The sequence below is a fragment of the Triticum urartu genome, chromosome 6A, assembly GCF_056163025.1.
Source record: "Triticum urartu cultivar PI428250 chromosome 6A, HENAU_Tu73, whole genome shotgun sequence".
Classification (NCBI taxonomy): domain Eukaryota; kingdom Viridiplantae; phylum Streptophyta; class Magnoliopsida; order Poales; family Poaceae; genus Triticum; species Triticum urartu.
In genome coordinates, this window is record NC_141878.1 from 401270202 (window position 1) to 401342290 (window position 72089).

A 72089-nucleotide genomic window follows, 5' to 3' on the forward strand; every position below is an offset into this window, starting at 1 on the left:
GGATCTTTGGACAAGTAGCTGACCACCACCAGATGGAGTGGTCACTAGAGAAGATTACACATCACAAACAGGAACTCACTAGAGCAGATTACACATCCAAGCATCACTTAAGCTGTACTCCCGACGAACCGAAGGGGAAAGGGAGGGGATCGACAGAGGAACTCACCGTCACCTGCAGGTGAGCACAGCGGGCTCGGGGGAGAGCTCGCCGGAGCGAATTGTCGACGGAGTCCGCCGGGCCGAAGAGGAAGCCGGTGGTGGGGAAGGTGTCACGGGGGCGTCCGGAGTCCTGCGGCTTGTCCAGGGAGACGTAGTCGAGGGAGGTGGAGTGCTTGGGCACGTCAGTGTGGCATGAGATCGACGGTTGCCACGGTGGTGCGAGGTGGCCGGCGACGCGCGCGTCGCGCGCGGGTTGCCGATGCGGATCTGGGGGAGAGGAGAAGGCGAGAGGGCGAGGGGAAGGACGAGGGGAAGCGCGAGGGGGCAAGTGGGGAGACGGCGAGGGCGGTGGGGGTCGGCGGCGACGGGGGCGGCTCGGGCACGGGGACGGCGCAGTGAGGGGAGAGAGACAGAGGGGAGAGAAAGAGGATGGCGTGGGCGCTGACCTTTTTTGTTACTAATGGCACAATACTAATGGCGCACCACCCCTCGGTGCGCCATAAGTACATCCATACTAATGGTGCACCCCACTGTGGTGCGCCATTAGTATTTTTTTATTTCTGCTCAAGCCAACAGGTTATCTTCCACCTGACCTGATCCACACCAAGTTCCCTCTACTAGCTTGACTGGTCAGCAGCCAGTTCTCACACTAGGAGGTCCTGGGTTTGATTCCCAGGCTCCACAATTTTTTTATGCATTGAAAATGTTGTTTGATACTTATTTGTGTTTAAATATGTTCAAACTTGTTTAAATCATAACAATAATATTTTTTTTATAAGACAGTAATAATTTTTTTAAAAATATCATCAAACAGTAATGCCGGTGGAGCGGGGGAGGGTGCGGGTGTCGGCGGCGGCGGTTGAGTAGGGGAATCGAGGGTGCGGGGGGTCGGCGGCGGCGGCCGGTGGACCGGGGGGTGCTCGGCGGCGAGGGGGACCGGATCTGGCGAGGTGGGATAGCGATCGAGATGGAGGGGGATCGAGATCAAGTGTCCATGAAATTTAAAAATATTCATTATAGTTCAAAAAAGTGCCCATGAAATACAATCGAGAAATGAAGGCTACGATTTAAATACAATCGATCTTAGCTAGCTATCTGTTCACAATCTTCTTGCCCTTCTTTTTCGCAAATGGAGTTCTTCTGTGGAACGAGCGTCCTTTAGGTAGGGTGGTCCTGCTTCTTCTGTGGAACAACCCGATCGGACTCGGAATCCTGGTTACAAGACGTTTCGACAATGGTAAAACAAGACCAGCAAAGCCGCCGATGTGCCGACAAATCCCGATATGATTCGCACGTATCTTGTTCTCAGGGCACACCGGATGGGCCAGACGTCGGGTTGGCATAGACCCTGGTTGCTCGGGGGGCGCCGGACATCGCCCAGGTTCGACCAACACTCGGAGGAGCACTGGCCCCACCCCCGGGGGGGGGGTAAATAAAGATGACCCTCGGGCTCCGGAAAGCCAAGGGAAAAAGGCTTAGGTTGTTAGGTAAATGTAAAACCCAGGTTGGGCCTCGCTAGAGGAGTTTTATTCAAAGCAAACTGTCAAGGGGGTCCTATAACCCCAACCGCGTTAGGAATGCAAAATCAAGGAACATAACACCGGTATGACGGAAACTAGGGCGACAGGAGTGGAAGAAAACACCAGGCATAAGGCCGTGCCTTCCACCCTTTACCAAGTATATAGATGCATTAAATAAAATAAGAGATATTGTGATATACCAACATAAACATGTTCCAACATGGAGCAAACTTCAACTTCACCTGCAACTAGCAACGCTATAAGAGGGGCTGAGCAAAAGTGGTAACATAGCCAAACAACGGTTTGCTAGGAAGGTGGGTTAGAGGCTTGACATGGCAATATGGGAGGCATTATATAACAAGTGGTAGGTAGCGCGACATAGGGTTAGAACGAACAACTAGAAAAGCAAAGATAGAAGTGATATCAAGGGTATGGTCATCTTGCCTTAGATCCCGCAAGGAAGAAGAACGAGTCCATGAAGACGACAAACGGAAGTACTCGAACGGATCCTCACAACTCCGGAACAAAACCGAAGCTAACGAGAGAAGCAACCCAGAAAGATGCAAGCAACATAGTAAACAACCATCACATAAACATGGCATGATGCACAATCAAGTAAGATGCATGTCCGGTTTAAATATGCATGGCATGGCAAAGTGCAACAAACAATACTACAAGTTAAGTGGAGCTCAATATGCAACGAGTTGCATATTGACGGAACTTCACAACAATTATTTAGTTCGCACTCATTTATGTACCCAACAATATTAAATGTTGTTAAACATGGCAAGAGGTGAAGCATAAGTAAACTAACTATTTAGGCAAGTTTAAATGAGGCCAGAAATAACAAACAACAATTCTGGAAAATCCCCATATGCAAATTTGAGAGTTGGTACTGTTCTACCGTAAACCATATTTTAGAGTTGTTAAACATGCAAAGTAATGCCACCATGTTAAACTATGCATTTTTCTAAGCAAGTTACATATATAATTTATTTAATTCGGAGCTGCGGTTATTTAGTTATGAAATAAAGCATTTTAGCATGGCATATGAGCAAACTAATGCAAACAACAAGTTGGACATTTTTAACATGGATGAAAGTTGTATAATATGAACCTACACAAAATTCTAAACATTTTACATATGGAAGTTACATAGGATGCACGGTTGTGGAGTTATTAAATGCATGATCTAGAGGGGCTTTTTTGCAAGACTGGTGGTCTCTAGAATAATTAGCAAATTCGTCCAGGGAATAAAGCATGTGTTGGGCCGAAACTGAAAGGGGTGGGGCTGCTCACATTGGGTCAGACCCGGTCGGACGCAGAGAAGATGGGTTGATGCAGCGGTTGGAGCCGGATCTAGTGGCGCTCACCATGGGCCATCGGGCCAGCTCCGAGCTGGGCTTGGAGACTGCTTGGAAGGCGCGAGGCCCACGATGCCAGGTCAACGGGCGGAGAGGCCACGTGCGGGTGTTGACGAGATAACGAGGTGGATCGGGCGCGTCTCGTCGTCCTGCTCGAAGCAGAGGAGGAGGCGGTGGTTGATGACGCTAGGGACATCGGCAGGGACGGCAATGGACTAACAAGGCAAGGAGGACGGCCAGTGGGAGCCATGATGAGGATCCGGCGCAGGTTGGGTCCCAGTGGCCGGATCCGTGGCCGGCGACGTTCAGCCAGTCGACGCGAGCTGCAGGGGAGTGGGACGTATGCTCGTCCTTGCGCAAGCGCATGATGCGGGAGGAGGGAGGCGTCCATGGCAGGGAACAGTGACGACAACAGGCATTGCAGGAGGTCTGGGACGAGGCATCGGCGAACTTGGGGATGGGGCGTGTAACACCCCGGATGTAATTTACCGTATCTGTATCCCAACTCTTGCCTTTTCCGGCCTAAGTTATTTCATTTCATCGTTGTCGGGTTTTTGTCTCCTTGTGTTGTTGTCTTTGTCATGCATCTCATATCATGTCATCATGTGCATTGCATTTGCATACGTGTTCGTCTCATGCATCCGAGCATTTTCCCCGTTGTCCATTTTGCATTCCGGCGCTCCTATCTCTTCCGGTGTCCCTTTCTACCTCTTTTCGTGTGTGGGGGTTAAACATTTCTGTATTGGACCGAGAATTGTCATGCAGCCTTGGTTTACTACCGGTAGACCGCCTGTCAAGTTTCGTGCCATTTGGACTCCGTTTGATACTCCAACGGTTAACCGAGGGACCGAAAAGGCCTTGTTTGTGTTGCAGCCCAACACCCTTCCAATTTGGCCCAAAACCCACCAAAAACACCTCCATCGTCTAGAGCGTTTGATAACAATTGCGTGGACGAAAACCGCACTCCATTTGGAGCTTCCTAGCTCCCCCTACCTCTATATATAGACCTTCCCCGAAATTTTCGGATCTCTTCCCCGAAACCCTAGTCTCCCTTCTTCCTTCGCGCGACGGACAACGTCCGCCGGCGCCGGACGTGTCCGCCCCGCTCCCCCAGCCACTCTCCTCTCGCCACGTGGCAGCTCCTGCCCCGCCGCCGCCGAAGCCCGCCGTGGCCCGTGGCCGGCCCGCCATCGCCCGCGCACGGGCCAGAGGCGCCCGCCCGGACTGCCTTCGTCCGCTTCCTCGCGCGCCGCCCCATCTCCTCCCTCGCCGACGGCTGCCACCTCGCTGGCGACCACCGCCCTCGCTGCGCCCAGCCGCGACTCCGGCGAGCCGCGCCCCGCTGCCCCGCGCCGGCGACTGCATCGGCCACCTCCGCCGTCCTCCTCCCGCTCCACTCCGGCGGCTCCACCGCCCGGATCCGGTGCCAAGCTACTCCAGCGAACCCCGACGACCTCGGCAAGTCCGGTGAACAGTGATCCCCGGCGAACCTCGAGAATCGCGCCAGATCCAGATTTGGATCGGGAGACGGTTGTCTTTTTCCCTACAAACCCTAGATTTTTTGCAAACTTTGGCATGTCATAACTCTCTCATTGTAGATCCAATTCGTGCGTGTAGCATATCAAAATATTTGTCTCGACGAGTACATCATTTCATCTCATTGCATCATTTTCATTTGACCTCATATTGATGCCCGAAATGCTGTTGGAAGAGGGCTATGTGATGAATTTGTCAGATCTGTTTCATCAAATAGCTTTTTGTCATTTTTTCCATGATTAATGTCTGCATGCTATGACCCTGAGCTCCACATGTGTTTTGTTATATGCCATGCCATCTTTACAGGGGTGATTGCCGTGTTTTTTTTGATATTTGTGGTGACTAGCACAAGCTTGCAAAGTAGCGTAATCGGTAATGCTGATTTCTGGGACTTAGAATTTCACCAAGTCCTTGTCCTGATTTTGTTGTTATGCCATATGTTCATGTTGTTTCCTAGTGATCCGTGCCAGTTTTGAGGATGATCAGTAAGGATGTTTTGTTAACATTGTGGTTCTCTATCCATCCATGTCTTTGTTTGCAAATATGGAGCACCCAAGCTTGAGTCAATCGAGCTCTACTTTTGCTATAAAGTGAATCCTGGAAGATTGTTGACATGTTTAGCGATTTTGCCGAGGATGTTGCTATTGATCCGTGCATGCTACGTTATTGTTGTTGCCATGTCTAGCTTCTATGCTATGTCTTCTTGATTGGTGTATGCTTGGTTTGTCATTCCAAGCTCTGTAGTGAGTGCATCGAGCTTGTAAACATGCCTACTCGTTAACTGATTTGCATGCTCTAGTTTTTCACTAAGTCTGAATCTGTTTATGTTTTTTGCAATGTTCACATGCTTGCAATTGTATTTTCTGATCCCTTTTGGCACAAGGTTACTAAGGGACTTTTGTTAAGTGCTTTGAGTAGCGTCCTTCCATGCCTTGCTTTGCCATGTTAAGTCCCTATAGCATGTAGTTTTCATGCTCTAAAGTGTGCTTCCTGATGATAAATTCCAGACTTGTGTTAATTTCACAAAGTTTGAAACCTGTTATCATTTGCTCTTTTGCCATGCTTGTTTGAACCTGTTATTGGGTCCCTGCCATGTATTTTGTTGTCATGTTTGAGTGTTGTAGCATATTTATATTGATGCATTTAGTTGGCTGCTTGCTGATTATCGCAGACCGGTGCCATATTTGTTTTGCTTGCCATTTCCAAACCGTGCATCCGATTGCGGTAATCTTTATATCGATTTCAACCGAAATCACCTCACCTTTCCAGTGTCACTCTTGTATTTCTAAGTTGAGGCTAGATTCAATCATTCCTTGTCAAATCATGCATATGCATCACTTATCGCATCCCGCATATCATGCCATGTTTGCATCATGTTGTTTGAGCATTGCACGTGGTTGATTGTGTTCCATTTGCTTGTTGTTCTTGTTATGGTAGAGCCGGGAGTTGAGTTCGTGTACGAGGAGCCCGTTGAGTTCGCTTACGAGGATCAAGTCAACTCTAACAACTTTGCAGGCAAGATGATCATACCCTCGAAATCACTTCTATCTTTGCTTGCTAGATGCTCGCTCTTTTGCTATGCCTATGCTACGATACCTACCACTTGCTTATCATGCCTCACAAATTTCCATGTCAAACCTCTAACCCACCATGTCCTAGCAAACCGTTGATTGGCTATGTTACCGCTTTGCTCAGCCCCTCTTATAGCGTTGCTAGTTGCAGGTGAAGATTGGAGATCGTTCCTTGTTGGAACATGTTTATTGTTGGGATATCACCATATTATCTTGTTATCTTAATGCATCTATATACTTGGTAAATGGTGGAAGGCTCGGCCTTTTGTCTAGTGTTTTGTTCCATTCTTGCCGCCCTAGTTTCCGTCATATCGGTGTTATGTTCCCGGATTATTGCATTGCTTACACGGTTGGGTTATAATGGGAACCCCTTGACAGTTCGCCTTGAATAAAACTCCTCCAGCAATGCCCAACCTTGGTTTTACCATTTGCCACCTAGCCTCTTTTTCCCTTGGGTTTCTGGAGCCCGAGGGTCATCTTTATTTAACCCCCTCGGGCGAGTGCTCCTTTGAGTGTTGGTCCAAACTAGAGCCCTGTGCAACGCCCCCTCGGGGAAACTCAAGATTTAGTTTTAGTTGTATGGAGCGCTCATCTGAGTGTGCCCTAAGAACGAGATATGTGCAGCTCCTATCGAGATTTGTCGGCACATTCGGGCGGTGTTGATGGACTTGTTTTACCATTGTCGAGGATGTCTTGTAACCGGGATGCCGAGTCTGATCAGATTTTCTCGTGAGAAGGAATATTATTCGTTGACCGTGAGAGCTTGTGATGGGCTAAATTGGGACTCCCCTGCAGGGTTTCGAAATTTCGAAAGCCGTGCTCGCGGTTATGGGCAGATGGGAATTTGTTAATGTCCGGTTGTAGATAACGTGAAACTTAACTTAATTAAAATGAATCAACCGCGTGTGTAACCGTGATGGTCTCTTCTCGGCGGACTCCGGGAAGTGAACACAGTGTTGGAGTAATGCTTGGCGTAGGTTGTTCTAGGATCACTTCTTGTTCATAGTTCTTCGTCCGTGCTTTGCGTCTCTTCTCGCTCTCATTTGGGTATGTTAGCCACCATATATGCTAGTCTCTTGCTGCAGCTCCACATCATACCTTTGCCTTACCTATAAGCTTAAATAGTTTTGATCGTGAGGGTGTGAGATTGATGAGTCCCCGTGACTCACAGTTTACTTCCAAAATCAGATGCAGGGACCGATGATACCGCTCCAGACGATGCGCTTGAGCTCAAGTGGGAGTTCAATGAAGAGTCTCGTCGTTACTATGTGTCTTTCCCAGATAATCAGTAGTGGTGCCCAGTTGGGGTGATCGGGGACTTTGTCGCATGTGGGGGTTGATCTTTATTTTGGTACCGTAGTCGGACCATGAGTGTATTGGATGATTGTAATGTTATTCATGTATTTGTGTGACGTGGCGAATGTAAGACAACTATGTACCTTTTTCCCCTTCTATCTATTTACATGGGTTGTTGTGAAGATTACCTTACTTGCGACATTGCTTTCAATGCGGTTATGCCTCTAAGTCGTGCTTCGACGCGTAGGAGATATAGCCGCATTGAGGGTGTTACAAGTTGGTAATCAGAGCCTTCCCCGACCTTAGGAGCCCCCTGCTTGATCGAATCGTTGGCGTTGTTGAGTCTAGAAAAATGTTTTGAGTCATTTAGGATTTTATATATCGGAGAGTTAGGAATTCTTTTTACTCCCCAGTCCCTTCATCGCTCTGGTAAGGCATCCTGACATAGAGTTTTGACTCTTCTCTTCTCAAATTTCACTAACCTATTTTAGGATCATGTGGATATCTTGGAATCGTTCCGATTGATTTGTGACGAGAACATTGTTCTTGGTGCCTCCTGTCATTTAGGGGTTGTGGCAGTGTCCCAGGGAGTTGAGCTCCGAGGTGTTGTCATCACAATTTTATCGTTGAGATTCTGGAATACCTGAGTTTCGCCGACATCGAAAATCTCTTTTATGCAGTTGTTGGTGAGATAACCTCGACCCCACCCAGTACTGGGGCGGGAGTTCGGGAGTATTGCCATAACTCGTATAACAGATGCTTTTCGAAGGTTGAGGTAAATGATTTCCGAAGGTTTCTCGGTTATGTGTTGAAGGATGGATACAGCTGGATGTATGATTTGCTAGATTTGGGTGAGATATTGTGCTTCCCCTATATCCCCAACACCTGATTGCATAACCGGAAAGGTTCGGGAGTTTCATAGGTGGGAATTCTTGTAGCTCTAGTTCTTGTTCCGCGGATATTTGGTTTGGGATTGGGTAATCCTCACCAAGTATTTGTTCTTGTTCCGTACCTTGTTGTTTTTCTTCTACCTCAATTCTAAGTGGCTTCTCAACTTATGGATATGTGACCATTTCAATTGGAATGCATTCGTTCATTTTGTTCGGATGTGAAGACTTTATGTTGCAATTTCAACCCGTTTGTTTCAGCTTCAATATTTGTCTGTCAAGTTGCTAATGGATGTCAACCTCTTCAGGATGGCTCCTCCAACGCGCACGACTCCGAATCCTGATCCGCCACCACCACCTCCACCTCCGGAGGTATGGCAAGCTGTGATGGCCGCTACCAATGCAAACACGCGGCTGATCATGCAACCTCTTCAAGAGCACAACCAAGGGAACCAGGGCCATGGCAACAATCAGAATCAATTTACTACACTTAACCAGTTCCTTCCTAACCAGCCAAAGACCTTCAGCAATTGTGTTGAGGCAACAGACGCTGATGATTGGCTCGTGGACATATGCAAGCATTTCGAGTGCAGTAACATCAGGCCTGAGGACTTTGTCAAGTTCGCCTCCTTCCAACTCAAAGACCAAGCTGCAGAATGGCTTCAACAGTACAAAGATTCCAGAGGAGGCCGTGTGATTACCTAGGATGAATTCCGTCAAGACTTCAAAGCTCATCATATTCCTCAGAGTGTGGCTAAGAGAAAGCGTGAGGAATTCCGCAACCTGAAGCAAGGCACTATGTCTGTTTACCAGTAGAACATCATGTTTCAAAAGCTCGCCCGTTTTGCTAAGCAGGACATCCCTGACGAGAAGAGCATGATATATCAGTTCACGGGTGGTATCAAAGAAGAAATCCAGCTAGCTATCGTCCTCTTTGAGCCCAAGAAGTACGATGAGTTCTACAATATGGCAATGAAGCAAGAGACTGCTCAACTGAAGTGCGATGCTTCCAAGAAGCGAGTCAAAGATGCAACTCCTTCTTCCTCAACTCAAGTGGCTAAGCAGCAAAAGTATTGGCTTCCTCCTGCTCTGTTCCGTCAGCCTTATCAGCAGAAGAGCAAAGGTGGCAGTGGATCTTTGCACCCACCCAACCCTAGCTTTCAGAACAAGACTTCGTCTCAAGCTCCAAGATCAAGTGCTCCGTATCACCGTCCGCTCTCGGAGGTCACGTGCAACAAGTGCCAACAGAAGGGTCACTATGCCAACAAATGCTTCAATCAGAGGCGTCTCCCTCCTCCTCCTGCTGTGAGATCGGCAAGTACAGCTGTGGTCAAGCATAACCCCAAGCACGCCAAGGTCAACATGGTGAATGCAGCTCAGGGAGAGGACTTGTCAGATGTCATCATGGGTAACCTTCCTGTTAACGATGTTCCTGCAAAAGTTCTTTTTGACACGGGAGCATCGCATTGCTTCATTTCTAAACCTTTTGCATCAAAGTATGAGTGCGATTATCAGCATTTTCAAAGACCTTTGCAAATCGTGTCCCCGGGCAAGCAAATGACAGCTAATATCCGTGTCCGGATGTTACTATCACGTTGGGCGACTACAAATTTCTAGCTTCTCCTATTGTTCTGGGCGACTCGGATATCGATCTTATTCTTGGAATGGATTGGCTTTCTAAGCACAAGGCTAATCTTGATTGTGCTGCCAGGCAGATTCAATTGACTCATTCGTCTGAGGATGTAATTGTCTTTGCCGCTCGTGATGATACAATCCGTCTGTTTTCTCTCAATGAGAAGGACGAACTAGATGCCATCTCTCAAATTCCAGTCGTTTGCGAATATCAAGACGTCTTTCCAGAAGAGCTTCCAGGAATGCCTCCGCACCGGCCAGTTGAATTCGTCATCGATCTTGAGCCTGGCACGGAACCTATTTGCAAACATCCTTACAAGCTTGGACCTAAAGAGTTGAATGAGCTGAAGAAGCAACTCGATATTCAAGAGCGAATTGGTCCCATCCGACCTAGTTCTTCTCCGTGGGGTTGTGGAGTTCATTTTGTGAAGAAGAAGGATGGAACGGACCGACTTTGTGTTGACTACCGTCCATTGAACAAGAAGACTATAAAGAACAACTACCCACTTCCCAACATCAACAAGCTGTTTGAACAACTCAATGGTGCTCAAGTGTTCTCCAAGCTTGATCTCCGTACGGGCTATCACCAGATCCGAATTCGTGAGCAAGATATCCCCAAGACAGCATTCAGAATAAGCTATGGTTCATATGAATACACTGTCATGTCTTTTGGCCTTGTCAACGCTCCTCCAACTTTCTCTCGCATGATGAACTTCATCTTCAACCCCTACACAAATGACTTCATCTTGGTCTACCTCGATGACATTTTGGTATTTTCCAAGAACAAGGAAGATCATGCCAACAACTTGCGTTAGGTGCTGGATAAGCTCAGAGAACATCAGTTCTACGCCAAGTTTTCAAAGTGCGAGTTTTGGCTCGATGAGGTTCTCTACCTTGGACATATCATCTCTGCCAAGGGCATAGCGGTGAATCATGAGAAGGTGTCTGCAATTGTAAATTGGGAACCACCTCAGAACGTGAAGCAACTCCACAGCTTCCTTGGGCTCGCAAGCTATTGTCGAAGCTTCGTTGAGAACTTTTCAAAGATCGCGAAGCCTCTTTCCAACATTCTCCAGAAGCATGTCAAGTACGTTTGGTCTCCTGAATGTGACATCGCTTTCAACACCCTGAAAGAGAAATTAGTCACTGCTCCAGTTCTGACTCCTCCTGATGAATCCAAACCGTTCGAGGTCTTCTGTGATGCCTCTCTTCAAGGTCTTGGTGAAGTGTTGATGCAAGAGAAGAAAGTTGTGGCCTATATTTCTCGCTAGTTGAAGCCCAATGAAAATAACTACCCCACTCATGACCTCGAGTTGGAGGCAGTTGTGCATGCTCTTTTGATTTGGAGACATCTCTTATTGGGAAGGAAAGTGGACATCTTCACTGACCACAAGAGTCTCAAGTACATCTTCACTCAGCCTAATCTCAACCTCAGGCAGACTCGTTGGGTCGAAATGATTCAAGAGTATAATCCGAGTATCGAATATACTCCAGGCAAGGCCAATGTAATTGCTGACGCATTGAGCAGGAAGGCTTACTACAACAGTCTGATTCTCAAGCCTACCAACCCGAGCTTTGTGAAGCTTTCCACAAACTCAATCTGCTAGTTGTTCCTCAAGGTTTCCTTACCAACCTCCAAGTCTCTCCTACTTTGGAAGATCAGATTCACGAGGCTCAACTTCTTGATGCTATGGTGAAGAAGGTGAAGATTGGGATTGCCAAGAGTCAATCCAAGTACAAATGCTATCGCCTTGATGACAAGGATAGTCTCTTCTTCGAGGATCGCATTGTTGTGACTAAAGGTGACCTTCGTAAAGTCATTATGAACGAGGCTCACAATTCACTCCTCTCCATCCACCCTGGGAGCACGAAAATGTACCAGGACCTCAAGCAGGCGTATTGGTGGACTCGAATGAAGTGTGAGATTGCTCAGTTCGTGAATGAATGTGATGTCTGCAGAAGAGTGAAGGAAGAACACCAACGACCAGCTGGTCTCCTCCAACCTCTTGCCATTCTAGAATGGAAGTTTGACGATATTGAGATGGACTTCGTTACGGGATTTCCAAAGTCCAAGCGTGGCAATGATGCTATATTCGTTGTCATCGACAAACTCACTAAAGTGGCTCATTTCCTGCCTATCAAAGAGTCTATCATAGCAGCTCAATTGGCAGAGCTATATACCTCTCGGATTGTCTCTCTACACGGCATTCCGTAGTTGATTTCTTCAGATCATGGCAGCATCTTCACCTCGAAGTTTTGGGATTCTTTTCAGAAGGCCATGGGCACCAACATCCGTTTCACCACAGCTTTTCATCCTCAAACTAGCGGCCAAGTCGAGCGTGTCAATCAGATTCTTGAAGATATGCTCAGGGCTTGCGTTATCTCTTTCGGTATGAAGTGGGAAGATTGTCTTCCATATGCCGAGTTTTCCTACAACAACAGCATTCAAGCGAGTTCGGGCAAGGCCCCATTTGAAATTCTCTATGACAGGAAGTTCTGTACTCCTCTTAACTGGTCAGAGACTGGTGAACGTCAACTTCTCGGAAACGACTTGATCACAGAGGCAGAAGAGATGTGCAAAGTCATTCGTGATAACCTCAAAGCAGCGCAATCGTGCCAGAAGAGCTACTATGATAGTAAGCATCGTGATTTGGCTTTCGGGATCGGAGACCATGTTTACCTCCCCGTCTCTCCAATGAAAGGTACTCGTCACTTCGGTATCAAAGGGAAGCTTGCCCCTAGATACGTGGGTCCTTTCAAGATCGTCAGCAAGAGAGGCGATCTCGCCTATCAACTCGAGCTTCCCTCCAACTTTGCAAATGTGCACGACGTGTTCCATGTCTCTCAGCTCCGCAAGTGCTTCAAGACCCCTGGCCGCACCGTCAACTTCGAAGACATTGATCTCCAAGAAGACCTTCCTTATCGTGAGCACCCAGTTGCTATTCTGGATGAGACTGAGCGCAAGACTCGCAACAAGTCAATCAAATTCCTCAAAGTTAAGTGGTCACATCATTCCAACCATGAAGCCACCTGGGAACGCGAGGATCACCTCCGTTCTGAGTACCCGGCGTTTATCCAGTCCTAGATCTCGGGATGAGTGGAGTGGTGGAGTGTTGTAACACCCCGGATGTAATTTACCTTATCTGTATCCCAACTCTTGCCGTTTCCGGCCTAAGTTATTTCATTTCATCGTTGTCGGGTTTTTTTCTCCTTGTGTTGTTGTCTTTGTCATGCATCTCATATCATGTCATCATGTGCATTGCATTTTCATACGTGTTCGTCTCATGCATCCGAGCATTTTCCCCGTTGTTCGTTTTGCATTCCGGCGCTCCTATCTCTTCCGGTGTCCCTTTCTACCTCTTTTCGTGTGTGGGGGTTAAACATTTCTAGATTGGACCGAGACTTGTCATGCGGCCTTGGTTTACTACCGGTAGACTGCCTGTCAAGTTTCGTGCCATTTGGATTCCGTTTGATACTCCAACGGTTAACCGAGGGACCGAAAAGGCCTCGTTTGTGTTGCAGCCCAACACCCTTCCAATTTGGCCCAAAACCCACCAAAAACCCCCCCATCGTCTAGAGCGTCCGATCACGATCGCGTGGCCGAAAACCGCACTCCATTTGGAGCTTCCTGGCTCCCCCTACCTCTATATATAGACCTTCCCCGAAATTTTCGAATCTCTTCCCCGAAACCCTAGTCTCCCTTCTTCCTCCGCGCGCCGGACGTGTCCGCCCCACTCCCCCAGCCACTCTCCTCTCGCCACGTGGCAGCTCCTGTCCCGCCGCCGCCGAAGCCCGCCACGGCCCGTGGCCGGCCCGCCCGTGGCACGGGCTAGAGGCGCCCGCCCGCGCCGCCTTCGTCCCCTTCCTCGCGCGCTGCCCCATCTCCTCCCTCGCCGGCGGCCGCCACCTCGCTGGCGACCACTGCCCTCGCCGCGCCCAGCCGCGACTCCGGCGAGCCGCGCCCCGCTGCCCGCGCCGGCGACCGCGTCGGCCACCTCCGCCGTCCTCCTCCCGCTCCACTCCGGCGGCTCCACTGCCTGGATCCGGTGCCAAGCTACTCCGGCGAACCCCGACGACCTCCGCAAGTCCGGTGAACAGTGATCCCCGGCGAACCTCAAGAATTGCGCCAGATCCAGATCTGGATCGGGAGACGGTTGACTTTTTCCCTCTCATCATAGATCCGATTCGTGCGTGTAGCATATCAAAATGTTCGTCTCGATGAGTACATCATTTCATCTCATTGCATCATTTTCATTTGAGCTCATCTTGATGCCCGAAATGCTGTTGGAAAAGGGCTATGTGATGAATTTGTCAGATCTGTTTCATCAAGTAGCTTTTTGTCATTTTTGCCATGATTAATGTGTGCATGCTATGACCCTGAGCTCTACATGTGTTTTGTTATATGCCATGCCATCTTTACAGGGTTGTTTGCCAGGTATTTTTGTGATATTTGTGGTGAATAGAACAAGCTCGCAAAGTAGCGTAATCGGTAATGCTGATTTCAGGGACTTCGAATTTCACCAAGTCCTTGTCCTGATTTTGTTGTTATGCCATATGTTCATGTTGTTTCCTAGTGATCCGTGCCTGTTTTGAGGATGATCAGTAAGGTTGTTTTGTTAACATTGTGGTGATCTATCCATCCATGTCTTTGTTTGCATTTATGGAGCACCCTAGCTTGAGTCAATCGAGCTCTACTTTTGCTATAAAAAGTGAATCCTGGCAGATTGTTGACATGTTTAGCGATTTTTCCGAGGATGTTGCTATTGATCCGTGCATGCTATGTTATTGTTCTTGCCATGTCTAGCTTATATGCTATGTCTTCTTGACGGGTGTATGCTTGGTTTGTCATGCCATGCTCTGTAGTGAGTGCATCGAGCTCGTAAACATGCCTACTCGTTAACTGATTTGCATGCTCCAGTTTTTCACTAAATCTGAATCTGTTTATGTTTTTTGCCATGTTCACATGCTTGCAATTGTATTTTCTGATCCCTTTTGGCACAAGGACACTAAGGGACTTTTGTTAAGTGCTTTGAGTAGCGTCATGCCATGCCTTTCTTTGCCATGTTAAGTCCATGTAGCAAGTAGTTTTCATGCTCTAAAGTGTGCTTCCTGATGATAAATTCCAGACTTGTGTTAATTTCACAAAGTCTGAAACCTGTTATCATTTGCTCTTTTGCCATGCTTGTTTGAACCTGTTATTGGATGAATTAGCCGTAGCTCATTGTTCATCTTTTGTCAAGCTTCATGAGTGGATCCCTGCCATGTATTTTTTTGTCATGTTTGAGTGCTGTAGAATGTTTATCTTGATGCATTTAAATGGTCACTTGCTGATTATCGTAGACCCGTGCCATATTTGTTTTGCTTGCCATTTCCAAACCGTGCATCCGATTGCGGTGATCTTTATATTGATTTCAACCGAAATCACCTCACCTTTCCAGTGGCACTCTTGGATTTCCAAGTTGAGGCCAGGTTCAATCATTCCTTGTCAAATCATGCATATGCATCACTTATCGCATCCCGTATATCATACCATGTTTGCATCATGTTGTTTAAGCATTGCACGTGGTTGATTGTGTTCCCTTGCTTGTTGTTCTTGTTTGGGTAGAGCTGGGAGACGAGTTCGTGTACGAGGAGCCCGTTGAGTTCGCTTACGAGGATCAAGTCAACTCTGACAACTTTGCAGGCAAGATGATCATACCCTCGAAATCACTTCTATCTTTGCTTGCTAGATGCTCGCTCTTTTGCTATGCCTATGCTACGATACCTACCACTTGCTTATCATGTCTCCCAAATTGCCATGTCAAACCTCTAACCCACCATGTCCTAGCAAACTGTTGATTGGCTATGTTACCGCTTTGCTCAGCCCCTCTTAATGCGTTGCTAGTTGCAGGTGAAGATTGGAGATCGTTCCTTATTGGAACATGTTTATTGTTGGGATATCACCATATTATCTTGCTATATTAATGCATCTATATACTTGGTAAAGGGTGGAAGGCTCGGCCTTTTGCCTGGTGTTTTGTTCCACTCTTGCCGCCCTAGTTTCCGTCATATCGGTGTTATGTTCCCGGATTTTTGCGTTCCTTACGCGGTTGGGTTATAATGGGAACCCCTTGACAGTTCGCCTTGAATAAAACTCCTCTAGCAATGCCCAACCTTGGTTTTACCATTTGCCATCTAGCCTCTTTTTCCCTTGGGTTTCCGGAGCCCAAGGGTTATCTTTATTTAACCCCCCGGGCCAGTGCTCCTCTGAGTGTTAGTCCAAACTAGAGCCCTGTGCAGCGCCCCCTCGGGGAAACTCGAGGTTTGGTTTTAGTTGTATCGAGTGCTCATCTGAGTGTGACCTGAGAACGAGATATGTGCAGCTCCTATCAGGATTTGTCGGCACATTCGGGCGGTGTTGCTGGACTTGTTTTACCATTGTCGAGGATGTCTTGTAACCCGGATGCCGAGTCTGATCGGATTTTCTCGGGAGAAGGAATATTGTTTGTAGACCGTGAGAGCTTGTGATGGGCTAAGTTGGGACTCCCCGACATGGTTTTGAACTTTCGAAAGCCATGCCCGCAGTTATGGGCAGATGGGAATTTGTTAATGTTCGGTTGTAGATAACATGAAACTTAACTTAATTAAAATGAATCAACCGCGTGTGTAACCGTGATGGTCTCTTCTCGAGCGGAGTCTGGGAAGTGAACACGATGTTGGAGTAATGCTTGGCATAGGTTGTTCTAGGATCACTTCTTGATCATAGTTCTTCGTCCGTGCTTTGCCTCTCTTCTCGCTCTCATTTGTGTATCTTAGCCACCATATATGCTAGTCGCTTGCTGCAGCTCCACATCATACCTTTGCCTTACCTATAAGCTTAAATAGTCTTGATCCCGAGGGTGTGAGATTGCTGAGTCCCCGTGACTCACAGTTTACTTCCAAAACCAGATGCAGCAACCGATGATACCGCTCCAGATGATGCGCTTGAGCTCAAGTGGGAGTTCGATGAAGACTCTCGTCGTTACTATGTGTCTTTCCCAGATGATCAGTATGGTGCCCAGTTGGGGCGATCGGGGACTTTGTCGCATGTGGGGGTTGATCTTTATTTTGGTACCGTAGTCGAACCATGAGTGTATTGGATGATTGTAATGTTATTCATGTATCTGTGTGACGTGGCGAGTGTAAGCCAACTATGTACCTTTTTCCCCTTCTACCTATTTACATGGGTTGTTGTGAAGATTACCTTACTTGGAACATTGCTTTCAATACGGTTATGCCTCTAAGTTGTGCTTCGACACGTAGGAGATATAGCCGCATCGAGGGCGTTACAGGGTGGACCCGACGCGTGGAGGCAGAGGAAGCAAAGGCGACCTGAGGTCGCAGGTGACCAGGGCGGCGTGGTTCCGTAAAGCAGATGCAACAGCGGTCTGGAGGAGGCTGAAGAGGTCGGATCCGGGGACGAGGCCGGAGGAACTTGATCCCAGCGACCACGGAGCTTCCACGGGTGGCCATGGCGTCTCCCACTCATTCCCTGTGAAGAGACAGAGAGGGTGAGACAAGAGAGATGAGAGATTTCGAGAGAGAGAGAGAGATAGAGAGAGCGGAGCACGGGGAGAAAATCAAGAGAAGGCAGGGGCGCGGCTGGCTGGGGCCTCGGGCCCGAGGAGAGGTAGCCAGCGAGGAGTGCCCTGCTCGAGGTGGTTGACGGGGAAGATGGCGCGTGGTCGAGGAGGTTGTGCCCGTGGTCACCGGCGTGGCGAACGGCAGCCCAAGGATACGAGGCCAAGCGCTCCTTCTCGGGCACAAGCGAGGAGGGGGCCGCGGGTAGAGGAGCTCGGGCTCCTGCATGATTTGGGCGGCGGTGGTGGTGGTTGGCAGCGAGTGGAGGCCGAGGGGACTTGGATTGGAGGCGCAGCCACTGATTGGATGGGGATGGATCCTGAGGTGGGCAATGAGTGCGGCGGTGGCCGTAGGGACAAATCCCCTTGAATTTAGGGTTGGGGCAGATTTGGTTAGGGGGTCATCTGCTATAAATAGCATATGGCCTAGATGGGGCTTGGAACAAATTTGATCATCGGATTGCGATCGGACGACCAAGAATAAAAGGTTAGGGGAGTCCAAATAAGAAAAAAGGAGATATTTTAGGGATGTTTGGGGATGATTCAGATCCATCGGTAACGACAACCCGGGTCAGGTTCGGGTAAGTTTGGGACATGCGCGAGGGGTCGATGCACTGTGCAAAGAGGGGTTAGGCGAATGAGGTCAAGTGTGTCGTTGGACTGAGAAGAGAGAGGAGGAATGCAACCCGGCAACCGTTTCCGGAGACCAGAAACATCCGACGATAGACCGGCTTTAATGTCGCTAAAGCTAACCGTTGGGGCGTCAAACGGACTCCGAATGCGATGAAACTTGGCAGGCGACCTAGTAACAACATAAAAACACCGCATGCCAAGTTTCATCCCATTCCGAGAACATTTTCGGGCTACTTCTAAAATAATATTTCGGACGTGTCACGGGCGCGTGCGAGTGTGGACGGGCTCAGAACGGCCAACGGAAAGAACTGGGAGACCCGGACGGATGCAAGTTTTGAAAACATGATGATGCAATGCACATGATGACATGGCAAGATGCAACACGTAATAAAAGACATGGCAATGAAGGCGAATAACTGGAAGACACCTGGCGCATCGGTCTCGAGGCATTGCAACACTCCACCACTACAATAGGATCTCGTCCCGAGATCAATGTTGGCACTAGAGAGAAACGGAAGAGGAATAGAATAGGTAGAACCAAGTTTCTTCTTGTACAAACAAGTGAAACTAATGAACCTTGAGAGGTTAAATAGTTGAAAGAAGAATACAATGGAGATGAATGAGATTGTGAACACTCCGTTTGCTAAGAGGAACATGGGATACGACGAGAACCAAGAGGTTAAGTGACAAGATAGATATTGAAACCATTCCGGTTAAAACAAGATAGAGAAGGAATAAGATTGATATAATTTGGGCAGCACTCTGACTGAAAGGAGAAGGAAAACTTGATAAGATGAAAAGAACTTGAAGAGATGACACAACACTCCGGTTAAATGGATAAGCATGAAAAGAACACGATCCTCACAATTCGAGATGATGAGTGAAGAGAGCAACATCACAAAGCCTCCGGAACAAATAATAGAGGATAGATCATTGAAATAAAAGAATGGAGAATAAAAAGCCAACTACTGCCACAATTGAGTTTGGAAAGCACCCTTCCAAGAAGGTTATAACGGAGTTGTTGGAAAACCAACAACAAAACGAGTAATCTTGTAGTGGTCTTATGGAAAACTTCTCAAAATTATGAGGTGAAATTCTGCCACCGAAAACAATGATTGATAGGGAACAATGAAGAGATGAAAAAAACTTCTTCACCGAGAGAGAGAGATAACATGGATCATTGATAAGCACCACAATAGCAACATTCCTTAGGGAAGGCTTTAGGTGAAATATGACACAAGATAACTCCAACGAAGAGAATAATGGATTTAAAATACCTCATTCTTGATAACTTGTGAATCATGATACACGAAGGGAAATTATCACGAATGACATAACACCACCTCAAAATATAAGGGAGAAGGGATTGAACTTTGAAATGCAAGATGAAGAATACTTGAGCTCCTCTGATAAGAATCTCGATGAACACTTCGAGAAGGAATTAAATCCTTGATGAACCATCATGTAGAGCTTCCATGAAGAACTCCGGTAAAATGAGAATGATAGAAAGAAAGAGAAGTTGAAAACACAAGGTGAATCCTTGCAATGATTTAGATGGAGCTTCGCGACGAGATAATCGAGAGAGCTTGGATCTCCGAAAATAAAAGATGAACAACTCAGAACCGAGAAATTGATATGATGAACAACTCCAGAAAGAAAGATGAATCACTTGTAATCAAGAATTTACTCATCATCAACAATCTTCGGAAGAAAAGAATTGAATCGCCTCGAGGAAATAAGAATAAGACCTATTGTATGCTTATCCTTCATCAAATTAAATTGATGACAAGCAATGGATTTGGCATACTACTTATCCCCATTAAAAAGGATTAAAGAGAGATATAGCGCAAACTTGAGAAGGTCTTGATGGAACATCGGTAGGATTTGGAAACAACGAATGAATTGATACGATAACGAAGGAAGAGAAATCTTGAACGAACCACCGTAAGAATTGAAAATGAACATAGCAAAGGCACAATTCACCAGGAAGAATTGGAAAATGAATGAAGATACTTGAGGGAATTTAGATACATGAGAACGAATAGATCATGAGCTGACTAGAGAATACTTGAGCGATGCATCGGTTAGATTTAGAGAATGAGAGCTGAAAGCTGAGAATGAATAAACCTGAAATGATGGCCTTTGGAGAATCAAACTAAAAATACTCCTGAATTGCTCTGGAGGGGTGAAGATAATTCTCACAATCGAAAACAATTATGAGAGGATGGCATCAAGCTTGAACCATGAATCTTCAGGAGAATGGACCAAGATTTAGGAGAAATCTCTTCCTCGGTCTTCTGTGTAGAGAACGACAATGAGAAACACCACCCTGAATTGTTGAGATACTCCGGAATAATGAAGAATATAAAGGTTGGATCAACAATTAAAAGAATTTGAAAGATCTTGGAGAAAGACATATGACTGATGATAATTCATTCTTACATCAAACTTGGAAAGAATTTGAGAGTAACTCCGAGAAAATAGAGGAGTCAGGTAAGATCCTGGGAAAAGACCTGTGGGTTAGGGCCCACTGAAAAGATACATCGTTGAATGATTACTTGAAAGGGAAATTGCACTGATTGAATTGAATGGCTTGAGTGAGATAACATCCTCAAAATAACTTGAACGGATTGAGAATGGAAATGCGAATCTTCCGAGATATCTTCAACACTCCGGATATGAACTGGGAGAGGTGAATAAATAAGAGAGCTTTGGATAAGAAATTCACATGGGAAAATATGTGAAACAAAAGGAAGAGATATGATCAACACCGAAGCCTGAAATTAATCCACCGGAGAAGAAAACAAGTGAAGAGTGACGACTTGAAGCTCCCTTAGCATCTTCATAAGAAACACCAGGTAAGAACATTGAAAAAAAAGAATGAAGCGACTTCAAAACAATAAAATGGATACTTGATTAAGAAATATGAGTCCTTGAAGAAAAGGGTGGGAGCGCGGGAAAACAAAGGCAACTTGGGTGGATGGAACAAACACCGTTGGGAAAACTAAGAGGTGATCTTGCAAATGTTGAAATGACCGGATCCACTTGACGAGAAGTACATCAGTTGGAGAAAATTGACATGACCATCTTGATGATCAAGAAAGATTAGTATTCACATCGACATATGAGAACACCGCTTAGAACGAGTATGCAAAGCGAGTATGCAAAAAGACTGGCCTCAGCATTTCATCAAAGCGTTCAAATTCTCCATCATCATTTTTTAGTTGACTTAGGTGGAAAAGGCATTGATTTTTTAACCCACGGTTCTCTTTCTTTACCGTGTTTTCTAGCCATAAAGTCTCTGTTATCAAACCTTTTATTCTTAGGTTGTGGGTTATCAGGATCAACAGGTGGTTCTATCTCAACATCATTGTCTGGTTCTTTATTATTATTAGGTTGAGAGTCTTCATGAACATCAGCATTATCTTTTTCATTATCACTAGGTGAATGTTCATTTCCAGACAGAGTTTCAGCAACAGAGATAGAAGTTTCATTATCATTATGAGGAGGTTTTTCTATTTCAGGTTGACTAGAAGCATGCAAAGCCCTATCACTTTTCTTTTTTCTTTTTAGAGGAAGTGGTGTAGTTCCTTTGTGAATCTTGTTCAATTCTTTTTGGGTGTCCCTCGGGATAAAGTGGTTCCTAAGTCAGTTTACCTCTTCTTGTTGCAACTCTAACAGCAAAGTTGTGTATATTATTATTCATTTCATCAAGAAATTCTCTTTGAGATTTAGCAACTTGTTCTAACTGAGTTTGTACAATAGAAGCATGCTTTCCAACACCTCTAACATCATTTGAGATTCCAAATAACAAGTCACTCAAGCGAGCAATCGTATCAGAATTGTATTTCAATCGTTTCATAACATTTGCGTTGAAGTGATCTTGTTTTCTAATATAGTTTTCGAACTCATAAAGGCATTGGCTAGGGTGCATATTGTGAGGATTGTCATTATCATTGAATTTCATACGAGAATTTACCTCTACGACCTTAGGAAATGGTGGTGTATTCCATGTATTTCTCGAAGAGGAGGTAAATTTTTAACATCCTCAGCTTTAATACCTTTTTCCTTCATAGATTTCTTTGCCTCTTGCATATCTTCAGGACTGAGATATAATATACCCCTCTTCCTCGAAGTAGGTTTAGCTGGTGGTTCATGAAGAGTCCAATCATCATACTTTTTCAATATATTATTCAATAATTCTTCAGCTTGCTCAACAGTTCATTCCTTGAAAACACAACCAGTACAACTATCTGGGAAATCCATATAAGCATCGGTTAGTCCATTGTAGAAGATATCAAGTATTTCATTTTTCTTAAGAGAATGATCTGGAAAAGCATTAAGTAACTGGCAACGCCTCCCCCAAGCTTGTGGGATACTCTCTTCTTTAATTTGCACAAATTCAAATATTTCCTGCAAGGCAGCTTGTTTCTTATGAGCAGGAAAATATTTTTCCGAGAAGTAATAATTCATATCCTGAGGACTACGCACACAACCAGGAGCAAGAGTATTGTATCGAGCTTTAGCATCACCCTTTAATGAGAAAGGAAATCATTTGAGAATAAAGTAATAGCGAGTTTTCTCGTCATGAGTAAAAAGGGTGGCTATGTCATTCAACTTAGTAAGATGTGACACAACAGTTTCAGTTTCATAACCATGGAAAGGATCAGATTCAACTAACTAATTAACTTTGGGTCAACATAGAATTCCTAATCCTTATCATCAATAAAAATCAGTGAAGTAGCAAACTTAGGATCATATTTCATTCTAGCATTCAGAGATTTTTCTTTATACTTGCATAATAATTTCTCTAGATCATCTCTATCCTTACAAGCAAGAATATCTCTAGTTGTCTCCTCATTCCTAACATAACCTTCCGGTACCTTAGTCAATTCATATCCAGGAAGACTAGTTCTACTAGGTGTTTCAAGAGATTCAGTTTCAAGCTCATCATCAGATTCAACAACATCATATTGTATTACTCTAGCTATTTGTTTATCAAGAAATTCACCAAGGTACTAGCATCATCAATAACTTATGACATATCAGAATTGATAGCATGTGGTGGTGTTGCAAGTTTCACTTATAACAGAAGGTGAATCTAAAGCAGAACTGGATGGCAGTTCCTTACCTCCCATCGTCTTTGAGGGAAAAATCTTAGTCTTAGCATCCTTCCGATTCTTCATAGTGATAAATTGATAATAATCCCAAGTGACTCAACAAATATAGCTATGCTCCCTGGCAACGGCGCCAGAAAAAGGTCTTGATAACCCACAAGTATAGGGGATCACAACGGTTTTCGAGGGTAGAGTATTCAACCCAAATTTATAGATTCAACACAAGGGGAGCCAAGGAATATTTAAAGGTATTAGCAGCTGAGTTGTCAATTCAACCACACCTAGAGATTAATTATCTGTAGCAACGTGATCAGTAGCAAAGTAATATGATAGTTTTGATAATAGTAGCAGTAGAAATGGTAATGGTAACAGTGATAGCAGTAGTTTTGTAACAAGTGTAAAAGTAACAGCAGCACTAGTAACTTAGCAAGAACAATATAGGAAAAATTCATAGGCATTGGATCGGTGACTTGTTGGATGATATTCATCATGAGACAGTTATAACCTAGGGTGATACGGCACTAGCTCCAGTTCGTCAATATAATGTAGGCATGTATTCCATAAATAGTCATACGTGCATCTCTACTACTATTAAACAAGCAAACATATTCTTCACTATGCCCACCCGGTTAAACGTACACAGGTCGAACAAGACAAATTACCACCCCAGGATCAGGCATCTAACCGTCCACATAAAAGTCAGACCTCCCCTGTGTATGTTTAGCGATTTACATTAGCGGACGAAACTCTGCCATCGACGATCGAACAGTTCCACCCCCCCCCCCAGCAAAAAAACAGACAGTTCCACCCATTGCATTCGCGTCCAATCAACTACAGAAAATTTGCCATAATTAACGGGAATTAACATGTCTGCCTCACAATAAATTGCTAAACTTACGGGAATCAGCTCGATCTACCTGCCTTTGCCAACCAAGACGTACGTCGTAGCCGCCCAGCCTCTCCTGTGCCATCGCTGCCATGTGTAGCGAACGACGCCCGTGATGACGCGCTTCTGGCCAATGCAGGTGCAGACTATCCTCTTGCACGCAATACGTGGCCAGTTCCATCCCAGTTAATCTCGATGTCTTCTTTGATGTCGCCGTTTAGACGCACACTACAGTCAGACATCGGTGCCGCCAAGCCACTGTTGTGCCCTCGCCGCCCAGCCACTGTTGGCCATCGCTGCCTTCCACAGTCGACGACATCAGCGCCGACGAACTCCTCAGGCAACGCACCTGCCTGCACCTAAGGAACATGGTATGATTTTACAGGATATTCAATTGGGTTAATGTGATGGGGCCGATCAATTCCTGATTTTAAAGGAAATTCTATTTAACATATATGTGCATACTTCATTGCTTCCCCAATCCCTGTCAAATTTGCATCTTTATAACAATGCTCTTCACTCTCAAATTTGCATATTTACAATAGTGTGATGATGAATGCATCAATTTTGTACAAACCATAATAGATCTACTTCATATGACTTCAACATGAATTTTAACATTGCATCAAACTGGAGCCGTCCATCATATTGTTTTAACAGTATAGTGCTCGAATCGGTATGACTGAATGAATAAAACCCAGTAAGTATGATCTATTTGTAACTTGGTCCAATATAGTGGAGAAGAAAACCTAGTCCAAGAATATGCATTTTCCTGTACACAAATATGGTCATCTTCTATTATCAAATTTGCATATCAGATGGCTGTAGGATAAGTATTGCATGATAAACAACAATATGAAACAAAACATATAGGCTCGGAAACAGTTTGGATTTTACAAGAGAAGATCTACTAAAGTAAATTTAGGTAGAATCAACAGCAGAGCTAGGATTTGGGAACGGGGTAGTCCTCCTCCAAAATTATGTTGTTTCTATTAAAGAGACGCTCTGATGTATCACCTTTGTCTAACTGATGCATTCAACAAATAACTGGTAAATTCAGAAATTATGTAGTAAGTACTTGATCATTTTGGCCAAACCAAATCCAAGACTATCATGAAGTAAACCTGTCAATTACTTGTTTTGTACAACGCTCAAAAGCTTCGGGTTGATGTATATGGCAGGCAGGTATGCCTCCCCATTCCCATCTTTGTGTTCAAAGTCCCAAAAATTTAGGATCGAACAAATTCCCTAACTCTTAGATGGTCTTCAATATCCATTTCTTGTAAGCCTGCAAACACACTTCTGATATAACCGGGGGTCTGGGACAACCAAGAAATATATCTAAAAGGTTGTGCTACATCATGAATATCACTTGTGTAGCTGCCGTAAGTAGTACTGAAGATGCCAGAGATGTTTATGGACTTCTAATAAAGCAAGTTATTCCAAGAAAAGGAACTCTTGAGGTGATAAGCTCTTTTAGCCAACCACCGTCCTCTATATGACAGCCATAGCATCATCATTATCCTACATTATCAATTATTCACTCTTCAACCTGTATTATCCTAGAGTCATACATACTTATCCTACTATGCTTCTCTTGATCCTCTTTTATTTGCTATAAAGCTCGCATTTGGGAACTTCTAAAAACATGCTTTCACTTTTCAAAAAAGAAGTAACTTTCTTTGGCGGGATGAAGCCAAATCAACCTCATCCGTCTTCGTCCCTAGCGCCCCCAGCCACCCAGATTTTAAATCTACCTATCAATCAACTTTATCGCAGCACGGTTGTCTCAATAATATTAACTAACTAAAATCCCCACTCATAACAGTTGCTGCAACCAAGTTAAGAATGTCTAGTCGAACAACTTCCAATTTTTCTCCCTGATTCTAAAATGACTCTCATGCTTAAACTAGACTACTGAGCTACCTGTGTATATTCAGGAATGGATAGAAATTAGGAATTAGCAGAAGTGGGTAATGGGGAGTATCTCAAATCAGAAATAAGCATATATGAAAGCCAAAGTGGGGAGTAGATCGTCTACCGGCACCGGCTTGCACTTGCAGGGGACCAGTCACCGCGGCACTGCTGCCGCACATGGGCATTGCAGGGCGCAGCGCAGTCCCACGCACAGGGTGGTGGGAGCCGCCGAGGAGCGAGATGGAAAGGAAGGCACCAGCCGTGGAGGTTGCGACACATGATTACCACAGCCCCCGATCTGGTGGAGACAAGTCCCGCGCCTCTGCGTCGGCCTTCGTCCGGTGCCCAGCGACCATACCGAGCTCGAGCGGATCCTCGGGCACTCTGGCAACCGATTCGACGAGAAGGGGCTGAGAAGAGTGGGAAGAGTGCGAGACCTTGCGCCGGCGGTGGGGACGAACCGGAGGGGCGGCTTGAGGATAGAGAGAGAGAGAGAGAGAGAGAGTTCTGGGCTTGTGGCCACCATGGAATAGGGAGCAGTGGGGAGACAGTGAAGGGATAAGGGAAGGTAGGTGATGAGGCAAGAACTGAGAGGGGGCGTCCGGTGTGTCCTTTTCTTTTACCTTCTCTTTTTAATTGGTTTTTTAGCCTTTTTGTCAAGTCAGATATAGCATCCGGTGTTGTCCAATTTAGTTTTTTTATCAATAGATGAATTGAATGATATTTCTGCTTCCATACATTTATTTTAACGGTAAAAATGATGTCTGATGTGCACGAGGTATATATATTTACACAATAGCTACATGTCAGTCGCCTGACTTTCGAATTCGGGTCAGTCGATTTTGTTTGAAGGGAGAAACAGGCGAAGAGGAGGAAGAAGTTCACCAGAGGGGAGGAAGAAGCTTGCTAGCAAGCTACCTCATCATCTATCTTAAAGTAGGGGTGGGTGAGACAGCACGACAGTGGTGGGGGCGGCAGCACAGCAATGGTGAAGATTCCCGGAGAAAAAACAGGCGAGGCCTGGGGCTAGAGGGATGGCCGAGGGCGGCGGCGGCACAGCGGTGGGAGGACGTTCCAGGGAGGGCCGAACGATGGTGGTTGGCTGTCCGGCCGGTGGTCCGTGGGACGGCTGGGAGAAGAAACTATAGGAGGTAGAAGAAAGTCCTGAGGCTGAACAAGGGATCGTGTTGTTCATTTTGCATCGGATGGCCGGGAAGAATCGACTGCCCAGTTTAAATTTCTAGTCGATTTACACTTGGCCACTCCCATATTTTTATGTGTGTGTGCCCTTATTACATATAAATGAGTACAATTTATGTGTTAATGGAGACGTGCGTTGCACGTGCACACTTACTAGTATGGAAAGAACTTGCTTGACATCTTTTGTCCTACCCTCCCATTCCAGTGGGGTCCCATTGGAAACTAAGGGATATTAAGGCCTCCTTTTAATAGAGAACCGGAACAAAGAATTAACACACGGTGAATACATGAACTCCTCAAACTACGGTCATCACCGGGAGTGGTCCCGACTATTGTCACTCTGGGGTTGCCGGATCATAACACATAGTACGTGACTATAACTTGCAAGATCGGATCTAGAACATGGATATAATGGTGATAACATAAACGGTTCAGATTTGAAATCATGGCACCTGGGCCCAAAGTGACAAGCATTAAGCATGGCAAAGTCAAAGCAACATCAATCTAAGAACATAATGGATACTAGGGATCAAGCCCTGACAAAACAAACTCGATTACATCATGAATCTCATCCAACTCCTCATTGACCAGTGAGCCTACGAAGGAATTACTCACTCCCCGTGGGGAGCATCATGGAATTTGTGATGTAGAAGGGTTGGTGATGACAAAGAACGAAGATCCCCCTCTCCGGAGCCCCAAACGGACTCCAGATCTAGCCTCTTGATGAAGAATAGGAGGTGACAGCGGCTCTGTCTTGTGGATCACGATAATTCTTTCCTGCTAATTTTTTTCCTGGAAAAATAGGATTTTGTAGCGTCGGTTTTAGGGTCTATGGGGCCACCAGGTGGGGATAACCCACCTGGGCACGCCAGGAGGGGGGGCGCCCTTGTGGGTTGTGCCCACCCAGGTGCCCCCTCTGGTAGTTCTTGGCTCCAGAAATTCTTGTTTATTGTATAAAAAATCCTCCCAAAGTTTCGTTCCATTCCGATAACTTTTACTTCTGCACAAAAACAACTCCATGGTAGTTCTGCTGAAAACTGCGTCAGTCCAGGGTTAGTTTCATTCAAATCATGCAAATTAGAGTCCAAAACAAGAGGAAAAGCATTAGGAAAAGTAGATACGTTGGAGACGTATTGATGTAGTATAGAACCCTAATCGCCCAATCTTTCACGAAAGGAGTGGATCCCATGATGAACACGAAGAACACGAGGGAGAACACGAGGGGAAACATGAGAGGAAACACGAGAAAATCACTCAATCAACAAGAAATAGTCACACATATGCTAGATCCTCGAGTACATAAGAGATCACATGATCCAAATCCAACAAGGGACGATACAATGGGTAGCCGGTTCTTCTCCGTGAGGAGGTCTTGAATCCACAAGGGGATCTTCCTGTAAAGGGGTCTTGAATCCAAAGCGGATCTTCTCTGAAGAGGGGCCGCGGTCTCTCTCAAGGAGTAGATACGATATGGATGAGTGAAGCTCTATCTCACAAATGAGCTAACACAATGCTAACCCTAAAATGTAGGTGGAAGGGGAGTATATATAGTCTAAGGGGAGAAGGGGTACATGGGCCTCCGCCTAGATGCACTGCACGCAGGCAGGGAAGGCCGGATGTCCAGGCGATGGGCCGGATGTCCGGGGCTTCACGGGGAGCCAGATGTCCGGGCTGGCATGCTGGATGTCCGGGCTAGAGGAGCTAACTTTGTTGCTCTCTGTTTGGATGGTCCCGGATTTCTGGGGGCGAGGCTGGATGTCCGGGACTTGGCGAGGCGCCGGATGTCCGGGGTTGACGCCAGATGTCTAGGGTTGACACCGGATGTCCAGGGCCTGTAGCACTTGGCGGCTAGGAGGCTGTTGCTATAGGGGTCGTCTCAAGTGGCCGGATGTCCGGGCCTGGGGCCGGATGTCCGGGTCCTCGAGCTATCTCCGTCTTCTTCCGTCATCGCTTCCGCGCACGCTTGGCCTTGGTCCTGGGGTTCTCCATGGTCTCCTCGGGTGTACCTGAGTATGCACAAGGTCCGCGCTTGAAGTAGCATCCATGTCTTACATGCGGAAAGGGAAGATTCAGAAAAGAGCGGGTTCACCATAGGTCCAAAGGCGTATTCTTGAATGTACATGGGGATGATCGTAGGATGCTCCGCATCACGTATCATAACCCAAACCAGGCCCATCCTGGCATTCTCAAGACGGGGTCGGCAAGAGTTCATCGAAGGAGTCTCAGAGAGTATGAGCTTGGGTTCACAAACCCCATAAATAGGCACCACTGGCTTGGGACCTGAAAGAAGCGGGCACTCGGCTGCATTCTTCATCTTAAGGCATATATCATAGAGCTCCGTAGAGCACCCCACTACAAAATGACACGGCTTTCCTCATCTGTAACAGTACAACTTTTCTCTCCGGGCCTTTGCTTGCATTGCCGGCATCAGATTGCTCGTTCATTTTTTCACTAGCCGGAATGTTCGCCTCCATCGGTGCTGTGACCTCTTCCAACTGCGCGATCACCAGAGCCTGCACCGCTGCTAGCACAGCCCTGGGGAGAACCGTCAATGCATGAACCCCATCTGCTGTAGTTACGCTAGGAGTCACAGCCTCCGGCGGCACCGTGGCTCTCAGCACCACCGCCGACGCATCAACAGTGGGAGGATCATGATGTGGGGGACGGTATCGCCTCGGTGAAGGTTCACGCAGCGTTTTGCGACCACCAAACCTATCGGACCGGCCACCATCGCCAAGTCCTCCATGATGGGCTCGCATCCTGCCACGGTGAGGAATGTATTTCTATGACCTTGCCGGTCCTTCGACGAAGCTGCCCTACGGGCCATGAAACCTGCGACCGCTGCGATTGCTACCGGTGTAGCCACGCCCACCACCCGAAGAACACCCCCAGTAGTGGTTATCTCCATAAGCTCCATATCCATTGTTACCCCACTAGTGTCCATACTTGGCGTTCCAATTCGACCAACCGGCGACGCTGCCGTAGCTGCCTTTGCCAGAAGTCCTGCCATGCCCGAAATTGGCATTTGGGGTTTGTGGCGGTGGCGGAGGTTCATTACTGTGCTTAGCTCCCGCCTGTGGCCGCGATGCCGTAGCTTCGGGCGTCGTCTTTTGCTGCGATGGAGGTAGGCCATTCGCGCGCCGAGGAGCCATCAGCGTTGCATCGTATGATCGATGATCTCCGACCATCATTGACGTCCAGAGTCTCGACGCCTTTCCTTTCCCAGCCGATCAAAAACCAGGGCTCGCACGAAGCGGTCTAACCCTAGCAGTCGCCATGCTGGGTCTGGCCGTACACCCCCCTTCATGATCTGTGGGCGTGGTGCAGATCAAGCCCGCTACCTAATCCAAAGCGGACTCGGTGCCGTTAGGAATCGCCCCCTGAGACGCATTCTCAGAGTTCGATTTGATCTGGGCCGCATGCCCAAGGCCCAAACCCCGCTTCTCTACACTTATGCAGGAATGCATAGCAAAGTCGGTTGCAAAAAGCCCAGCAGTGGCGGGCAAGCCTCTCAGGGGTGCCCACTGATACGTCCATTTTGCATCATGCTTTTATATTGATATTTATTGTATTATGGGCTGTTAATACATATTATGGTACAATACTTATGCCTTTTCTCCCTTATTTCACCAGGTTTACATGAAGAGGGAGAATGCTAGCAGCTGGAATTCTGGACCGGAAAGGAGCAAATCTGAGAGACCTATTCTGCATAGCTCCAAAAGTCTTGAAAATTATGGAGAATTATTTTGAAATATATAAAAAATATTGGGCGAAGAAATACCAGAGGGGGACCCACCAGGTGGCCACAAGCTTGGGGGGCGCGCCCCTAGGGCTTGTAGGCCCCCTGGCAGGTCTCCGGTGCCCATCTTCTGCTATATGGTGTCTTTTGACCTGGAAAAAATCATAAGGAAGCTTTCGGGATGAAGCGCCGCCATCTCGAGGCGGAACCTGTGCGGAAGCAATCTAGTGCTCCAGCAGAGCTGTTCTGCCGGGGAAACTTCCCTCCCGGAGGGGGGAATCAAAGCCATCGTCATCACCAACGATCCTCTTCTCAAGAGAGGGTCAATCTCCATCAACATCTTCACCAGCACCATCTCCTCTCAAACAATAGTTCATCTCTTGTATCTGATCTTTGTCTCAAAACTTCAAATTGGTACCTGTGGGTTGCTAGTAGTTTTGATTACTCCTTCTAGTTGATGCTAGTTGGTTTATTCGGTGGAAGATCATATGTTCAGATCCTTAATGATATTCATTACCCCTCTGATTATGAACATGAATATGCTTTGTGAGTACTTCTTTTGTTCCTGAGGACATGTGAGAAGTCTTGTTATAAGTAATCATGTGAATTTGGTATTCGTTCAATATTTTGATGAGATGTATGTTGTCTATCCCCTAGTGGTGTTATGTGAACGTCGACTACATGACACTTCACCATGATTTGGGCCTAGGGGAAGGCATTGGTAAGTAATAAGTAGATGATTGGTTAATAGAGTGGTAGAAGCTTAAACCATAGTTTATGTGTTTCTTGGTAAGGGGCTGATTTGGATCCATATGTTTCATGCTATGGTTAGATTTATCTTAATTCTTCTTTCGTAGTTGCGGATGCTTACGGGAGAGGTTAATCATAAGTGGGAGGCTTCTCCAAGTAAGGAAAGCACCCAAGTACCAATCCACCCACATATCAAATTATCAAAGTAACGAACGTGAATCATATGAGCATGATGAAAACTAACTTGACAGTAATTCCCATGTGTCCTCGGGAGCACTTTGCTTTATATAAGAGTTCATCCAGGATTGTCCTTTGCTACAAAAAGGATTGGGCCACCTTGGTGCACCTTTGTTACACTTACTACTTGTTACCCGTTGCGAATTATCTTATCACAAAACTATCTATTACCGATAATTTGAGTGCTTGCAGAAAATACCTTACTGAAAACCGCTTGTCATTTCCTTCTGCTCCTCGTCTGGTTCGACACTGTTACTTATCAAAAGGACTATGATAGATCCCGTATACTTGTGGGTCATCAAGACTCTTTTCTGGCTCCGTTGCGGGGAGTGAAGCGTCTTTGGTGAGTGGAATTTGGTAAGTAAAAATTTATATTACGTGCTGAAATTTACTGTCACTTGTCACTATGGAAAATAATCCTTTGAGGGGCTTGTTCGGGTTATCTTCACCCTAACTGGAAGAGCAAAGAGTTTCCCCTCAACGTACTGAACCTATTGAAAATATTTATTATCAAATTATTTCGGGTATGATAGAGAAACTGCTAGCTAATACCTATGTAGCAGATGGAACCTTACATCATGATATGCATCTAATCTATGTGGATGAAGTTTGTTGATTATTTAAGCTTGCAAGTTTTCTCGAGGATGAAGTCAATAAGAAGGTCTTCGCTTTATCTTCGAAGGAGAAGGCATTGACATGGTATAGGCTAAGCGATGACATTGGAACTTGGAACTGCAACTGATTGAAGATGGAATTTCATTAGAAGTTTAATCCTATGCATCTAGTTCATCATGATTGTAATTATATATAGGAGAAAGTATCACTCAAGCTTGTGGGGGGCTTAAATACTTGTTATATTCATGCCCCAATCATGAGCTCTGAAGAAAAATAATTATTCAGAACTTTTATGCTCGACTTTCTCGTAATAATCAATCCCTACTCGACTGTTGAATTCAAATGGGATTTTTTTGAAAAGAATTAAATGCAACTCTGAAGATTGGGAGCTTGACGAAGGTAAGGAGTCAGGCATAAACCTTAAGTTTGAAAGTGTTAAATCTTTTATGGATACCAATGCTTTTCGTGAATTTAGCACTAAATATGGACTTGACTCTGAGATAGTAACTTCTTTCTATGAATCATTTGCTACTCATGTTAATCTCCCTAAAGAGAAGTGATTTAAATATCATCCTCCTTTTGAAGTAAAAATAGTAGAACCTATTAAAGTTGAGAGGAAACTATTACTTATAATGTTGATCCTATTGTTCCTATTGCTTATATTGAGAAACCACCTTTTCCTGTTAGAGTAAAGGAACATGCTAAAGTTTCAGCTGTGCTTCGTAAGAGTTATAATAGAACACCTACGCCCCCTGAATAAATTAAAGTTGAACCTAGTATTGTTATTGTTAAAGATCTCTTGGTTGATAATATTGATGGGCATGTTATTTATTTCTATGATGAAGCTGCTAGAATTGCCAAACCCGAGGATAAAGATAAACGTAGACCTGTTGTTGGCATGCCTATTATTTCTGTTAAAATAGGAGATCATTGTTATCATGGCTTATCTGATTTGGGTTCTAGTGTGAGTGCAATTCCCTTTACTTTATATCAAAAAATTATGAATGATGTTGCACCTGCTAAAATAGAGGATATTGATGTTACTATTAAGCTTGCCAATAGAGATACTATATCACCAATTGGGATTGTTAGAGATGTTGAAGTCTTGTGTGGGAAAATAAAATACCCTAATGATTTTCTAGTTCTTGGTTCCCCACAAGATGATTTTTGTTCCATTATATTCCGTAGACCTTTCTTGAACATTGTTAATGGTAAAATAGATTGTGAGAAAAAACTGTTAGTGTAAGTTTCGGGGATGTGTCTCATGAGTTCAATTTCTCCAAATTTTGTAGACAACCCCATGATAAGGGATTGCCTAATAGAGATGAAATTATTGATCTTTCTTCTATTGTCGTGCCTCCTACTGATCCTTTAGAACAATATTTGCTAGACCATGAAAATGATATGTTTATGAATGAAAGAAAGGAATTAGACGAGATTTTCTTTATACAGATGGATGTTTTGAAACACATGCCTGTTGAGACTCTTGGAGATCCTCTACCACCCAATAGTGATCCTGTGTTCGATCATAAACAATTACCTGATACTCTGAAATATGCTGATCTTGATGAGAAAAAGATATATCTTATTATTATTAGTGCTAACCTTTCAGAACATGAGGAAAAAAATTATTGAAAACTCTAAAGAAGCACCGTGCAGCTATCTGATGTCTTATTATTTCTTTATATTTTGTTTCTGCGTTTTAATTAGTGTTTGAGCCAAGTAAAGCCTTTGGGATACTTTGGTATATCATTCATTTGATCTTGCTGAAAAACAGAAACTTTTGCGCCCATTGACAAAATTGTGAAAAATCACAGTAGCGTGATAAAATCCTGAATTGTTTACACAAGAATTACATATGAATTGCCTCTGTTGTCCTAAACTTTCAGAATGTTTGGAGTTACAAAAGTAGATTTCTACACACTGTTCTGTTTTTGACAGGTTCTGTTTTCTATGTGTTGTTTGCTTATTTTAATGAATCTATGGGTAGTATCGGGGGGTATGAACCATGTAAAAGGTGGAATATGGTAGCTATTACACCAATACAAATAAATAAACAGTTCACAACAGTACCAAGAAGTGGTGATTTATTTTCTTATACTAATGGATCTCATGAGTTTTCTGTTAAATTTTGTGTTGTGAAGTTTTCAAGTTTTGGGTAAAGATTTGATGGACTATGGAATAAGGAGTGACAATATCCTAAGCTTGGGGATATCCAAGGCACCCCAAGGTAATATTCAAGGACAACCAAGCATCTATGCTTGGGGATGCCCCGGATGGCATCCCCTCTTTTGTCTTCAATCCATCGGTAAATTTATTTGAGGCTATATTTTTATTCACCACATGATATGTGTTTTGGTTGGAGCATCTTGTATGATATGAGTCTTTCCTTTTTCATTTGCCACAATCATCCTTGCTGTACACACATTTTGAGAGGGACACGCATTAATCGTGAATTTACTAGAATACTCACTACTGTAGGATGCTACTAACACGACACTACGATCAGAGACCCTTTGACGAAACTGCGTGCGATGCAATAATCGCAAACAGTGGTATAAAAAGACCATCCAAAAAGGTGCAAAACACTTGCGATGGAGGATGCATCAAACACGGTTCAGATTTTAGTCGCGTGTGCGATGCAGGGCATACAATTCAGTTCAATTATCTGTTTGCAATGAGGAGGAGCAAAATAAATGGGCAACCAGATGAGGGTGTGTGCGATATACATCATACGGTTCACTCGGATGAACTGTTTGTGATTAGGCAACACAAAAGAAATGGCCAGCCAGATCAAGGTGTGTGCGATATACGGCATGCGGTTCACTGGGATGAACTGTTTGCGTTGAGACAAAAGAACAGAAACGGTTCAACTTAACACGATGTGTGTGATTCGCGGCAAAAAGGTCTGTAATCAGAAACGTGTCGAAGACTGATAACAACACAGACGATTGCTGCTAACCAGCCATGTGTGTTGTGAGCAAACGATTGCTGGTGTACAATTGTGAGTGATTGATGAAAATATCACCGACGGGTTCCATTGTTTAGTCCGTGTGCGATGTGATTTTCTTCGTCCGCACAACATCTATCCTCTGTCTATAGAGCATCAACATATATACTTAAAAAGACAACATTGCATAACCAAATTAAGCATACAATTACACAAGTGACTACACACATAACATTTCCACACACCAAAGTAAGCAATTACATGCATACTAAACTAGGAGAAACGAGGATCTAATCATCTATTTATTGTTGCGACAACACTTGCCATTTGCTCTGCTTCCGGCTGGATCCCTGGCCGTTTTGGGGAAGGAGGCACTTCCTCACATCAATGATCCACTTGTACATGTCGTAGCTCGTGTATGCCTCCTTGCACTACAAAAAAAGACACATTTGTGACATTTTGGGCTGAACGAATTTTTTTCTGTCATACTTATGACACTTCTATGACGATAATTGTGACAAAACCCGGTATCATCATAGACGTGGTGGGGTCCTACTTCTATGACAAAAAATCATGACATAAAATGGTTTTTTCGTCCTGGGCGGGCCAGGGACGCAACTGCATGACATTCTTTGGGCCGGCCATGATGGAAAAAACCGTGGTAGAAGCGAGGGCGAGGAAAATATCAGGGTACTCCTGGTTACGGTGGGTGGTCGGGGCCGAGCGATGCGCGTTTCTATCATACAAGCACGCACGTGGGTGCGAGGCATTGGGCTCTAACTGAACCCGAGTGAGGCGTTGGGCTCTAACTGAACCCGAGCGATTGCATTGCAGGCAACGCGTTACTGAACCCGAGCGATCGATCGATGACTGTTAACTGAACCCGAGCGATCGATCGGTGGCTACTGCTGCTAACTGAAGCTGATCGATGCTGCCTCTGGATGAACAGTGAGCATTGCTGGGGGGGGGGGGTTGGATGAACAGTTCCTGGTGGGGGTGGATGAACAGGACCCCGTGGTGTTGCCTCTGGATGAACAGTACCCTGATCGATCGAGCCGGTTGGGGTTGGATGAACAGGACCCTGTGGAGGGCAGGATGAACAGGACCACCCCGTGGAGGGCAGGATGAACAGTATACGGTGGAGGGGTGGTTGAACAGTAGCCCGTGGAGAGGGCTGGTTGGACAGTAGCCGGTGGAGTAGCGCGCGGTGGAGGCTGGATGAACATGAGCCCGTGGATGAACAGTCGCAGGTGGAGGCTGGAGGAGATCGACGGTGGATGAACAGTAGCCCGTGGAGGCTGGAGGGGGTCGATAGTGGAGATGAACAATATCCCGTGGAGTCCCATTTTGCGATACGCCACACCCCTCCGGATGAACAGGACCCACGTTTCAACCGTAGCGCTGCAACACAAGTCTGTTTCCTCCGTTTTGTGGTACGCAACACCCCTCCCGATCAACAGGACCCGCGTTTCGACCTTAGGAGGTCCGTTTCCTCCGTTTTGCGGTACGCCACACCCCTCTCGATGAACAGGATCCCGTTTCGAACGTGGCCGGTCGAACACAAGGCCGTTTCCTCCGTTCTGCGGTACGCCAGGCCTCGTTTCCATCAGCTGTTCTGTCCAAGCCCTCCCGATGAACACGACGATGCATTCCGTTCCGACCCAGCCGGTTGGCTCCCCATGAACACGATGACGCTGTTTCTCCGTTCCGACCCAGCCATGTACACAAGCCCTGGCCATACGTATGAGCGAGTAGGCATTCGAGACCCTGCCCGTATGTACGTACATGGCCATATTTTCTTTCTTGCACAATGGCCGTTGTACGCACGTGTACATGCTATGTGCGCGCCTCTACTACGACACGTGCGCGCCTCTACATTGACCAGTATGTATGTACACATTCGCGACCAGAATGACAACGCTACGTACGGTCCGACCAGGTGGGTCCCGACTATCACGCACTTCCTTGCGTGCGAAGATCTAGCTAGTGGGTCCCAGCAGTCACGGGGGCGAATCATTTTTTTGTTTTTTCCCGGACGCACTTCCTTGCGTGCGAAGATGTAGCTGGTGGGTCCTAGCAGTCAGGGGGAAATGGTTTTTTCGCAAAATATGGTGGCCCATCTGGTGGTTCCCCAATGTCACGTGGATGATTAATTATTTTGCGCATAATAAGGAGGCACTTCCTTGCTGCGGCCGTGGACCCATCTATCAACCTCTCCACGTACAGTCCACGTCCGATGGAAGCCGTTCCTTGACCACGTTGACCACGCCGCACTGAGAGCACTAGGGCGGTGGATGATGGCGAGGCCTAGGAAGGGGACGATGCGGAGCCGGGGAAGACGCGGCAGTGGATGCCCACACGTAGAGGAGTACGAGGGTTCACTGGTTTGCTGCGGTGTGAGGCTATCGTCGCCGTAGAATAACATGGGGTGTGGGTGAGTAGAGGGATGGCCTAGCCCACGGTGGGAATAGTAAGGGGTGGTGAGGCCTCCGGGGCAGCACAGCCGGCCACGGGAGGCAGGAGCATGCGGCATGACCGGTGCTGCTTTGGGAGGCTAGAGCAACAAGACCAGAGGTTGAAGAAGCACTACGACCGTTGGATGGACATCATACGGTCACTGGAGCTAGAATCGTTCATATTGACTAAGTTGACAAAGCACTCCGTCCACGTCAACTTAGTAGGCCCACAGGTCAGCCTCCCACCAAGGTGGGTCCCAACTAGCAGGGGGAGTATTCATTTTTTTGTGCGTAATAAGGAGGCACCTCCGATGGGTCCGAGCTGACAGCGGGGTGAACGTTTTTTCACGAAATACGTTGGCCCATCCGGTGGGTCCCAGCAGTCAGGGGGGAAACATTTTTTCACCAAATACGGTGGCCCGTCCGGTGGGTCCCCGCTGTCAGGTGGAGGAATAATTATTTTCCGCGTAATAAGGAGGCACTTCCTTGCGGATGCCGTGGACCCAGCTGCTGGCGCCTCCACCTATAGTACTCTTCCGATGGAAGTCGTTCCTTGACCACGTTGACCACGCCGTGCCGAGATCACAAGTGCGGTGGACGACGGTGAGGCCTAGGAAGGGGACGATGCGGAGCCGGGGAAGACGCGGCAGTGGATGCCCACGCGGTGAGGAGTACGAGGGTTCACTGGTTCAACTGCGGTGTGAGGCTGTCATCGCCGCAGAATAACAGGGGGTGTGGGTGAGTGGAGGGATGCCCTGGCCAGCGGTGGGAGTAGTAGGGGGCGGTGAGGCCTGCACGGCAGTACAGCCGGCCACGGGAGGCAGGAGCAGGCGGCACGACTGGCGCTGCTTTGGGTGGCTAGAGCAAGAAGACCAGAGGTTGAAGAATTGGATGGACATCGTACAGTCACTGCAGCTAGAATCGTTTATATTGACTAAGTTGACAAAGCTCTTGGTACACGTCAACTTAGTAGGCCCACAGGTCAGCATCCGAAACGGTGCGCCCCAGATGTCAGGGGGAGGAATCATTTTTTGGGCGAGTGAAGCTAGAATATCTGACATTGAAGAAGAAGCACGACATCCGTCAGATGGACATCCAATGGCCACTGCTGCTAGAAGCGTGTGTTGACTATAAGTAGACAACGCCTTGCATACGCGTCAGCTCTTTTTTTGAGGGGACGCGTCAACTTAGTAAGGCCACAAGTGTGTGGCAGAGAACTTATAGCCGATTTGAGATGTGTAAGAATGTGCAGCCAATTTTTGAATTCTAATGGAATTTACTACAACCCATTTACAATTTGTTAAAAGTACAACCCATTTCGACCAACCGTTCAAAACATAATTCAATAAAATTTCCCACATTTTGATGGGATCCGAAATATTTTTATCCTGAAATTTCTAGTCAGATTAAATACAATTTCAATGTAATTTATATTACGTAAAAATCCAACGAAACATTGCGCTCGCAACAATTAATGAAATTAAAATTTTCAATATCCAAAAATAATATTTTATAAAGTAATTACGTGTTTGGTACATTTTTTATAGTTACTGCCCAATTATTATAATTACATCTCATTTATTATTTCTTAAAGCCCATTTTCTTGTTAATCGTAATGCATCCCTTCTAGGAAAGATTTGCAGCCCAGCGGGGTGGAGAATAACAACTTGACCTTGCTTGGGTAGCCATTTTCAGCTTGAAAAAAGATTAATATCTGGGTTGGATATCTGGCCTGGGCTAGATGGGCACAGCCCGCCCAGTTAATAGCTGCAACGATGTTTTAGGTGTTGCTCATAGGAGAAAAATTAATATCTGGGCTAAACATCACTCAAGAAAAACTCTGCAGTTCTCACACCTCAAAAACACAAATACTGCTTGAGCTGATTGGTCCCAGCTGTCGGCCGCTTCTTGTGCAATTCTCTCATTTATTGACTACATAGATTGACAATGGTGTGGGACCCTGATGTCACGAAACCAGGAGGAAGCAAAAAATATTGTTTTATATACTAATAAGGAGGCACTTGCGTACGTGCGGCTATGGCCCTGGTGGGTCCCCACTGTCATCCTCTCCAAGTAAAGTCATCTCCTCAACCTCATGTCCATTTACCATGTTGACAACTCGAGACGACGGCGCCACGGCAAGCGCAAAAACTCGAAGGACGACAGAGAGGGCCTCGCGGGCCCTACGGATGGTCTGATACAGCACCCGCTGCTCATTCGGGAAGCCATGATCATAGGGCCACATGTCCGCGACGGCATTGTCGTTCGCTTGTTCACCGGTGCTCGTTGAGGAGACGGAGGTTGCATCACAGGTCCTCCTGCGCTCGTAGCTCTTCCACCATTAGGGCGTCGAAGTGCGGTCGCACCTGCTCTATGGTGAACACAGCATGAACCGGCTTGGACAGTGGCGCCGGCTCCTGGTCGGAAGCTACATCCATCGTCTGATTGTCGTCGCTTAGCTCGGTAAGGTAGCTGGCGAGTCAGCATGTCTGACTGCTGGACCGACCCGCTGCCAAGCACGAGCCTGACTGCCCTGGCCCACCCAGAGCGCCTCCCTAGCCCGCACGCGCTTTTCGCCCGAAACGATCAACGCTGCGCGCCCCGCTTCCCGGTTCATGCGATTGCTCCGCCTTCAAACGACACAAGTGCCGTCCGTCCGTCCTTCTTCCGCCCACACTAATGAGACGTGGTTGCCGAGGCGGCTACTTCGGCGCCACATGTCTGTCCCGCTGCCGCCCACCATTGCTATATAAACTACTGCGCCTGCCATAGCCACAGTCATCCGCATCTGTTCCTATTCTCCTGTCCACACCACTACTGCCCACCATGGCTTCCTCGCGCTCCAGCGCACTTCGGGACGGGCGGACGACGGACCACAAGGAGATGGCAGCCATTGCTGCAGACTGGCTGGCCGACAGGCAGCCAGAGGACGATGACGTCCCAATGGAGAACATGGTAGTCGACGATCCGGCGCCAACCCCCTCCTCCGCGCCATCCTCGCCGGTGCATTGCACCATGACCATCGGCGAGGCCCATGCCGAATATATGGACACGGTGAGGCAGAAGCGTGAGGAGCAGTTCTGGGAGGCGCAGCCCGACGCCGCCTACAACCACCATCTCCTCCAGGAGCACCTGCAGGCGGAGGAGCAGATCGCCGCGGAGCGGGCAAAGCAGGAGGCGCTGCTCGACTCGTACCGCTCCGCCCGCGAGGGCCGCCTCGAGTGCTGGCGGTACCGCATGCGGGTGGCGGAGGCTGCGGCCGCCTACAAAGAGGCCGATGAAGCGGGCGAGGCGCTGTTTGGCGAGACCGAGGACGTGGCAGAGGACAATGCAGATTCCGACGAGTCCCCGCTCCGCTGGCGTCGAAGAGGCCCTGCTCTGCCGAGGCCTCGTGGCGCCAACAACGAGGCAGAGGACACCGCCGGCTCCGCCAAGGCCCCACCCTGCCGGCAACAAGGGGGATGATTTCCTCCGCTCCGCCGAGGTGCCGCCCGCCGGCAACGAGACAGAGGACATCGCCGGCTCCACCGAGGCCCCGTCCCGCTGCCTGCGAGGCCGCGCCACATAGAAAACGAGGAAGAGTAGAACATGGTAGGTCGCCGCCGCCCGGGTCCAAGTAAGGCCACCGCTGCTACCCTCGGTTGAAGCCAAGCTAGGCGGGTTGACCACTGATGGCCGGTTAGCTTCTTGGCGGCGACGTGGAGTCGAAGAGCTATGTTGGAGAAGGATGCTGCTTCTACTTAACTGCTGGTGCAGTTGGCTGACTGACACGTGGTCCCAACAAGCATCTGGGCCACATGTCAGTTACGCAACTATACATGCAGTTAAGTCACTGAAACTTCTGTTCGGCTCAGCAGGACACAGGTGGGTAGCTTTAGTTAATTAATTATACATCCAGCGCACCCCTTTTTAGTTGAAGAATGTATGAAATGTAATGAAATCCGGCATGATTATATGAAATCCGACCGCGTATGAATGAATTTATTTCGATTAGTTTGAATTCTTGTATCACTGGCATTGGATGAACATGCAAAACAATACGTACTAGCATTATTCCCAGGGTGATCACCTCGTTTGCAGCAATTTCACATGTACTCCCTCCGGTCCTTTCTAGTCTGCATACAAGTTTTGTCTGCAGTCAAAGTATCTCTACTTTGACCAATCTTATAGAAAAAAGTATGCACTTTCACAATGTGCGAAGCAAAAAAGGAACAGAAGGAGTACAAAGAGTTTGAGCAGCTTTTTAGCGTTCCTGTACATTGGAATCAAACACACAGGCCTGGCAATTCTTAGAGAACATTCAAAACAATCGATGATTATGCATCTCAGTGATTCACATGTCAGAGCCAATATTTACTTCACAACTAAAGAATAAATAAAAAATGGATCGACGCTGCTGACAGCAAAGGGTGTCCCATTCGAAAATATCAAACGCATGTCTTCTTGCTAAAATCAATGAGCAAAATTTGATAAGGTTTTCCCATTCCAAAATATCAAATGCCTACGATTGTGGAATGGGCAGGGTTTGCCATCAGTTTGGACATTGACGTGGCACCTTGTGCTAAATAAACCAGCTGTTCTTTTTGTGCAGTTCCACCAAAATCTACCAAATTCGCGCGTAGCTTGTATGATTTCACCCTTATATGTTGCAACACCTTGAACTTATCAGCACCTCCTTTCTTATGGTGGAAATGAATGATATGGATGAAATCAGTGGGCGAGTACCAACCTTTGTCAGGAGGCTTATTGTGTAGAGCATACAAATGAAGCACTTCTCCGGAACCATCTGTTGCTATCTACTGTGGTGGCCATGCTTACTATATACTCCTCGATTTGATTAATGTTTCCAACATCTTCTTGTGCAGTTCCACTCAAATATATGGTATCTTCAAAGAAGATCCCTGTTTGCACAAGTAGAGATAATTACGTATTACATTAAGAGTGGCATCAAATCAGTGGCAAAACAATTGATCATTCCAGCCATAGCAATAAATTAAGATGCAAAACTATATCATTACTTGTGTCATCACAGTTCCAGTGCTTCATTACAACACCAGGAGTTGATTTTTGTTTTTATTCCACTTGTTCTTCCCCTTCATCACTTGGTTCAATAACAGACAAGCTTCGCCTTCAATGTAAGATTTGGCATGTCAATTAAGTTGCACAGGTATAGCACTAAACAATGACATTAATTTTCTGATGAAAGTGGCAAAATACAGGCCAACAGTTGTGAAATATCCTTATCTTACCTCAATGGGATATTGCGGTGCACATACGGATTGGAAGTCTTGTCTCCATTTGTGCAGTTCACTAAAATCAAGCAACATTCCATACAAGTAGCACAACATATGAAAGCACACTGCAGAATCATGTGAAAGAAGGCTAGTACTGACCTCTGATGACGCGGAATTCAAACAACTCACAAGACGAAGATCTGAACCAAATTTGCCAATACAGATAGGAAGTAAGATCTCCTCTTGTGCAGTTCCACTAAGATCAAGCAATAAACCAACATTGTCGGTGTGACATTTTGGTTGAACTGCACAAAACACTCTTAAAAAAATAGTGTTTTGTGCAGTGCAACAAAAGGTCACAATGGCAACGAGGTGAAGTAGATAACCCTGTTTACAAAGAGGTGCAAAGGAAACAACTAGTGGTCAATAACGGTAGATGACACAGACACCAACAAAAAGAAGCATCTGCCTTACCTAAATGGGAAAGAAAGCAAGACAATAGCATTTCTCAAACGGTGGCATTGATTAATATTTACAGAGAGATTATATTAACAATAAAATTTGTTAAACATGTAATTTGCTTTTAACTGTGGCATTGCATCAATTTTCTAGCGGCATTATTAGAGGGTACTTGTTTATAGGGACATTTTGGTGGAGGGACTAAAAAAACTCCGTGCCAGTCCCATCTAACCCAAACAGGAGGGACTTTTAGGGACTAAAAGTGGGCATTTGGGACTAAATAAAGAAGACCCCGAGGGAGAGTCCTTTTGGGACTTTTTCCACCAGTTCCCCCTGCCACGCATTGCACCTTGTCTCTATTAGTTCATTACTAGGGGTAACATGGTCTTTTAGCATGTCATTCAATAACCTCTAGTCCATGTTTCATCCCTGGAACCAAGCAGGTAGGGACTAGGGAGTTTTTAACCAAACAGGGCCTTAGATTAACAACAACTAAAGAGTTGCACGGGACAGTGGACGCATCAGCACCATGTGCATCTACCGATGTACTGGGGTGATGCATAGTCTGTTGCAACAAAGAACAAACAACCAAGGAGCATATTTGTGTTGGTCCCAGTTTTGTTATCTTTAGACACCTTACCCTATGTGAGCGCAACAAGTCTAGTCCTGCTCAAACTCTACATCCTTGTCCCCCAAAACAAAAGATTAGTTCGTTACAGATGTGCATACTGCGTTTGTCATTGTTTTCCCTTTTCGACCAACGTAGGTGCTGGATAGCCAGTCTATACTAGTACTTTCCCCACTTCCCTTCCTCTGTGAACCACGTCCTAGATTTATGCTATACAACTTTCCCCCATTCCTATCCTCTTTGAACCACGTCTTAGATTCATGTGATACAACTTTCCCCCTCCCTTTCCTTTTTGAAACACGTCCTAGATTCATGCTATACAACTTTTCCCACTACTTTCCCCCATTCCTTTCCTCCTTGAACCACGTCCTAGATTCATGGTATACAACTTTCCCCACTACTTTCCTGTTTGATCCAACACCTAGATTCGAGTGCAGAAGCGGAAAAAGCCCACATGCAGCTAGAGCAATGCATGTGGAATAAGTAAATTATAACTTAAGGTTCTAGGGGTGTGGTTCTATGGGCGACCGGAGGCCGCTCAACACACACTATGTACGACGAAGAAGAAGAAGGGGTCGGAGGCCCTCCCGCACCGCCGCTGGGTGAAAGTGAACAGCTGCACCGGTAGTGGATTCCCTCCTCCCTCACCGACGGCGACAGTGTTATGCCCCCTTCCCTTCCAGGCGGACGGATCCTGCTGGCTCTTTGACCAGCAGTGAGGGGAGAAAGAGAGGCCAACGAAGTCTTGTTTAGATCTGGAGAGGGTGAGAGAGTGTGAAGAGAGCAACTACAAGCAGACCAGCAGTGAGGGGAGAGAGAGAGGCCAACGAAGTCTTGTTTAGATCCGAAGAGGGTGAGAGAGTGTGAAGAGAGCAACTACAAGCCCTGAGGCTCCAGCGTGTATATATATACTGGAGAGAGAGTGTGAAGAGTGCAAACCCTAGAAAACAAGCGCCGAGGCTGCAGCTTATACGTGATGAGGTGATTATATGGTCACTATGAGATCGTATAGCTTTGTATCCATCCATTTTGACTAGTAGTACGTTACCTCTATCCACGTAGTACGTTTGGTCCCACGAGTTAGAAGGTGAAACAAACAAATTAATAAGAAAAATTAAAAGCGCCAGCGGTGTATCTTACCTCACACATCTCGCTACTGCTCGGGAACACTGTCCAATTGATGCCTATGTTCACTCACGTATTATTTTAAATGAATCCTTATTATAACATTCACACAATTTTGGGCACTTGTATTCGACCTAAGTCAGTGTGCCACCGTATCTTGTACGACTCCCTCTGTCTAGGTGTAATAAGTCACGTTAGAAGGTGCAACGGGACCAAGGTGCAAGCAGATTGGAGGAGAAGGAGAAACTTGACCGGTCATTCCTCCAATCAAAGCCCTGATTTCTGTCTCTAAACGCAACAATTAATCCAAACAACTAAGAGATGCCGTTTTAGCTACCATGCAGGGCCACGTATTAACTCGCATGGAAACCGACTATGATTTCTTGACTGATCAACGCGTAATTGTGCTCCATGCATTGGTTTTCCGGGGGAGATAACAAGGCAAAGTAAGGAGCGTTTTGTTACATTCTTAGGCTGGTCATAGTGGTGAGTAACTTGGACTAGTACAACATGCATATGTTACTAGTCTGTGTTACTACTGCGCGAAGTTTGCCGTCGGAAGCGAGCCGATCTGGCTCTCTTGAGCTAGCAAGGTTTTTCTAGCCCACCCAAGCTAGCTGGCCCACAAAAGCTAACATATTTTAACAGTTACAGACGCCTAACCTTGCCCGGCTATGCTATAAGCTGTTCTTGCTAAGGATCCAAATGCTCCCTAAGTAACAATGCTCGCTAGCAACGAGGCCAGGAGGGGATTGAGATGCGAAGTTAATGGATGACGCCTAAACATTTTGGGAATATCTGATTTCCGTAGGATGACTTAACAACTAGACGGAGGGAGTACTACTCCTCAGTCCAAGTTTGATGGAATATTCGTCACCTCTTCTCTTCTTGTACATACTCCATTTGTATCTCACTTCCTATGGCTTTGCACTCGCACGATTTTCCGATTCTATGAACCTGTGTGTGCATGTGCGTGTGCGCGTGTGTGTTTAATAGCATGTGTGTGTTAGAGAGAGAGACAGATCGACGTACTCCTACAGAGAGATGGTGTGTAGTGTACGATTTTAGCCGCCAGAGTCGGTGCATCCTCTCGTTTCCTGGAGTCTGGTAGGGACAGGCGGACAGCTGCCACGCCCGCTCCTGACCAGCTTGGCCCACCCAAAGCCCCTCCATCGCCCGCGCGTGCTTCCCGCCTGAAACGGTCAGTGCCGCATTCATGCCCAGGCAGAGTGGACGCGACCTCTCACTGGCGCCTGCGTTGAAGGGAGAAGCGGATTCAAGAGTGATGGTTGCTTTGTCCGTCCAACTTACTGCTGGGTCTATGTGATTTGACGGCTCATTGGTCATTATTACTAAGGTGGTAGAACTGCTGGATGTCCTACACTTTTGTCAAAAGGAGGTACTACTAGATTACAATTTTCTCCATTCTTACGACGGAGGAGTGCAAGAGCAGTGAAAACACGCAGGCTCAGTGCTTAAATGGCCCACCTCACACTATCACCATATTTTCTGGACACCGTGCGGCACCTAACTCTTTACATAGTACTCCCTCCGTTCCTAAATATAAGTCTTTGTAGAGATTCCACTAGGTGGACTACATACGGAACAAAATTATTGAATCTACACTTAAAATGCATCTATATACATCCATATGTGGTTCATGGTGAAATCTCTACAAAGACTTATATTTAGGAATGGAGGAAGTACTTGTATAGTACGTACTGTAATTTATCAGCGAGATAGTACAATGCGGTACGTGCGATTCAAGATTACTGGGACTAGTTGATGAGACATAAACTCATCACAAATACAGTACGTAGAAGCCAGAAGAGGTATGTGCGGGGCAAAGAAGTAGAGAAATATTCACATGGAGTGATGTGGGCAGCTGGAACAGTGGTGCAAGCCGGCTGTAAAGGGCGTTGTACCTGAGCGATGTCGGGACGTAGCTCAACCTAGAGGAGGGCGGTGGGAGGAGGCAACTACCCACGTCGCGGCAATGAGCAATGGACGAAGGCAACCTCACCGGCTTTGTGAGAGAGAATGGGGGGCACCCCTGATCGGGACATGCCTATAGTGGGTTTCCGCTGCCGGCGACGGTGACCACATCTACACTAAGCATCCACCCCTTCCCCCGGTGGACGTGATCCGCCAGGATGTTAGAGATGTGGCCACAGTGGTTTTGTGCGAGAGAGTGTGAAAACTAAAGAGAGCAACCCCAGCAAGCAACCGTGTAGGCTCGTCCTGACTATGTATATACTGGAGCAGTTTCCTTTTCTCTCCATATGAACCTATTTATATTGCGTACGTGCCACTGAAGAAAAAAACTTTATTTACAAATGACGCGGCACCTACGACTCGTTCTCCTATAAATCTTGCGCTTGGCATCTCCAAACTATTAACCTTGCGATTGGCTCTTTGCCTCTTCGGGAAGTCGAGCAATAATGGTACCGCACTATATATCGTTCTGGCTATATGAGACCAAATGAATTGCTGCACGTCCGCCACGTGGCGAGGGTCGAGGGGCGAGGGCGAGTGCGTACTATTACGTCCGTTTCAAAATGGACTACATACGGAGCAAAATGAGTGAATCTACACTCTAAAATATGTCTATATACATCACTATTTGGAGTATGTACTAGTAGTTCATATTGAAATCTACTAAAGGACATATATTCGAAACAATAGATAATCTCTCTAACCAAGGTAGGGATGAGGAGTAAACGAAGGGAGTACTAGTAAAATTTTCTCCTCGTCCTACGAGCCACCGCGCGCGTGAGCGAGGGAGCGGGCGTACTAAGCAAGCTTCTCCTCGTTCTGCGAGTTGACGGGACACATCAAAAGTACTCCAGTGTATAGAGCCTTGCCTCTAAGGTAGGCCCCACATGGTTTGCCTCTTTTTAACATAACGCATCATGTCACAATTTGTTTGTTCACCCGTGGTAGACGATCCTCCCTCCACCTAGTGGACAACCAGTACACGTGTCAAGTTACCATGTGGGCTGCCTTTTTGTATAGAAATGAGCTCCACCGTGTACCCGCGCGGGTGTGGTTGGGACAGAGACGGGAGTACGTGCACCGTGCGTGCACCTCTTCTCTTCGTGCACGTCCCCCACCTACGTGGGTGTGTGTGAGAGATACAAACCTAGACAAATGGCTTGTGCGTTCGTGAATGTATTTGTGGGAATATGTGTCGATGACATCTCAAACAAAATTTTGCATGCAATGTGTGTGAAATGGAGGCCTATCCATATCATATATAGAGGGTCGGGCAATCCACGAGAAGAGAGGGTTGTCATAGATATCCATAGAGTCGAAGAGAGGATCAAGTGGGTGGGTGCGAGATCGATGAAGAGAGCCATTGAAATTGTGTGTGTGTGCAAGTCAAAGATATAGGGCGACTAACCTAGCTACCGGAACGTCAGAGGGCACGTGTCAAGTTTGTGTTTGCCAGGGAGACATGACTAGAGCGCTCGATGTATCGGTGTGTGTGTGTGTGCGAGGGGGAGGGGGGAGGGGTAGGCAGAGGCCTAACTATAAAGGTTGAACGACTCGTATATGTGTTGAGGAGGAGAGACCCAGCTATGTCTTGAGGGAGATCAGTCGACGTCCATACATAACTGAAGGATGGGAAATAGGATGGGACAGAGAGAGAGGAGAGGGAGATTCAGGGAGAGGGGTAGAGTGATGGATGGGTGATGGAGTTGCTTCTCGAAGATGGTGGGAGCGGCCTACTAGACAAACTGAGGATGGAACTGCAATATTATCAATAAGAGTGGGGATGTGTTTCTGTGTGTGCCTGTGTGTGATAGATCTGTCGAGACACATCCATGGATGATGAAGGGGAACCATGTGTTTGGTAAGCAAACCTAACTAGATCGGTAGATCAATTGTTGTTTGTCGGAGGAAGGGAGACACAACTAATGAGGTAGATCGATCGACGCGTGGGAAAAACGAGTTATAAGGACCTTGCTAGCTATATGTATAGTAGGACATTGGTCGGTGTACGTCCATTTGTTAGAGGCAAATAAGGCCCGGCGAGACGGATAGACAGAGAGAATGGATCTAGCTAGATAGGGGGAGGAGTGTGCGGTTGTGAGATCGATGGAAATAGGGGCGAGAGTTTACACGTGTGTGGGACCATATGAGAGACATGAGGCAAGGACACATAAAGGAGGAGATTGAAGGTGCGTGTGTATGTTGTCGGCAAACATCGCTGGAGAGGTTTATCGACCCGTGTGTGTCGGAAAGGAGTTGTGGAGACTGTGGGAGAACGACCTAAAGAAAAAAATGAATGTGCGTGATGGATAGAATGCTAAGGGAGGGGGAGGGCGAGGAGGGCGTGTGCATGCACGAGAGGAAGTTAGTGGTAGCTACAAAGGTTAGAGGGTTGTGTGGTTGTAAGATACTAACAAAGATCATAATTTGATATGAAAGTGGAATCATATATTTGAACAAGAGATCATAGTGTTTTAAACATATGCATGCAAGAATATAGCGGTGATACGCGTGTTGTGGTTTTTCACATGTTATACCATAATGTGATAATGATGGCGTTTGCGACTCACAGCTAAATGTCGAACAATCTAAACCATACTATACATCGAACAATCTCACATTTTATTTGAATTTGTGAGAATGTGTTGCATTTGTAGCTTACAACTAAATATCGAACAATCTAAACAACACTATATATCGAACATTCTTACATTTTATTTGAATTTGTGGTAATGTGTGGTGTTTGCAACTCGCATCTAAATACTTGTAGACATAGGGGGCGGGGCACCATACATAATGTGATAAACACATTATACATATGAGACATGGTTTAGTTTGTGAAGATCTAGCTAGAGCTTGAAATGTACTATGATTTGAAATCAACATAAAGTGGATTCAAAAAATCGAGTTCGAGTACATATAGTACACATAGTTGATATGTAACTCGAGACTAATCATGTGGTGTGCTGTGAAGATAATACACAAACGATGGTTTAACTTGACAATAATGATGATTGTAGATCTTATTAAAACAGAGAAACGAATTCAAATGCTTTGACTTCACAACAATCATTATTGTAGATCTTATTCAAATAGAGAAACGAATTCAAATTTAGTTCATATTGAAGCGGTAGTATATATGTTTGGAATGCACTAATACGTTCATTTGAGTACTAGGTTGCATGCATTATACACGTAGCGGAATATTTTAATTGAACATAACATTAATTCAAAGTTTTGAATGACATTTGTAGTGCGAATTGATTTGGTACAGTACATGTTAGGCTTGTCCGGAAATTTCAACCCGCGCCTTGTTAGCTCAAAATATTTAAGATATATCTTTGTCTCGTGGTGCTCCGACAACTCCCTCCATCTCAACCCACGTCTTGCTATTCCAAAATTACAACGCGTGTGAAAACTCCCACCTCCTGTGAAATCCCGACACGCGAAATGCCCGTGATAGCCCTGAACCGAAAGAACCGCCTCAAATCGGTGGGGGTACTTTCATAACTTACCCCACATTTCAGATAAGCGCGTCCCTAAGCCATGGATCCCCACTCCCATCCCATCTGCCCACCCATTCGTACACTGAGGCTGGGAAAACCCGTGAAGCCCCACACCCTCCTCCATCCGCCACCCAGCCGGAGCCTCTTCCCCGACGACGTTGTCCACATGAACACCTTGACGTCCCTCATCCACCGTACCGGATGAGGATCCGTCGTCGATCTGGTCGTCCCGCTGGTTCAGCCACCCCGTCCTCCGCCTCCAAAGATCTGCCCTAATGTTACCCTCGTCTTTCACGCCACATCCATTCCCACACCGCCGTCTTCACCTGCACCACCGGAAGAGCATCATCATCACCGTTTCCTTGGATGAAGCTGCGGCCTAATCGGTGCCACCAAAGAGGTTGTACACTAATCGCCGCATTTTCTTCTTGATTCGATCTCACGGTGCTGCCGGCGCATGGTCCCGAGCTGACACGGCGTGGCTCCATCCACGGGGAGTCACCGACCACTTCCTCCATGGCATCGGTCCCTCGGCGGCGGCATCCACATTAGTAGGAGCTGCTGCTGCTTTAGCTCTCGCTCGCACTGCTGCTCTGCTCTTCCTCTCGGTCCCCTGCCTGGTCTGCTCTTGCTCTTGCTCGCGCCGCTGCTCTCGGTCTTGGTCTTGCTTGCGATGCTGCTCCGATTTAGGTACACTTCAGTCAACTGAATCAACTTTTGGGTCAGTCGATTTTCAGGGGGTGGGGGGGGGGCTTGCTGGAGTTAAGGAAGAACCAGCCACAGGGGGGAGGGGGGGCTCGCCGGAGAGGTACCCCACTATCTATCTTAGGGTTCAGGGTGGGGCGGTGGTCGCAGGCGATGGTGGGGCGGTGGCATGGGGATCGCCGGAGAAAAAGCTTGGCACGAGGGGCCCTACAGGGATGGCCGGGGCGGCGGCGGGCCGGCGGTGGGGAGTGTTTTCGGGGCGGGCGGGGCGGCGCACCACCGACCGCGGGCAACGGGGGGCAGCTGTTTGGCTGGTGGTGGCTGGTGGCTCAAGGGGGTGGAGGTTGAAGATGAACTGCAGGACCTTGATTTCGTATCCAACGGCTGCAAAATCGACTGTCCAGAGATGAAAGAGTCAATCGACTGACGTGTAGCCTCACCTCTAGTGCGTTCAGTTTCGACAGCAAAATTCAGTTTCGATAGTTAAGTTCAGTTTCGACAGTTAAATTCAGTTTTGACAGTTAAGTTCAGAGATGAGTAGTTGATGTATACATCTAGCACTTTGTGGTTATGTATTTTACGTCATCTATTGGAGATGCTATTAGAATTCCACTAAGGTTAACGTTGTCTCTTTTGTCTTGCTTCAGCCTCGGTGTCGTACAACTCACCGGAGCTCCTCCAACGATGAAACCCTCCATCACAATGGAGCAGTACCTCGGGCTCCATCTCCAGACGCCTAAGATCTTCTTCCCCTCCTCCGACAGCCAAGTCATCTGGGGCATCCTCACCGGCCAACCCAATCACGCTGAGATCAACATGGCTTCGCCAAAGAGGTTGTACACTTGTTGCATATCTTTTTTACTCTACATGTTATATATATATTGTCCACTGAGCACATGGAGTAACAGTAAATACGATCATTTTATCCTACTATATCACAAGCAGTGAGGTACCAGGCAACTTAGCTATCCGTGATGGACTCTCTTGAACACCATCATTATTTATCTCTGCGCGTTTGAGCTCTGCATTTGTCGATGGCCCTGGGAGTTGAGCTAGTAGGGCAGTGGCCTGGGTCCAAAGTAATAGAAGTAGCACAAAAACATTTTTTTAGTGTAGGCTTTTCCTTGCTCAAGCCTGGCTACTGGAATTGCCAGTGCTTGAAAGGAAAAGTGAATGAAAAACATAGGAATTCGAAAGTTTTGTATGGTACTACTTTTCATGAATTTGCTGCAAAGGAATGGAGCAAAGGAAAACTGTAGGATTTGTTCCCTTAGTGTCTCCTTGAAAGAAAAACCATAGGAATTTTAATTTCCACTCGTCCTCCTTTTCAAATTCCTATTCATGAAGCACAAGATTAAGAGATAGTAGCATAATAGCATTATAACCGTACATTTTCTTGTGGTTTGACTTAATCTCACCATGCTTCTTTGCATCTTGTGATCTTCCAATTCTTGTGAACCAAACACCCAGATTGGCAGAAATCCTCTATTTTTAAATTCTCTGTTTTGAACTTCCTTTCTTGCAAAGTTGTAGCTGGTGGGTCCTAGCAGTTAGGGGGAAATGTTTTTCTCACGAAATACGGTGGCCTGTCCGGTGGGTCCCTGCTGTCAGGTGGAGGAATAATTATTTTGCGCGTAATAAGGAGGCACTTCCTTGCTGCGGCCGTGGACCCAGCTGTCAGCCTCTCCACGTACAGTCCACGTCCGATGGAAGACGTTCCTTGACTGTAGCGACCCTACCTCAAACGATCAAGTCTTTGTGCTTCAGTATCATCCCTGGATCGGTAATGCTAACACACACAGTACTCGAAGGATTTATAAAAGAGTAGCAATCACACACTCATTACATCAAATGTCTCAAAAGAGAACTTAGTACAATAAATATGGCTTAAGGCCATCTAATACGATAACATCGGAAGGCTTGGAAGATAAAGTGAGTCCATCAACTCCAACATCATAGCTGAGCTGCACGGCAACGACCTAACGAACCTTACCCCTCGTCTGAAAAGTCTGCAACATAATACGTTGCAGCCCAAAAACGGGTCAGCACATGGAATATGCTGGCAAAATAACACAGTAGAGCAAAAACAAAATAATGCTATCACTACATGCATATTTGGCTGGTGGAAAGCTCTATGGTTATGGTTTTTGCGAAAAGCCAATTTTTCCCTACAACAGAGGAATAAATTTTATTTAACTGTCATGGTAGTTGAAACATCATTGAGCAGGTCCCTCCAACTCAATCCCAATTAAGGTAATTAACAACCCAACAATATTATTTAATAGTGATGAGATACTTAGGATACTCCAAGTACTAGATACTCAAGATGTCCATAACCGGGGACACGGCTAACCATGATTAGTTTATACACTCTGCAGAGGTTTGCGAACTTTTCCCCACAAGACTCGGTCTCCTCCGTTGGATTTCTCGCACCACATGGTGTTTGTGAAAAGGATGACCAAGACACAGTCTTTCAGAACATTAACTCCTTACTCTGGGCAGACCATACCAACCTACATCCCTCTACCTGCTGACCAACTATGCTAGAGCCCATAATAGCATGTGGCTGCACATGGAAGTTTCTAGCATGAAAAATCTCAGTTCCCTTTGAGCCTGGGTGGCGGACCATAGGATTATCACACGGGTACTCCAGGATATCCTAGGATTACACTGGATTCGCCAGGTGCCCAACAAACAACCCACCCAGAAGTGTATTTAAGTTGCCACCTTAAGTTGAACCATTAATTAACAATCTCACATCTGTCATGGATTTCACTCACCCAAACCACGTCTACGAGCATAGCATAGCAATATAAATAATACGTAGAAGTAACTCCCAAGGTTTGAATATAACAGGGCAATATGTTCTACCTCATCAACTACCTCCCAACCCACATGTTAATCACATCCTAATCATGCAATGTTTGAGGATTGGAACTAATGCATAAAAACTGGGTATGAAAGGAGTATGATCAAAGTGTTACTTGCCTTGCTGATGATACGCAAAACCTAGGGACTCGTAGTAACACGCTTCGCACTCCAGGTGTTCTATCGCAAACAAACAATAGCATACATAAGCAATCAAGCAAAGAAACACAGGTAACTCTCAAATAAGAAGATCTAACCAGAAAGTTCAACTTAAGAACTGCGGTTTGCGAAAAGAATCAAATCAAACGGAGCAACGAAACTCAAACTGCGAAAGAAATAAGATCCGATTACTAATCTGGACCTAAGTCAAATTTTACAGTACCAAAATCTTGTTCAAGTTGATTAAACAGAAAGAGGGTTTCGAGACGAAGATCTAGGCGCTTGAATCGCCTGATTCCGATAAACGAGCGAAAAGATAAACTAAAACGAAAATCAGATCAGAAATCGCGATCGAAAATAATCATGAAAAACCCGAGAAAAAGAAAAAACTGACGAACAGGCTAACGAACGAATGTTCGTTATCTGTAACTAACGAGCGGAAACTGTTCGTTAAAATGAGCGTACGGACGAACATCCGCTAAATAAACTAAACTAGAAAAAAAATAAAAACCGATCTATATAAAAAAACGAAAACTAGGGTTTTCTAAAGAAACCGGATCGGTTCTCTAGAGAAAACATGCGGCAGCGGCTACCTCGTCGGATCCGGCGGGGCGCGGGGCTCCGGCGGGGCTGGGTGGCGTCGGCGGCGACGGCGGAGGGTGGCAGCGCTGGGCGGCGACGCGGCAAGCAGCGGCAGCGGGCAGCGGCGCGGCAAGCGGCGGCGGTGGGCAGCAGCTACTACTGCGACTGCGGGCGGCGACGGGACGGGGTGGTGGTGGCGGGGCGGGGCGGCATATAAAGGGGGGGTCGGCTTGGGGAAGGGGAAACGGGGGCGGCGGCGGACTCTCGGGCTCCGGCGGAGTCCGGTGCGGGCACGGGCACGCGGGGGAAGGTGGTGGTGGCGCGGCGGGCTGGCCTGGCTCGTCTGGGCTTCGGCCCAGTCGGGTGCTGGAGTTTTTTTAAAAAAAAAATTTAGCCGAAACTTAAATAAATCCTAGAAAATAAAATAAAATTCTAAAAATGCCAAAACAAAATTTTACCGTCTAAATAAAATATTTAGAACAAGATAAACATTTTCTTGGCCCTAAAATGCAATTTTGAAAAACGTGTAATTTTTCTAATGCAAATAAAATAGCAATAAAAATCCGAATAAAATCAAATATTTGATGTTAATATTTTTCCTCCAATATTTCAATTATTTTGGAGAAGTCATATTATCTCCTCTCATATATTTTAATATTAAATATTTTCGGAGAGAAAAATAATTAAAACCAAAATCCTCGTTTCAATATTTGATAGAATTCAAATATGAAAACAATGAAATCCCCAGCTCTCTGCGAGGGTCCTTGAGTTGCTTAGGATTTCGAGGATCGAGAAACAAAATGCAATAAAATATGATATGAATGAATGATCTATGTATAACATTCCAAATTGAAAATTTGGGATGTTACAAACCTACCCCCTTAAGATGAATCTCGCCCTCAAGATTCGGGTTGGCTAGAAAATAGGTGTGGGTGGTCTTTGCGAAGATCATCCTCTCGTTCCCAGGTGGCTTCGTCCTCGATATGGTGGCTCCACTGAACTTTGCAAAAGTTAATAACCTTGCTGCGGGTGACTTGGCTGGCAAATTCAGGAATCCTGACTGGCTTCTCCTCATAGGTCAAATCACTATCCAACTGAATCACCTCCAAGGGTACTGTATCTCTTAACGGTATATTGGCCATCTCAGCATGACATTTCTTCAGCTGTGAAACATGAAATACATCATGAACTCCTGACAGTCCTTCAGGTAACTCCAACTTGTAGGCAACTTCTCCCATATGTTCCAAAACACAATACGGTCCTACAAATCTCAGGGCTAACTTTCCCTTGACTCCAAAACGTTTCACTCCTCGCAAGGGTGACACTCGCAGATATGCTCTATCTCCAATTTCATAGGTTACCTCCTTGCATTTCGAATTTGCATAACTCTTCTGCCTGGACTGAGCTACCTTCAGTATATCTTGGATTAGCTTAACTTTCTCTTCAGACTCCTTGATCAAATCTGGTCCAAACAACTGTCGGTCTCCCACTTCATCCCACATCAATGGTGTTCTACACCTTCGTCCATACAGGGCTTCGAACGGTGTCATCTTCAAACTGGCTTGGTAGCTATTGTTGTATGAGAACTCCGCGTAGGGCAAATTGTCATCCCAACTAGATCCATAATCTAGCGCACAGGCCCTCAACATATCCTCCAGAATCTGGTTGACTATCTCAGTCTGTCCATCTGTCTGCGTGTGAAATGCTGTATTTAACTCCAACCTTGTCCCCAAAGATTGGTGTAGCTGATGCCAAAACTTTGAAGCAAACCGTGTTCCTCTATCTGATACGATGGTCCTTGGACTCCATGCAGACATACGATCCTGGTCATATATTATAACGCCCTCGATGTGGCTACATCTCCTACGTGTCGAAGCACGATTTAGAGGCAGAACCGCATTGAAAGCTATGTCGCAAGTAAGGTAATCTTCACAACAACCCATGTAAATAAATAAAACGGGAAAAGATACATAGTTGGCTTACACTCGCCACGTCACACAAATACATAAATAAGTCATTACATTCATCCAATACACTCAGGGTCCGACTACGATACCAAAATAAAGATCAACCCCAAAATGCGACAAAGTCCCCGATCGCCCCAACTGGGCACCACTACTGATCATCTGGGAAAGACACATAGTAACGACGAGAGTCTTCATCAAACTCCCACTTGAGCTCAAGCGCATCATCTGGAGCGGTTTCATCGGTCCCTGCATCTGGTTTTGGAAGTAAACTGTGAGTCACGGGGACTCATCAATCTCACACCCTCGCGATCAAAACTATTTAAGCTTATAGGTAAGGCAAAGGTATGAGGTGGAGCTGCAGCAAGAGACTAACATATATGGTGGCTAACATATTCGCAAAAGAGAGCGAGAAGAGAAGGCAAAAGCACGGTTGAACAACTATGATCAAGAAGTGATCCTAGAACAACCTACGTCAAGCATTACTCCAACACCGTGTTCACTTCCCAGACTCCACCGAGAAGAGACCATCACGGTTACACACGCGGTTGATGTATTTTAATTAAGTTAAGTTTCATGTTATCTACAACCGGGCATTAACAAATTCCCATCTGCCCATAACCGCGGGCACGGCTCTCGAAAGTTCAAATCCTTGTAGGGGAGTCCCAACTTAGCCCATCACAAGCTCTCATGGCCAACGAAGGATATTCTTTCTCCCAAGACAATCCGATCAGACTCGGCATCTTGGTTACAAGACATCCTCGACAATGGTAAAACAAGTCTAGCAACATCGCCCGAATGTGCCAACAAATCCCGATAGGAGCTGCACATATCTTGTTCTCAGGGCACACTCAGATGAGACATCCTACGAGTAAAACCAACCCTCAATTTGCCCTGAGGTGGCCTCGCAGTCTACTCAGTCGGACGAACACTCAGAGGAGCACTGGCCCAGGGGGGTTTAAATAAAGATTACCCTTGGGCTCCGGAAACCCAAGGGAAAAAGAGGCTAGGTGGCAAATGGTAAAACACAGGTTGGGCATTGCTGGAGGAGTTTATTCAAGGCGAACTGTCAAGGGGTTCCCATTATAACCCAACCGTGTAAGGAACGCAAAATCCGGGAACATAACACCGATATGAGGGAAACTAGGGCGGCAAGAGTGGAACAAAACACTAGGAAAAAGGTCGAGCCATCCACCCTTTACCAAGTATATAGATGCATTAATATAAACAAGATAATATGGTGATATCCCAACAAGAAACAATTTTCCAACGAGGAACAATCTCCAATCTTCACCTGCAACTAGCAACGCTATAAGAGGGGCTGAGCAAAGCGGTAACATAGCCAAACAACGGTTTGCTAGGACATGGTGGGTTAGAGGTTTGACATGGCAATATGGGAGGCATGGTAAGCAAGTGGTAGCTATCGTAGCATAGGCATAGCAAAAGAGCGAGCATCTAGCAAGCAAAGATAGAAGTGATTTCGAGGGTATGATCATCTTGCCTGCAAAGTTGTCAGACTTGCCTTGATCCTCGTAAGCGAACTCAACGGGATCCTCATTCACGAACTCGTCTCCCGGATCTACCCAAACAAGAACAACAAGCAAACGGAACACAATCAACCACGTGCAATGCTCAAACAATATGATGCAAACATGGTATGATATGCGGGATGCGGTATGTGATGCATATGCAAGATTTGACAAGGAATGATAGAACCTGGCCTCAACTTGGAAATCCAAGAGTGCCACTGTAAAGGTGATTTGATTTCGGTTGAAATCAATATAAAGATCACCGAAATCGGATGCACGGTTTGGAAATGGCAAGCAAAACAAATATGGCACCGGTCTGCGATAATCAGCAAGTAGCCATCTAAATGCATCAAGATAAATATGCTACAGCACTCAAACATGACAACAAAATACATGGCAGAGATCCACTCATGAAGCTTGACAAAAGATGAACACTGAGCTATGGCTAATTCATCCATTAACAGGTTCAAACAAGCATGGCAAAAGAGCAAATGATAACATGTTTCAGACTTAGTGAAATTAACACAAGTCTGGAATTTACCATCAGGAAGCACAGTTTAGAGCATGAAAACTACAAGCTACAGGAACTTAACATGGCAAGTCAAGGCATGGTATGAAGCTACTCAAAGCACTTAACAAAAGTCCTTTAGTGACCTTGAGCCAAAAGCGATCGAAAAGTAAAATTGCAAGCATGTGAACATGGCAAAAAACATAAATAGATTCAGACTTAGTGAAAAACTAGAGCATGCAAAACAGTGAACGAGTAGGCATGTTTACGAGCTCGATGCACTCACTACAGAGCATGGCATGACAAACTAAGCATACATCCATCAAGAAGGCATGGCATAGGGGCGAGACATGGCAAGAACAACAACATAGCATGCACGGATCAATAGCAACATCCTCGGCAAATTCGCTAGAAATGTCAACAATCTGCCAGGATCATTTTATAGCAAAAGTAGAGCTCGATTGACTCAAGCTAGGGTGCTCCATAATTGCAAACAATGACATGGATGGATAGAGAACCACAATGTTAACAAAACATCCTTACTGATCATCCTCAAAAGAGGCACGAATCACTAGAAAACAACATGAACATATGGCATAACAACAAAAACAGGACAAGGACTTAGTGAAATTCTAAGTCCCTGAAATCAGCATCAACGATTACACTACTTTGCAAGCTTGTGCTAGTCACCACAAATATCACAAAAATACATGGCATACACCCCTGTAAAGATGGCATGGCACATAACAAAACACATGTAGAGCTCAGGATCATAGCATGCACACATTAATCATGGCAGAAATGACAAAATGCCATTTGCTGAAACAGATCTGACAAATTCCTCACATAGCCCTCTTCCAACAGCATTTTGGGCATCAAGATGAGCTCAAATGAAAAAGATGCAATGAGATGAAATGATGTACTCGTCGAGGCGAACATTTTGATATGCTACACGCATGAATCGGAGCTACGGATGCAGAGTTATGACATGATGAAGATTGCAAAAAATTAACGAGAGGAGAGGGAAAAAGTCAACCCCGAATAGATATAGGGTTCCTTGCGGGCACGCAAACCAAGGTCTCCTACGGCGTTGTTTTTGCTCCGGCGAAGTCGAAGCTCCGAACCGGCGAGGGGGAGGCGAGGAGGAGGCGAGATCCGGTGGACTCGAGGTGCTCCGGCGACGAGGGCACCGGACGGTGCGGCGGTGGGCGGCTCCGGAACTCCTCCGGCGAGCTCGGGCGGAGCCAGGCGGCGGCCGGCGCGGTCCGGTGGGCGATGTGGCGATGCGCGCGGCAGTGGGGAAGCGGCGCGGTGAGGCGAGCGACGCGCGGCAGGGAGGCGGGCGGTGGCAGCGCGATGGGCTCCGAGGGCCGGCTGCGGGCCGCGGGGGCCTCGGCGGCGGCGGGTGGCGGGGCACCACGTGGCGTCGCCTGATTGGCGTGGAGGCAGCGGTGGCGGCTTCGTTCGGTGGCGGTGGACGTGTCCGCCCGCGGGGAGATGAGCGGGGCTAGGGTTAGGGTAGGAATGACCCGCGATTTTCGTGGAAGAGACCATTTTATAGGTAGGAGGAGCTAGGAAGCTCCAAATGAGGTGCGGTTTTGGGCCACGCGATCGTGATCAAACGCTCTAGATGATGGAGAGGGTTTTAGGTGGGTTTTGGGCCAAATTGGAAAGGTGTTGGGCTGTAACACACACGAGGCCTTTTCGGTCCCTCGGTTAACCGTTGGAGTATCAAACGAAGTCCAAATGGCGCGAAACTTGACAGGCGGTCCACCGGTAGTAAACCAAGGCCGGATGGCAAGTCTCGGTCCAATCCGAAAATGTTTAACCCCCACACGAAAAGAGGTAGAAAGGGGCACCGGAGGACATAGGAGCGCCGGAATGCAAAACGGACAACGGGGAAAATGCTTGGATGCATGAGACGAACACGTATGCGAATGCAATGCACATGATGACATGATATGAGATGCATGACAAAGACAACAACACACGGAATTAAAAACCCGACAACGACGAAATGAAATAACTTAGTGCCGGAAACGGCAAGAGTTGGAGTACAGATAAGGTAAATTACATCCTGGGTGTTACAACACTCCACCACTACGAAAGGATCTCGTCCTGAGATCTAGGACTGGAAAAACCCCGAGTACTCAGAACAAAGGTGATCCTCACGTTCCCAGGTGGCTTCACGGTCGAAATGGTGTGACCACTTGACTTTGAGGAATTTGATTGACTTGTTGCGAGTCTTGCGCTCAGTTTGTTCAAGAATAGCAACTGGGTGCTCACGATAAGAAAGGTCTTCTTGGAGATCAATGTCTTCGAAGTTGACGGTGCGGCAAGGGGTCTTGAAGCACTTGCGGAGCTGAGAGACATGGAACACGTCATGCACATTTGCAAAGTTGGAGCGAAGCTCGAGTTGATAGGCAACATCGCCTCTCTGGCTGACGATCTTGAAAGGGCCCACGTATCTAGGGGCAAGCTTCTCTTTGATACCGAAGTGACGAGTAGCTTTCATTGGAGAAATGCGGAGGTAAACATGGTCTCCGATCTTGAAAGCCAAATCACGATGCTTACTATCATAGTAGCTCTTCTGGCGCGATTGCGCTTCTTTGAGGTTATCACGAATGACTTTGCACATCTCTTCTACCTCTGTGATCAAGTTATTTCCAATAAGTTGACGTTCACCAGTCTTTGACCAGTTGAGAGGAGTACAATACTTCCTGCCATAGAGAATTTCAAATGGGGCCTTGCCCGAACTCGTTTGGAAGCTGTTGTTGTAGGAGAACTCGGCATATGGAGGACAATCTTCCCACTTCATACCGAAGGAGATAACGCAAGCCCTGAGCATATCTTCAAGGATCTGATTGACACGCTCGACTTGGCCGCTAGTTTGAGGATGAAAAGCTGTGCTGAAACGGATGTTGGTGCCCATGGCCTTCTGAAAAGAATCCCAAAACTTGGAGGTGAAGATGCTGCCGTGATCTGAAGAAATCAACTGTGGAATGCCGTGCAGAGAGACGATCCGAGAGGTATATAGCTCTACCAATTGAGCTGCTGTGATAGACTCTTTGATAGGCAGAAAGTGAGCCACTTTTGTGAGTTTGTCGATGACAACGAAGATAGCATCATTTCCATGCTTGTACTTTGGAAATCCAGTCACGAAGTCCATCTCAATGTGGTCAAACTTCCATTCTGGTGTGGCAAGAGGATGGAGGAGACCAGCTGGTCGTTGGTGTTCTTTCTTCACTCTTCTGCAGACATCACATTCATTCACGAACTGAGTAATCTCACGCTTCATTCGAGTCCACCAATACGACTGCTTGAGGTCCTGGTACATCTTTGTACTTCTAGGGTGGATAGAGAGGAGTGAATTGTGAGCCTCGTTCATAATGACTTTACGAAGGTCACCTTTAGGCACAACAATGCGATCCTCGAAGAAGAGAGTATCCTTGTCATCAAGACGATAGCACTTGTACTTGGATTGACTCTTGGCAATCCCAATCTTCGCCTTCTTCACCATAGCATCAAGAACTTGAGCCTCACGAATCTGATCTTCCAAGGTAGGAGAGACTTGAAGGTTGGTGAGTAAACCTTGAGGAACAACTTGCAGATTGAGTTTGCAGAAAGCTTCACAAAGCTTGGGTTGGTAGGGCTTGAGAATCAAACTGTTGCAATAAGCCTTTCTTCACAAAGCGTCAGCAATTACATTGGCCTTGCCTGGAGTATATTCGATACTCGGATTATACTCTTGAATCATTTCGACCCAACGAGTCTGCCTGAGGTTGAGATTAGGCTGACTGAAGATGTACTTGAGACTCTTGTGGTCAGTGAAGATGTCCACTTTTCTTCCCAATAACAGATGTCTCCAAGTCAAAAGAGCATGAACAACTGCCGCCAACTAGAGGTCATGAGTGGGGTAGTTCTTCTCGTTGGGCTTCAACTAGCGAGAAGTATAAGCCACAACTTTCTTATCTTGCATCAACACTGCACCAAGACCTTGAAGAGAGGCATCACAGAAGACCTCGAACGGTTTGGATTCATCAGGAGGAGTCAGAACTGGAGTAGTGACTAATTTCTCTTTTAGGGTGTTGAAAGCGATGTCACATTCAGGAGACCAAACGTACTTGACATGCTTCTCGAGAAGGTTGGAAAGAGGCTTCGCGATCCTTGAAAAGTTCTCAACGAACCTTCGACAATAGCTTGCGAGCCGAAGGAAGCTGCGGAGTTGCTTCACGTTCTGAGGTGGTTCCCAATTCACAATTGCAGACACCTTCTCAGGATTCACCGATATGCCCTTGGCAGAGATGATATGTCCAAGATAGAGAACCTCATCGAGCCAAAACTCGCACTTTGAAAACATGGCGTAGAACTGATGTTCTCTGAGCTTATCCAGCACCAAACGCAAGTGCTTGGCATGATCTTCCTTGTTCTTGGAAATGACCAAAATGTCATCGAGGTAGACCAAGACGAAGTCATTTGTGTAGGGGTTGAATGTTGGAAATATGCCCTAGAGTCAATAATAAAATGATTATTATATTTCCTTGTTCATGATAATTGTCTATTATTCATGCTATAATTGTATTATCCGGAAATCGTAATACATGTGTGAATACATAGACCACAATGTGTCCCTAGTGAGCCTCTAGTTGACTAGCTCGTTGATCAACAGATAGTCATGGTTTCCTGGCTATGGACATGGGGATGTCATTGATAACGGGTTCACATCATTAGGAGAATGATGTGATGGACAAGACCCAAACCTGAGCATAGCACAAAGATCGTGTAAGTTCGTTTTGTGAGAGCTTTTCTAATGTCAAGTATCATTTCCTTAGACCATGAGATTGTGCAACTCCCGGATACCGTAGGAGTGCTTTGGGTGTATCAAACGTCACAACGTAACTGGGTGGCTATAAAGGTGCACTACGGGTATCTCCGAAAGTGTCTATTGGGTTGGCACGAATCGAGACTGGGATTTGTCACTCCGTATGACGGAGAGGTATCTCTGGGCCCACTCGGTAATGCATCATCATAATGAGCTCAATGTGACCAAGGGGTTGGTCACGGGATCATGCATTACGGTACGAGTAAAGTGACTTGCCGGTAACGAGATTGAACAAGGTATTGGGATACCGACGATCGAGTCTCGGGCAAGTAACGTACCGATTGACAAAGGGAATTGAATACGGGATTGATTAAGTCCTCGACATCGTGGTTCATCTGATGAGATCATCGAGGAACATGTGGGAGCCAACATGGGTATCCATATCCCACTGTTGGTTATTGACCGGAGAGGCGTCTCGGTCATGTATGCGTGTCTCCCGAACCCGTAGGGTCTACACACTTAAGGTTCGGTGACGCTAGGGTTGTAGAGATATTAGTATGCAGTAACCCGAAAGTTGTTCGGAGTCCCGGATGAGATCCCGGATGAGGTCTGGAGGTAAAGATTTATATATAGGAAGTCCAGTTTCGGCCAGCGGGAAGGTTTCGGGGGTTACCGGTATTGTACCAGGACCACAGGAAGGGTCCCGGGGGTCCACCGGATGGGGCCACCTATCCCGGAGGGCCCCATGGGCTGAAGTGGTGTGGGAACCAGCCCCTGATGGGCTGGTGCGCCCCACCCAAGGGCCCAAGGCGCCTAGGGTTGGAAACCCTAGGGAGCCGTTGCCCCCCGAGGGGGCATGCGCCCCCTGGTTGGAAACCCCAAGGGGGCCGCCCCCCCCTTTCAGATGGGATCTCCAAGGGGGCATGCGCCCCCTAGCCCCTATATATAGTGGAAGGGAGGGAGGGCAGCCGCACCTTGCTCTTGGCGCCTCCCTCTCCCTCCGTAACACCTCTCCTCCCCGCTTGTGCTTGGCGAACCCCTGCCGGGATCCTGCTGCATCCACCACCACGCCGTCGTGCTGCTGGATCTTCATCAACCTCTCCTTCCCCCTTGCTGGATCAAGAAGGAGGAGACGTCTTCCCAACCATACGTGTGTTGGACGCGGAGGTGCTGTCCGTTCGGCACTTGGTCATCGGTGATTTGGATCACGGCGAGTACGACTCCATCATCCCCGTCACTTGAACGCTTCCGCTCGCGATCTACAAGGGTATGTAGATGCACTCCTATTCCCCTCGTTGCTAGAATACTCCATAGATTGATCTTGGTGATGCGTAGAATTTTTTTAATTTCTGCTACGATCCCCAACAGTGGTATCAGAGCTAGGTCTATGCGTAGTTACTATGCACGAGTAGAACACAAAGTAGTTGTGGGCGTCGATATTGTCAATTTGCTTGCCATTACTAGTCCTATCTTGATTCGGCGGCATCGTGGGATGAAGCGGCCCGGACCAACCTTACACGTACGCTTACGTGAGACCGGTTCCACCGACTGACATGCACTAGTTGCATAAGGTGGCTGGCGAGTGTCAGTCTCTCCCACTTTAGTCGAATTGGATTCGATGAATAGGGTCCTTATGAAGGATAAATAGAAATTGGCAATTCACGTTGTGGTTTTGGCGTAGGTAAGAAATGTTCTTGCTAGAAACCTATAGCAGCCACGTAAAAACTTGCAACAATAATTAGAGGACGTCTAACTTGTTTTTGCAGCAAGTGTTTTGTGATGTGATATGGCCAAAGGTTGTGATGAATGATGAATGATATATGTGATGTATGAGATTGATCATGTTCTTTTAATAGGAATCACGACTTCCATGTCGATGAGTACGACAACCGGCAGGAGCCATAGGAGTTGTCTTTATTTATTTATGACCTGCGTGTCAACATAAACGTCATGTAATTACTTTACTTTATTGCTAAAGCGTTAGCCATAGTAGTAGAAGTAATAGATGACGAGACAACTTCAAGAAGACACGATGATGGAGATCATGGTGTCATGCCGGTCACAACGATGATCATGGAGCCCCGAAGATGGAGATCAAAGGAGCAAAGGATATTGGCCATATCATGTCACTATTTGATTGCATGTGATGTTTATCATGTTTTACATCTTATTTGCGTAGAACGGCGGTAGCTTAAATAAGATGATCCCTCGTAATAATTTCAAGAAAAGTGTTCCCCCTAACTGTGCACCGTTGCGAAGGTTCGTTGTTTCGAAGCACCACGTGATGATCGGGTGTGATAGATTCTAACGTTCGAATACAACGGGTGTAAGACAGATTTACACACGCAATACACTTAGGTTGACTTGACGAGCCTAGCATGTACAGACATGGCCTCGGAACACAGAAGACCGAAAGGTCGAGCATGAGTCGTATAGAAGATACTATCAACATGAAGATGTTCACCAATGTTGACTAGTCCGTCTCACGTGATGATCGGACACGACCTAGTTAACTCGGATCATGTTATACTTAGATGACTGGAGGGATGTCTATCTGAGTGGGAGTTCATTTAATAATTTGATTAGATGAACTTAATTATCATGAACTTAGTCTAAAATCTTTACAATATGTCTTGTAGATCAAATGGCCCACATTGTCCTCAACTTCAACGCGTTCCTAGAGAAAACCAAGCTAAAAGACGATGGCAGCAACTATACAGACTGGGTCCGGAACCTGAGGATCATCCTCATAGATTCCAAGAAAGATTATGTCCTAGAAGCACCGCTAGGTGACGCACCCGTCCCACAGAACCAAGACGTTATGAACGCTTGGCAGACACATGCTGATGATTACTCCCTCATTCAGTGCGGCATGCTTTACAGCTTAGAACCAGGGCTCCAAAAGCGTTTTGAGAGACACGGAGCATATGCGATGTTCGAAGAGCTGAAAATGGTTTTTCAAGCTCATGCCCGGGTCGAGAGATATGAAGTCTCTGACAAGTTCTTCAGCTGTAGGATGGAGGAAAATAGTTCTGTCAGTGAGCACATACTCAAAATGTCTGGGTTGCATAACCGCTTGACTCAGCTGGGAGTTAATCTCCCGGATGACGCGGTCATTGACAGAATCCTTCAGTCGCTTCCACCGAGCTACAAGAGCTTTGTGATGAACTTCAATATGCAGGGGATGGAAAAGACCATTCCTGAAGTATTTGCAATGCTGAAATCAGCAGAGGTAGAAGTCAAAAAGGAACATCAAGTGTTGATGGTGAATAAAAGCACTAAGTTCAAGAAAGGCAAGGGTAAGAAGAACTTCAAGAAGCACGGCAAGGGAGTTGCCGCGCCCGGTAAGCAAGCTGCTGGGAAGAAGCCAAAGAATGGACCCAAGCCCGAGACTGAGTGTTTTTATTGCAAGGGAAGTGGTCACTGGAAGCGGAACTGCCCCAAATACTTAGCGGACAAGAAGGTCGGCATCACGAAAGGTATATGTGATATACATGTAATTGATGTGTACCTTACCAGTACTTGTAGTAGCTCCTGGGTATTTGATACCGGTGCGGTTGCTCACATTTGTAACTCAAAGCAGGAGCTGCGGAATAAACGGAGACTAGCGAAGGACGATGTGACGATGCGCGTCGGGAATGGTTCCAAGGTCGATGTGATCGCCGTCGGCACGCTACCTCTACATTTACCTACGGGATTAGTTTTAAACCTCAATAGTTGTTATTTAGTACCAGCTTTGAGCATGAACATTGTATTAGGATCTCGTTTAATACGAGATGGCTACTCATTTAAATCCGAGAATAATGGTTGTTCTATTTATATGAGAGATATGTTTTATGGTTATGCTCCGATGGTGAATGGTTTATTCCTAATGAATCTCGAGCATAATGCTACACATATTCATAGTGTGAATACCAAAAGATGTAAGGTTGATAATGATAGTCCCACGTACTTGTGGCACTGCCGCCTTGGTCACATAGGTGTCAAACGCATGAAGAAGCTCCATGCAGATGGACTTTTAGAGTCTCTTGATTACGAATCATTTGACACGTGCGAACCATGCCTCATGGGTAAGATGACCAAGACTCCGTTCTCAGGAACAATGGAGCGAGCAACCAACTTATTGGAAAACATACATATTGATGTGTGCGGTCCAATGAGTGTTGAGGCTCGGGGTGGCTATCGTTATGTTCTCACTCTCACTGATGACTTGAGTAGATATGGGTATCTCTACTTAATGAAACACAAGTCTGAGACCTTCGAAAAGTTCAAGGAATTTCAGAGTGAGGTTGAGAATCAACGTGACAGAAAAATAAAGTTCTTATGATCAGATCGTGGGGGAGAATATTTAAGTCACGAATTTGGCACACACTTAAGGAAATGTGGAATCGTTTCACAACTCACGCCGCCTGGAACACCTCAGCGTAACGGTGTGTCTGAACGTCGTAATCGCACTCTATTGGATATGGTGCGATGTATGATGTCTCTTACCGATCTACCGCTCTCATTTTGGGGCTATGCTTTAGAGACTGCTGCATTCACTTTAAATAGGGCTCCGTCGAAATCCGTTGAGACGACACCGTATGAATTATGGTTTGGGAAGAAACCTAAGCTGTTGTTTCTAAAAGTTTGGGGATGCGATGCTTATGTCAAGAAACTTCAACCTGAAAAGCTCGAACCCAATTCAGAAAAATGTGTCTTCATAGGATACCCTAAGGAAACCATTGGGTATACCTTCTACCTCAGATCCGAAGGCAAGATCTTCGTTTCCAAGAATGGATCCTTTCTAGAGAAGGAGTTTCTCTCGAAAGAAGTAAGTGGGAGGAAAGTAGAGCTTGATGAAGTAATGCCTCTTGAAGCAGAGAGTAGCACAGCTCAGGAAAATGTTCCTGTGGTGCCTGCACCGATTAGAGAGGAAGTTAATGATGATGATCAATATACTTCGGATCAAGCTCCTACTGAACTTCGTAGGTCCACAAGGACACGTTCCGTACCAGAGTGGTACGGCAAACCTGTCTTGGAAATCATGTTGTTAGACAACGGTGAACCTTCGAACTATGAAGAAGCGATGGCGGGCCCAGATTCCGACAAATGGCTAGAAGCCATGGAATCCGAGATAGAATCCATGTATGAAAACAAAGTCTGGACTTTGACTGAGTTGCCCGAAGATCGGCGAGCCATAGAAAATAAATGGATCTTTAAGAAGAAGACAGACGCGGATGGTAATGTGACCATCTATAAGGCTCGACTTGTCGCTAAGGGTTATCGACAAGTTCAAGGGGTTGACTACGATGAGACTTTCTCACCCGTAGCGAAGCTAAAGTCCGTCCGAATTATGTTAGCAATTACCGCATTCTATGATTATGAGATATGGCAAATGGACGTCAAAACGGCATTCCTTAACGACTTTCTTAAGGAAGAATTGTATATGATGCAGACAGAAGGTTTTGTCGATCCTAAGAATGCTAACAAGGTGTGCAAGCTCCAACGCTCAATCTATGGGCTGGTGCAAGCATCTCGGAGTTGGAACATTCACTTTGATGAGATGATCAAAGCGTTTGGGTTTATGCAGACTTATGGAGAAGCCTGCGTTTACAAGAAAGTGAGTGGGAGCTCTGTAGCATTTCTCATATTATATGTGGATGACATACTATTGATGGGAAATGATATAGAATTCTTGGAAAGCATAAAGGCCTATTTGAACAAGTGTTTTTCAATGAAGGACCTTGGAGAAGCTTCTTATATATTAGGCATCAAGATATAGAAGAAGTTCAATATGGATCAGTGCCTGTATTGCAAGGTGTGCGATTGAGCACGGCTCAATGCCCGACCACGGCAGAAGATATAGAAGAGATGAGTGTCATCCCCTATGCCTCAGCCATAGGGTCTATTATGTATGCCATGCTGTTTACCAGACCTGATGTAAACCTTGCCGTAAGTTTGGTAGGTAGGTACCAAAGTAATCCCGGCAAGGAACACTGGACAACGGTCAAAAACATCCTGAAGTACCTGAAAAGGACCAAGGATATGTTTCTCGTTTATGGAGGTGGCGAAGAGCTCGTCATAAAGGGTTACGTCGACGCTAGCTTCGACACAGATTTGGATGACTCTAAGTAAAAAACCGGATACGTGTATATTTTGAATGGTGGGGCAGTAAGCTGGTGCAGTTGCAAGCAAAGCGTCATGGTGGGATCTACATGTGAAGCAGAATACATGGCAGCCTCGGAGGCAGCACAAGAAGCAATCTGGGTGAAGGAGTTCATCACCGACCTAGGAGTCATACCCAATGCGTCGGGGCCGATGACTCTCTTCTGTGACAAGGAGCCCAGGTTTCACAGGAAGACCAGGCATATCAAGCGTCGCTTCAACTCCATTCGTGAAAGTGTTCAAAATGGAGACATAGAAATTTGTAAAGTACATACGGACCTGAATGTAGCAGATCCGTTGACTAAACCTCTCCCTAGAGAAAAACATGATCAACACCAGAGTTCCATGGGTGTTCGATTCATCACAATGTAACTAGATGATTGACTCTAGTGCAAGTGGGAGACTGTTGGAAATATGCCCTAGAGGAAATATTAAAATGATTATTATATTTCCTTGTTCATGAGAATTGTCTATTATTCATGCTATAATTGTATTATCCGGAAATCGTAATACATGTGTGAATACATAGACCACAATGTGTCCCTAGTGAGCCTCTAGTTGACTAGCTCGTTGATCAACAGATAGTCATGGTTTCCTGGCTATGGACATGGGGATGTCATTGATAACGGGATCACATCATTAGGAGAATGATGTGATGGACAAGACCAAAACCTAAGCATAGCGCAAAGATCGTGTAAGTTCGTTTTGTGAGAGCTTTTCTAATGTCAAGTATCATTTCCTTAGACCATGAGATTGTGCAACTCTCGGATACCGTAGGAGTGCTTTGGGTGTATCAAACGTCACAACGTAACTGGGTGGCTATAAAGGTGCACTACGGGTATCTCCGAAAGTGTCTGTTGGGTTGGCACGAATCGAGATTGGGATTTGTCACTCCGTATGACGGAGAGGTATCTTTGGGCCCACTCGGTAATGCATCATCATAATGAGCTCAATGTGACCGAGGGGTTGGTCACGGGATCATGCATTACGGTACGAGTAAAGTGACTTGCCGGTAACGAGATTGAACAAGGTATTGGGATACCGACGATCGAGTCTCGGGCAAGTAACGTACCAATTGACAAAGGGAATTGAATACGGGATTGATTAAGTTCTCGAAATCGTGGTTCATCCGATGAGATCATCGAGGAGCATGTGGGAGCCAACATGGGTATCCAGATCCCGCTGTTCGTTATTGACTGGAGAGGCGTCTCGGTCATGTCTGCGTGTCTCCCGAACCCGTAGGGTCTACACACTTAAGGTTCGGTGACGCTAGGGTTGTAGAGATATTAGTATGCAGTAACCCGAAAGTTGTTCGGAGTCCCGGATGAGATCCCGGACGTCACGAGGAGTTCCGGAATGGTCCGGAGGTAAAGATCTATATATAGGAAGTCCAGTTTCGGCCAGCGGTAAGGTTTCGGGGGTTACCGGTATTGTACCGGGACCACCGGAAGGGTCCCGATGGTCCACCGGATGGGGCCACCTATCCCGGAGGGCCCCATGGGCTCAAGTGGCGTGGGAACCAGCCCCTGATGGGCTGGTGCGCCCCACCCAAGGGCCCAAGGCGCCTAGGGTTGGAAACCCTAGGGGGCCGTTGCTCCCCGAGGGGGAATGTGCCCCCCTGGTTGGAAACCCTAAGGGGGCCGTTGCCCCCCCTTTTAGATGGGATCTCCAAGGGGGCATGCGCCCCCCTAGCTCCTATATATAGTGGAAGGGAGGGAGGGCAGCTGCACCTTTCTCTTGGTGCCTCCCTCTCCCTCCGTAACACCTCTCCTCTCCGCTTGTGCTTGGCGAACCC

At 46.4% G+C, this 72089-nt stretch overlaps 1 long non-coding RNA gene across 1 annotated transcript; it reads right to left on the reverse strand.

The window, feature by feature from the left end:
* Nucleotides 1-21544: 21544 nt before the first annotated feature.
* Nucleotides 21545-26715, reverse strand: LOC147965401 (uncharacterized). The gene is made up of 3 exons (XR_015608325.1): nt 26241-26715; nt 23328-25487; nt 21545-22449 (listed from the first exon to the last, which is right to left on the reverse strand). It is a non-coding gene; the product is annotated as an uncharacterized LOC147965401 (long non-coding RNA).
* Nucleotides 26716-72089: the final 45374 nt, after the last annotated feature.